At 36.1% G+C, this 72,089-nt stretch overlaps 7 protein-coding genes across 7 annotated transcripts; 3 read left to right on the plus strand and 4 right to left on the minus strand.

Annotated features, from left to right (window-relative positions):
* Positions 1-12,592: 12,592 nt before the first annotated feature.
* On the minus strand, positions 12,593-14,142 carry LOC141648831 (protein FAR1-RELATED SEQUENCE 4-like). The gene is made up of 2 exons (XM_074457542.1): positions 14,026-14,142; positions 12,593-13,687 (listed from the first exon to the last, which is right to left on the minus strand). The coding sequence occupies exons 1-2, from the start codon at positions 14,140-14,142 to the stop codon at positions 12,593-12,595; spliced, it is 1,212 nt and encodes a 403-aa protein (XP_074313643.1).
* Positions 14,143-14,908: 766 nt separating this feature from the next.
* On the plus strand, positions 14,909-17,578 carry LOC141645994 (uncharacterized). The gene is made up of 4 exons (XM_074454122.1): positions 14,909-15,090; positions 16,101-16,626; positions 16,743-16,897; positions 17,067-17,578. Exons 1-4 carry the CDS (start codon positions 14,986-14,988, stop codon positions 17,100-17,102), a joined length of 822 nt encoding a protein of 273 aa, XP_074310223.1. The 5' UTR covers positions 14,909-14,985; the 3' UTR covers positions 17,103-17,578.
* Positions 17,579-49,165: 31,587 nt separating this feature from the next.
* LOC141647389 (diacylglycerol kinase 2-like) lies at positions 49,166-56,131 on the plus strand. Its single transcript, XM_074455540.1, has 8 exons — positions 49,166-49,366; positions 50,532-51,723; positions 52,576-52,948; positions 53,029-53,105; positions 53,961-54,080; positions 54,216-54,380; positions 54,908-55,045; positions 55,602-56,131. The coding sequence occupies exons 2-8, from the start codon at positions 50,611-50,613 to the stop codon at positions 55,749-55,751; spliced, it is 2,136 nt and encodes a 711-aa protein (XP_074311641.1). The 5' UTR covers positions 49,166-49,366; positions 50,532-50,610; the 3' UTR covers positions 55,752-56,131.
* An 897-nt stretch (positions 56,132-57,028) lies between these two features.
* On the plus strand, positions 57,029-58,519 carry LOC141648832 (abscisate beta-glucosyltransferase-like). The gene has a single exon (XM_074457543.1). It carries the CDS (start codon positions 57,029-57,031, stop codon positions 58,517-58,519), a length of 1,491 nt encoding a protein of 496 aa, XP_074313644.1.
* Positions 58,520-60,643: 2,124 nt separating this feature from the next.
* LOC141648833 (auxin-induced protein X10A-like) lies at positions 60,644-60,979 on the minus strand. The gene has a single exon (XM_074457544.1). It carries the CDS (start codon positions 60,977-60,979, stop codon positions 60,644-60,646), a length of 336 nt encoding a protein of 111 aa, XP_074313645.1.
* Positions 60,980-64,800: 3,821 nt separating this feature from the next.
* On the minus strand, positions 64,801-65,127 carry LOC141648834 (auxin-induced protein X10A-like). The gene has a single exon (XM_074457545.1). The coding sequence runs from the start codon at positions 65,125-65,127 to the stop codon at positions 64,801-64,803; it is 327 nt and encodes a 108-aa protein (XP_074313646.1).
* A 5,593-nt stretch (positions 65,128-70,720) lies between these two features.
* On the minus strand, positions 70,721-71,413 carry LOC141648835 (uncharacterized). The gene is made up of 2 exons (XM_074457546.1): positions 71,177-71,413; positions 70,721-70,960 (listed from the first exon to the last, which is right to left on the minus strand). Exons 1-2 carry the CDS (start codon positions 71,411-71,413, stop codon positions 70,721-70,723), a joined length of 477 nt encoding a protein of 158 aa, XP_074313647.1.
* Positions 71,414-72,089: the final 676 nt, after the last annotated feature.

Below are 72,089 nucleotides of genomic sequence, written 5' to 3' on the forward strand. Positions count from 1 at the left end.
CTATTTAATTGATCCGTTGTTTACCTTCTCCATATGATTCGATGCCTAATCCCTTATCCATGCTATTTATTTATCTCACATGACTAGTTGAGTCGAGTTAATATGAAATTGGTTGACTTAGTTATTCTACTCCCTCGAGTGCATGTTTAATATAATGTACTACGCCTATCTCATTATGATTGTTGGGTCCTCCGCAACGGGCTTATAGAATTAGGTGCATGAGACCGGCCCACAAGCAAGTGAGGTTCCATCCTAAAACCAATTGGTGATAGGAGGAGTAGCCCACTTACTTATAAGCTAGTCCCCTCACTATTATTCTACCGATGTGGGACAATGCCCCTCACACACATATGGGAAGAGACCTCAACAATGATTATCATTTATATTTCCTTGTTCATTATTATTTGAGTATGATGTATGATCAATATGTTTAATTAAGTTCTTGCTTACTTGTATTTTGACATATTGTGGTTGGGAGAACCCTGAGTTACTCCCCACTGACTATGACGTTCATGTACATGAATGACAGGTTTGTGATGTAGATTATGGGGAAGACGTGTGAGCTAGCGAGAACGTTGACCCTTGGACTTTAGTTATCGTTTCTTAGGCTCACCTATCTTTAGACTCGTGCTTATTCGTGGGATATCTTTTCCCCAACACACTTTGATTTTAATTGTAAAACTTAATTATCTTTCTTTCATTTTCGTTTGATCACTTATGGTGGATTTCGCACTTTAAACTTATAAAGATTTTAAAAATCTCGTATTTTCCGCTTTAAATTATTAGTTATATTTTCCGCGTTATCGAGGGGTGTCACAGTGAAAGTAGTAAATTTTGGTGTAGCAAATCACAAAATTCTAACCGAATTTTTCGCCTTTGGGGTAACGGCTGCGACACCAAAGGCCTTAGTGGCCTCGCCCCTGCGTAAAACTCACATTTAATAAGACAAATTATTTGTGATTCCCTATGCACTTTAATTGTTGTTTTTTCTACCCATATGGCTACTACTTGACCCGTTACAAACTTGTAACGGATATATCCATCACAAGGAATAGGGATGTCAATTTCACCCGCATCCATCAAAATCCGATCCACCCGATCCTAAAAGATGGATGAAAACCCGATTTAAATGGATGATGGATGGATGACGGATGAAACGATGATGGATGACAGACGGGTTGGATGAAGAAATTCCACCCGCCATCCACCCGACATTCATCCATCACCCGATTTTATTACTTTTTATTTAAATTTTTTTACATGTAACACATTATTTAGATATAAATATTTAAATTTTCATATTTGTCTACTCTCAATATAGATATTTTGTGAACCTACCCACTAGAAAGTTAAACTAACTGATCATCTAACACTTTATTTTTGTAGAGAAAAAAAATCATCATTTTTTTAAACTTGAAATATATTAATACACAACACCCGTTTATCACCCGGTCCACCCGTTTCATCCATGGATGATGGATGGATGGATGACGGATGATATGTTTCACGGATGACGGACGGGTTGGATGAGATTTTAAAAGGACGGATGGATGACGGATGAGGCTTCACCCGACCCGAACCCGATCCATTGACATCCCTACAAGGAAGACCTATTGATAAATATATGACTCTACTCCACCTATACGACCATTTCCCAACCATTATCATCCATCACAAATTCTCATTATAGACGGACACTATCCGACTATAACTATAAACAGATATTGTCTCTTTCACAAATGAAAGTGGGTAGTGCAAGTTGTAGGAAATAAATACCCCACTTACTCTCCCACTTTTAATTTTCACAAAATCTCATTTGTGACGGCACGTATCCGTCACTTTGGAGTGACGGATACCATTTTCCCTCACAAATGACCCAAATAGAGGAGAAAGGGAAGCACATGAGGGTGCCCCCACCTTGTCCCCCTTATCCGTTTTGTGAGTGCCATTATCCGTCACTTGCTCCGACCCGTATTCAGTAGAGCTGGCACACAATGACACGACACGAAAACACGACACGAACCCGACACGAACCCGACACGAAATTAATGGGTTTGGGTTGAGGCCTAATGACCCATTTATGTAAGTGGGTCGACACGAACACGACACGATATTTAATTGGGTTGGGTTTGGGTTGAGCTCTCTAAACACGAACCCGACACTAATGACCTGTTTACTAAATTAATCCTAATTTTTTTTATCCTCCATCACATAAATATACTTGAACTTTCCAAATATGGACATGACACGAAAACACGACACGAACCCGACACGAAATTAACGGGTTAGGGTTGAGGCTTGACGACCCATTTATGTAAGTGGGTCGACACGAACACGACACGAGATTTAATTGGGTCGGGTTTGGGTTGGAGGGTTTGTGACCCGTTTACATGTGACACGAACACGAACCCGACACGACCCGATCTGTTTGCCAGGTCTAGTATTCAGCAAGACTAATTGTTTAATTTTATAAGAGGGTCACTATCCGTCTATAGCTAGAGACGGATATTGACCATCTATAATAATTCCTCTGTGTTAACCCCAAGGGACATTTACCTCAAGTCTATAAATATAATAAAAAGGCAACAACAAAGCATAAACTTTCACCATTCCCCTTTGTATGTTCATTTTAAAAAGCCACATCATAGCACCAAAAAAAAAGTCACATCATCATGCATTATTTAAAAAGTAAAAAGTTGTAAAAATTATATCATTAATTATAGCACAATAAATATTAAACTTTGCTTCTTTTTTTTCCTTAAAGAAAATTAAATAATAATTAAGCATCAAAGCAAATACTAAATCTTAAATTATGAGATTTTATTTTTAAAATAAGTTATATGAGAAATAAAAATTACCTTGCATCACGTAAATTTTACGACATTTATAAATATTTATCTTTCTTTTGCTATATACCCCGTCAATTTCAATTAATTGGAAACATAAAGAGGACTTAAAAAAATAATGTCTTTACCATATTTTTTCATATAATGTGTTCAAATATTATAATATCGTAACAAAATTAGAATATCATTCTACAAGGACAACATAGAGTACCCCATGTAAACTCTTCTAAAACCATGTTATTCAACATTGTATATATAATTTTTTTTTAAAAACAAAAAAAGTAAAAAGAATTTGGAACATTAAACATAAATGTGTGAGCATAACAAACATTAAACTTTTCTTTTCATTTTAAGAGTAACTTAATTAACAACAATAAAATATAAAAGTAAATGATGAAAGTTTAATTTTAAGGTTTTAATTTTTAATTAGAATTTTAAAATATTTTATTGGTTTTAAGTTTAGGGTATGTAAAATTTTGAGGTTTTATTTTTTATTAAATAATTGAGTTTTAAAAATTTTATTGGCTTTACCATATTTTTTCATATAATGTGTTCAAATATTATAATATCATAACAAATTTAGAATATTATTCTAGAAGGACAACATAGAGTACCCCATGTAAACTTTTTTAAAACCATGTTGTTTAACATTGTATATATAATTTTTTTTAAAAACAAAAAAAAAAGGTAAAAAGAATTTGGAACATTAAACATAAATGTGTGAGCATAACAAACATTAAACTTTGTCTTTTCATTTTAAGAGTAACTTAATTAACAACAATAAAATATAAAAGTAAATGATGAAATTTTAATTTTAAGGTTTTAATTTTTTATTAGAGTTTTAAAATATTTTATTGGTTTTTAAGTTTAGGGTATGTAAAATTTTGAGGTTTTATTTTTTATTAAATAATTGAGTTATAAATATTTTATTGGCTTTACCATATTTTCTCATATAATGTGTTCAAATATTATAATATCATAACAAAATTAGAATATAGAAGGACAACACAGAGTATCCCATGTAAACTCTTCTAAAATCATGTTATTTAACATTGTATATATAAAATATATAATGATGTGAAAAAAAAAAATTAAAGCCAACATAATTATGTGAAACAAACAAAAGTAACAAAAAGACAACATAAAAAAAAGTGTATTGAAGAGGGAGTAAAACAAAATGAAAAAAAATAGAGACGGTCAAATAACAGCTTTCACCATTCCCCTTTTTATGTTCATTTCAAAAAGTCACTTTTGTTAGAAATCTAGATCTCATTACTAAACATATTCATATATGTTTTTATTTTTAATTTAGTCATAAAATTAAAAGGTGATCTTATGCATGCAAACAATAATATAATTAAAGAAGAAATCATCATCTCACATTGATATTTCGGTTTATGGGCACAAGTGAGTTCTCCTACTCACTTGTTCTTGAGCTCTCCAAATGGAAGAACAAGGATTCAAGTGTAGAATCCCTCCCAAAAGCATATACCCAAGGAAAACTCATAATAACCAATATTTTTTTTTTTGGTAAAAGATAAGTATATTGATATCAAAAAATAATTACATCAAGAGTTCCAAGTTCAAGCTGATATACAAAAGTAACAAACTAGCTACGCTGATTTAACCAACTAATGTCTCTGGCAGTAAGAGTTGAAGTATTCTTAGCCCAAAATCTCAAAAGAACATCCTTGATAACAGCCTTGGCAATGTACTCAGGATGCAGGACATAACTATCAAGTCTGGCTTTGTTTCTCGCATTCCAAATAGCATAAGTAACACCTACATGGCACGCAGCAATTATATTCCTCTGCAGTTTACTGCGCATTCTGCCATTAGCAGCCCACTGGGACAGATTACTAGCTGAGAACTGGACTCCCAACCGCCTTTGTAACGAGCTGATGCACTTCATACTGAACTGACATCTGAAGAAGAGATGTTCATGGCATTCATCAGCTGCAAGACAGAGGTAACAGGTAGGGTCATGACAGAAGCCCATCTGAATCATACGATCCTTGGTAAGCAATCTCTTGAGTTGAACAACCCAAAAGATAAAAGACCACTTAGGAACATTCATATGATTCCAACATACATGTCTCCAAACAACTCGAGGACTGATTTGTCTCATCCAATTATATTTTTCAACCACGGTGTAATTCTGATCAGATGCTAACCAACAGTCATTAGTGTAGGCTTGCTTAAAGAGGGACATAGTATGAGCTATCTTTCTCCACGTCCAACTACAATCAAGAGGAGGATCATAGTTGGACCAGTGTCTACCTTTCATATAAATGTGATTTATCCACCGAACCCAAAGGTGATCCTTCTTTTTAGCAAGCCACCAAACATACTTACCAAGTAGAGCTCTATTCCAGATTTTCAAGTCTTTAATACCCAATCCCCCTTCTTCTTTAGGACTGCAACATCTATCCCAACTCACATTAGGAGCTCTTTGATATGAATCTTTACCACTCCATAAAAAATTCCTACAAATTGCCCCAATCTTGTTCATTATGCCATTAGGAATAACAAACATACTAGCCCAATAGGAGTGTAAGGAAGTGAGTACAGAATTGATGAGAGCCAATCTACCAGCATATGAGAGTTGTCTAGTGCCCCAAGATCTGATTCTAGCAGTTATTCTATCAGTGAGCTTCATACCATCATTCTTACTAAGTTTATGGGAAGATATAGGGACACCCAAGTACCTGAATGGCAGCTCCCCTTGTCTAAAACCAGAAACTTGAAGTATATCAGCCATCACATGTGAAGGAACCCCATTGAAGTATATATCTGACTTCTCCCTATTGAAGCAAAGACCACTTGCCTTGGAGAAAGTGGAAAATGCTCTCAGCATCCACATAATTGAAGGAGCAGTACCCTTAGAAAATAGGAGCAAATCATCCGCAAATAACAAGTGATTTAACTTAAGAGGTCTGCACAAAGGGTGAAATCTGAAATCATCCTGGTTACTGATGACTTGGAGGATCCTTGATAAGTAATCTATACAAATGGTAAATAAAAGAGGTGACAAGGGATCTCCCTGTATGAGTCCTCTTTTGCCCTTGAAAAAACCAAAACTATTGCCATTTAAAGACAGAGAATAAGCAGTAGAGGTTACACAAGTCATGATTTTGTCAATGAACTCAGTAGGGAAATTAAGAGCAACCAGCATATTGTGCAAAAAGGACCATTCAATAGTGTCATATGCTTTTCGTACCAAAAAAAAAAAAATAGTGTCATATGCTTTCCTTAGATCTATTTTAATGAGGCATCTGGGAGAAGCACACTTTCTCTTATAAAGCCTCAAAAGATCCTGACATATGAGAACATTCTCAACAATGTTCCTCCCCTTAATGAACCCACCCTGATTAGGACTGATAATGTCAAGGAGCACATCACTTAATCTTGCACACAACAACTTAGCTATACATTTGTAAATGACATTACAACATGCTATAGGACGAAATTCAAGGACACTAGAGGGGTTAGCAACCTTAGGAATCAGTGTAACTAAAGTAGCATTCAGTTGCTTCAGAAGCTGACCAGTGTTAAAAAAATCAGTAATGGCTGCACACACATCATTACCTATAATATCCCAGGAGTCCTTGAAGAACTGGCTGGAATAGCCATCAGGACCTGGAGCCTTGGATGAAGGAATAGAGAAGATGCATTGCTTAATCTCATCATAGGTGACAGGCCGCAAAAGGACAGTTTTGTGCTGAGCAGTTATGAGCTTACCAGTCCTAACAGTAGGAAAATGCACTGAACAAGTCTGACTGCTGGTGCCCAGGAGATCAGTGTAAAACTCCAGGAAGGCATTCTCAATGAGTACAGGTTCCTTATGAAGGGTACCATGGATATCCTTAATGCTTAGTACCTTATTCTGAATGTGTCTTGCCTTAATCTGCTTATGGAAAAATCCAGTGTTTTCATCCCCACCCTTAAGCCAATCAACCTTAGCTTTTTGTCTCAGGAAGCTCATCTGAGCTTTATGAAGAGTGTTATACTTCTGAGCAGCTTGTTGTTCAGCCTCCCTGAGATTCGTGTCATGAGGATTAAGATGCAATTTTGACTGTAAACTATCCAAAAGAAACCTGGCAAGTTCAGCTGCATTATCAATATCAGAAAATTTTTGCTTGTTAAGTTCTTTCAAAGGCTTCTTAAGGTTTTTCAACTTGGACACCACTTGATACATTCTGATCCCAGGAATTAATTTGCCCCATTCAGAGTGAACTATGTTGACAAAATCCTTGGACTGCCCCCACATGTTGAAGTATCTGAAGGAAGATTTTCTAAGAACAGGAGTAGTTGATCTATAACAAATGCAGGGGTTATGATCAAATAAACCTTCATTCAGGAAATAAACATAAGAATCAGGATATAACTGAAGCCAATTATGATTTATGAGACATCTATCTATCCTGGAAAAAACCCTTGTAGAAGGATCTTGTTTGTTATTCCAGGTATAGAAAGACCCCTGGGCTTTAAGATCCACCAGCTCACAATAATCCACACATAATCTAAACTCCTCAAGCTCACTCCAGAGCACAGTACTTCCAACTCTTTCATTATAATGCAAGATAGCATTAAAGTCCCCTACAACACACCAAGCAATATTGCATTGATCCTTCAAATCCTGAAGCTCCTGCCAGAGATGCATTCTCTCCATATCAGAATTAGACCCATAGACCACAGTAAACCAAAAATGATCCCCAGACTGCCTATCAGTGACATCCACAGTAATCTGCTGATCAGAAGAGTGCACTAACTGAACAGTAAAAATTTGAGGCAACCAAATAATCCATACTCTTCCCCCAGGGTGATGCATATTATTATTGATACCAGACCACCTTTGACCAAGATTATTCAAAACAGTATTAAAATTATTAGACTTAACCTTAGTTTCAACTAATCCATAAAGGCCTACTTTATTCGGATGGAGAAACCATTTAACATCAGCCTGTTTATTTAAACTATTAATACCTCTAATGTTCCAGCACCCAATATTATCCATGCTCATTGATAACTTGATGTTTTGGAGATCCCCCTTGACTGCTTGACTCAGTAACTACCATGGTTGAACTAACAGGACCACCTTGACTAGCTGTCACAGGTTGTGCCTGAGTTAACCCTTTTGAAGGAGATCTTGGTGGTGAAGTAAGAGCATCAGCATAGGACAAATCTGCTGATACTCTTGTAGCCTCTCCCCCAGGATCAAGTGCTAAAGAGTCATTAGTCACCAGAACAGCAACTGTTCCTTGAGCAGCAGTAGTCACCATTAATGTAGGATCCACCACAACCTTAGAAGGCACCACAACTTTAGGCATCCATACTTGAGTCACTTTAGGTTTAGGTTTAGAGGGTTTTCTACATAGACTCTGATGATGTCCTATTCCTTTGCACTCAGAACAGATGATAGGCTTCCATTCATACTCCACCAGAACACAATTCTGACGACCATGTTCATCATTAAAGTACAATTTATCAGGGAACTCCTGACCCACTTGCACTTCCACCATTAAACGAGCATAGCCAAGTTTGGTCTTATCTAATGTAGCATTATCAGCCCTAACATACTGCCCTGACCCACTTGCACTTCCACCATGTAGCATTATCAGCCCTAACCAATATTATTTAGATCTAGTAATAATATTAGTTTTACTATAAAATTGACACAAAATAAATTGTATTTTACTCTTGAATATTTCGGTCAAGAGGGAGTATTTTTGTGGTTTATTTCTCTAAAAATCTCATAAGATGTAGAGGGTATATATTTTCTTACTCTAGAAAATTATCATCTTTAATGAATGAATGAGTGGGAAAAAAGAAACTCTTCTCTTTTCTTTTCTTTTGGCCGAAAAATTGGCTTGGTTAGGGTGCCCAATATTTTTCATTTTTGCTCTTCACAAGAGACTAGGCATGCAAGCCTACAACTTAGGGTTATGATTGTGTCTCCATTTAAAAATAAACAACACAATATAAACTACATACACACACCCTTATTTTCGGTTTTATGCATAAAATGGAGAATCCATTTTATTTTGTCATTTGTCAAATTTGTCACATGTAACATGTTACATGACATGTTACAATGCAATGTATTTTTATCATATTAAAAATCAACATACTCATAAAATATGTCATTTACAAAACGACTAGTAATTCGTAATTACTTGTACCAAAAGTATTCCCGAATTATAAACTACAACATTCTGTATTTATAATAATTTATTCATTCCGTTTCAATTATTTCTGTAAACAATAATTTCATCTAAGTAATAAAACAATTCGATTACTTAGACCGTGTCTTATTTAATCATATTACAATAAGATACTTAAATTATACTCACAAAATTATCCGTCAATTTTAAGCAATTTAATTAACTCGTATCGGTATACAATTAATTAAATAATCAATTAAGAGTATTTCCCTATAGGTATGACCTAAGGGGATCAACTGATCACCACCGTCGCACGACAGTAATGTCAAACTCTAGTCAGCCAATCATTACCGATATGTGTGGACCAGTTGACTGTAAAATATTACATCCCATATGTATTCTTAAAATGAGATTTAAACATGTGATCATCATGATCAACAGTTGTGATCGCATTATTGTCGGAGGACACATATTCCAACAACTTTATCATGCATTATTTAAAAAAGAAAAAGTTCAAAATATATCATTAATTAAAACACAACAAATATTAAATTTTGCTTCTTTTTCCCCCCTTAAAAAAATTAAATTACAATTAAACATCAAAGTATATACAAGTTGTACTCTTCAATACATTTTTTTAGGTCGTATATATAAGTATGTACTTATGATTCTATATAAGAGAACACAAGTCAATCATGAAAATGAATTTCACATGTATCGATTATTCAATTGACAAGATTAATTTTGTATCACAGTTCTTAATGTTCAGTTATGTAGTTTCAAGTTAAATTGACACACCACTACATTACTTACCCGTTTAATATCTTAATTCATGTTAAATTGAAATTTTATATGCTGTTCTGTTTTTCACCAAAATAAATGAACTACTTCACGTGCAACAGTTTTACGTGTTATCGTATTTAACAAGTTGTCAACATGTTCGAAATGAAAAAATTTACAAAAATACATGAACTTACACAGTTAAACTTAAACGCACCCGTGAATTTCACGGGCACAAAAATTAGTTATCAATTCAAAAGTCTGCAGAGTTTTACTCTTACTTAATGTTGTGTCCCTCCGGTCTTTTCAAAGTCTTCGAAATTTGGAATTTTTTGGATAATTGAAGTTATTTAGCAAATTAATTAGGAATTTAGAGTACATTTTAAACTATTTTGGCCAAATGGATCCACGTCATCACTTATTATTTTTTTCCAGTTTTTATATAAAACCGCTAGGGTCCCTAACGGCTTATATGTACACTTTCCAATTGCTAATATAAGTATTAGAAAAATAAAACAAATGAATGAAGTCGCCCAAGTTCTTGGCGGCTTTCCATGTTTTACATATTCACTTCAATAACCGGATTCGTAAATATCGACGACGTTTTAGTAAACGTCGACGACGTTTTTTAAAAAAAGACGACAATGCCCCTACTATCTCACTAACCCTTCACCAATTCTCTCTATTCTCTCTAACTCAAAACAACTAAAAATCAACCTTCCACCAACACTCAAGCGATTCGGCCACCACCACTACCACACCCCCGCCGCTGCTACCACCACGCCGCTGCTACCACCACGGCCCTGCCGCCGACACCACGCCCCTGCCGCCGCTGCTACATACAAAGGTAAGTGCCGTTTTTTTTTTTGTTAAATTAGTTTAGAAATTGAAACTAATTGAATTAAACTATGAAATTAAATAGTTTTCTTTCCTTTATTGTTATTGTTAATCGATTAAATTGATTGGATTTTGTTTTAGAATTGAAATTAGGTTATGTGTTAGGTTTTTATTAAAATTAATTGAATTAGTTTAGAAATTGTTAGTTTTTCTATTAAAATTCATGTTAATTAGTTGTTATTATGTAAATTTTGGTATTGTTATATGTTGTTTGCGAAATATAGTTGAATGAGATTGATTTTTGAGTCAAATTTTGTTGTTGTTAATCGGATTGGGAGTGAATTTAAAGGGTTTTAAGGCCGAAACCACGGCCAAACGTGGGGAATGGACGTTGGCCGTGGCTGAAACGTGGTAACTCCACGTTTTACCGTGGGTAAACGTTGGAAATGGGGGTTTGGCTGCGGTCAAACGTGTGATTCTCACGTTTGGCTATGGTCAAACGTTGGGAATTATTGTTTGGCCGTGGTCAAACATCCAGTTTTATTGTTTGGCCGCGGTAAAAAAAAAAACAAAAGTTTGGCCGCGGTAAAAAAAAAAATGTTTGACCGTGGTAAAAAAAAAAATGTTTAGCCACGGTCAAACAAGGTATTTTTTTGTTCAACCGCGGTCAAAGAAGAGGCTTTTTTGTTCGCCCGCGGTAAATTAAATTTTTTTTTAAAAAACCGTGTTTTATGCTATTATTTGCCGATTTTTGTTACTTTATATGATATTTAGTCGATTAACGTGTTTTCTAACAACTTATAATTTCCTAATGCAGATGGCAGATCGAAATGAGAGAGGAAAGGCAATCATGAATGCTCCGCCTCCGCCTAACATACACGACCGTCGGCCGGGCGTAATGTTACGGGCTCGAAGCGTCGTTTGCGAGTTAAGCAGGCCCACAAGCAGCCACCCCCACTTCGAGAGACGTCTGGAATGGTTATGATGCCTACTCCCGGTCACGTCGTTAGCGAGACGGAGGAGGCGAGGTCACGGGAGGTTCTTTGGTAGTTACCAAAGATGATAGAGAGGATGAGCCGTCGGATGACGGTTCCTGGGGGAGGAGGAGGAGGATCTTTGGAGAGTATGTGGTCCAACCGAACCCGGCACCGCCGAGAGTGTTGAGTCTGAAGTTGGGCCGGGATAGTAGAGGACGTTATTCGAGTGTTAGAGAGTCCTCTAGCACCGATAGGTCGAGGAGGCCGAGGAAGGATAGTTCTTGGATCCTGAGAGAGCCCGTTCCTGGTGGTCCTAGGAACATTACCACCCTACGGAGTTTTGGTGGGTCACGTTGCGTTCAACAGTTGGTCGGACCCTAACCCGGAGAATATGAGGTCGTGGATCAAGCTCTACGAGAGGCCGAAAGCTGCGAGGGAGATTAGGAACATGGTTCTCACTGAGGGTGTTGCAGCTAGGGTACAGGCGAGCGGGTTTGGGGTTTTGAAGGAGTGTTTTACCACCGGCCTAGATGATAACCTCCTTAGTGCTTTTATCGAGAGGTGGCATCCGGATACTAACACTTTCCATATGCCTTTTGGAGAGATTAGTATCATGCTCCATGATGTCCAGCATATTCTTGGGATACCTGTTAGTGGTGATCGGGTGCTTGTGGCCGGTTCGGGCGAGGATGATGATAGTGGTCTGAGGGGCAAGATTGCGAGGTTTTATGGAGTTCCTGAGTCCGATGTTGTACCACCGCTCTACAAGAATGGCGGTTTACTAACATCGGAGTTGAGGAATGTTGTTTACCTAGGGAACGAGCATGACTTGTTACGGGCTTACCTCTTGATGTTACTGGGTCATACTCTTTTCATGGATAAGAGTGGTGATAGGGTGTCCGCTCAGTTGTTGCCCTTGTTTGATAGTCTTGAGCGGGTTGGTTCATATGCTTGGGGTGCGGCTTGTTTGGCTTACTTGTACCGACAGCTAGGGATAGCATCGCGCCGAGATGACAAATTTCCTCATACTTTCAGTTTTGTATGTTGTCAAGGCTTTTGCATTGATGGCTTTGTTCACATGCCATCTACACAACAAATGCTCAGCCCGGGGAAATACTTGCTCAAGAGCGCTGATCAAACCCAATTCTCGGTCGGTGACAAATACAAATAGGACGTTACTCTCGGTGGCATCTAAAATCGCAGCTAACTTTCTCAACAGCCACTTGTAATTCACGTCAGACTCGGTAGGAATCATCGCACATGCAATTAAGAAGGACGATCCCGTGGGTGTCACACCAACCATCTCAATGAGTGGATTCTTGTAAATGTTGGTTTTATAAGTCGAATCCATGAGGGCGACATAAGGATAAGCCCGGAACAACTTAATCGCTTCAGGATGAGCCATGAAAATGTGAGTCAACTCTTTTGACTCCTCGGAATCAATCTCGTAGAAGTAGACGTATTTCGTTGCCACCGCTAGAGCCAACATTTGCTGAGCGGTGTTTCTTTCACCCATTTCTTCTTTCTTAATTTTCCTTGTTTCATTATACAGTTGGGTGCTTGACGGTTGAGGTTTTTCGGGGGATCTCAAATGAAGACCATTTTTAATATCCCTCGGTTGAACCCCGGCTAATGTTTGTTGCCTAACATATGCCTTCTCTTCCGCGTCCAATCCCGCAAAGTGCCGATCCCCGTCCTTATAAACGGCTACGTTGTGGTTGTGTAGTCCAGCACCCTCGGAGGTTACAATGTTCCACACCACCGTCTCTTTATCATTTTTAGACACGAAATTTTGAACGGCACGAATACGAAACTTGCATGAACACTTCTGCGACCTCCTTGGCTTTTCAAGATCGTCCGATTCTTTTGGTTTACCATGTCTTTTACATCGAAAATAACTTGCCAACAACCTGTTCTTTTTCCTATTTTTAGCTCCGTTATTTGCTTTAACCAAAGCAAACCCATTCTCGAATGCGATTTTCTGAGCCCAATTGAAAGCATCGTCACGCGTTTCGAAATCTATAGTAGTCTCGAACAACGGGTTGTAATCAATTGGATTATCGCCAAAATCCTCCCACGATTCCTGTTATAAGCAATAAGGACTATAGTAAGACAATAAAAAGGATTCATATACTACATAAGTTGCGTAAAACGAAAGAAAAACATGTAAAAATGAGTAGAAAACGAGTTATTCATGCCTAAAACACGAGACCCAACAAACGACCGCGACCAAACATTACTTTCCATCGATCAACCGCGGACGAACAACGAAAACCAATTTTAATCCACGGCCAAACAATGAAAATCAACATTTGACCACGGCCAAACAATGAAATCCAACGTTTGACCACGACCAAACATTGAATTCCAACGTTTGACCACGGCCAAACATTGAAATCCAACGTTGGACCATGGCCAAACGTGGAAATCAAACGTTGGACCATGGCCAAACGTGGAAATCCTTTGTTTGGTCCGTGGCAAACGTTGGTTTCCAACGTTTGGACCGTGGTCTGAACGTTGGTTTCCAACTTTGGCCATGGTTCATCTTTCGAGGGACATTTTTCAGATTACGCAACAAATTCAAACATTCGCTACTACTAAGTTAATACGTCAAGTAATTCAACTATCGAATAAAATGAACGATGCGCAAAAAAAATTGAAAAATTAAGCAAATGATTAAGTTGTTTACGTACCGTTGAATCGAGATTCGACATATTGTTAATTATTGTTGTTGTTGTTGTTGTTGTTGTTGTTTGTTTTGAATTTAGTTGAGTTTGAGAGAATTTTTTTTAGAGAGAGAAAGTCAAAAGGGCAGTCATCGTCTTTTTTTATGAAAAACGTCGTCGATATTTACTAAAACGTCGTCGATATAAATCAGCCCCCCCTTCAATAATTTACATGCAGGCCTGGCAGCTTTTGGAAATAAGAAAGAGGATAAGCCGCCTAGTTTTTTAGCGGCTTTACTATATCAGTACAATAAACACACATTACACCAACTTAAAAGTGATGCAATATAAGCCGCTAAGGAGCTTAGCGGCTCCATCTAAAAACTGGAAAAAAAAAATATACTGATGACGTGGACCCATTCACCCCAAATAGTTTAAAATCAACCCTAAAACTCTAATTAATTTGCTAAATAACACTATTTAACCAAAAAGTTCCGAAATTTGTACAAATTCTCATTGAAGACTACACTATCGGTCTAAAATTTAAGACAGATCAAGTATATTGTACTAGTTCTGTACTCGAGTCATCAATATCGTTTTAAGAGTCATCAATATCGTTTTAAGAGAGACTTACTGTAAAATTTGTCATATATAAAAGCGATCCTTACTAGAATTTTAATTATGTTTATTTTTATGTTTTTAGAAAGAGACAAAGATGGAAAAAGGGAATGATAAGAGAACAAGAGAAGTGGCTTTGTACTGGAAAAGCTTAAATCCTGTTTTTAAAGTTGATCTTCATGGAGATTTTCGTTCTAGGCTTGTAAGTTCTTTGTTTGTAAGTCCATCTCGTTCTTTATTTTTCGGTCTTATTCTCTTATTGATAGTGTCGGAGTCGATTGTTTACCTTTCCTTAGCTTTGTTCTGCCTTTAAGGTAGGTAAGTTTATAGTACAAAGTTAAACAAGTCAACAAGTGTATTGGAGCGAGGGAGTAGGGATCTCAATAGATCGGGTTCGGGTCGAGTAAAGCCTCATCCGTCATCCATCCGTCCTTTTAAAATCTCATCCAACCCGTTCGTCATCCGTAAAACATATCATCCATCATCCATCCATCATCCATGGATGAAACGGATGGATGGGGTGATTAAATGGCGTTGCGTATTTTTATGTTTGAATTTAAAAAAATGATAGCTTTTTTATTCTCTGCAAAAATAAAGTTAGATTATTATTTTAGTTTAACTTTTCGGTGGGTGGGTTTACAAAATATCTATATTGAAAGTATAAAAATATGAAAATATGAAGATTTTATTTCTTGATAATGTGTTATATGTACAAAAACATTAAATAAAGAGTAATAAAATCGGGTGATGGATGGATGGCGGGTGAAATTTTTTCATCCAACCCATCCGTCATCCGTCATCCGTTTCATCCATCATCCGTTTCATCCGTCATCCCTCCATCATCCATTTAAGTCGTGTTTTCATCCATCTTTTAGAACCGAGTGGATTGGATTTCGATCTGATGCGGGTGAAATTGACATCCCTACGAGGGAGTATGCAATTCCATACTTCATGAAGTTGCATGCAAAATTGCAAATGATGCAATTTTCATTAAATGTATAAACAAATGCTTGGGTAGATTTGATTGTGGTTTACGATTATTGCGTTCATCCCCGTTGACTGTGATAGACCCAATTTTCGTTAACCTCGTCAGTCGTCATAGGCGGAAGTTTTTGAAACAACTTTGTAATGAGCACAATTGTACATGCATGACCATATTTTTTGCTACACATTGAAATCTGACTTGTGGTCTCAAAATTGATGCAAAATCAGGATTTTCCGCAGTATTTCTCTGATAATCTGAAAGGCAGATTACCTCGTATGGTGACTATCAAGGGTCCCGGTCCAGACATCGATACCTGGGAAGTGCAGGTTGGAACATCAACAAACACCACTTGGGTTTTCGGTCAGGGGTGGAAAAACTTTGTTACAGCATTCTCTTTAGAAGAGAGTGATACTTTGATCTTCAAATACAAGAAAAGTTTGTATTTTAAGGTGATAGTGATAAGTGGCAAAACTTCCTGTGAGAAAGAATCATCCCATTTCGTTACAATCTCAACACCTGGAGCTCAGCTCACTGATGGCCTAGACTTTAACGAAAAGCAGGAACACGAAAAGGAAAAGGAAAAGGAGAGTGATGATCATGATCCTAAATTATTTCCTTTCAAATTTGAGGACATTATCAACTGTAACATGAGACCGCCGTCTCAGATAACTGAGTCAAGTGGAAGTCGTAGTGAGAGCAGGAAAAGAAATGCAGAAGTAGTCGCATCACCGGAAACTGTAAGAGTGAAAACAGGTACTTTCTCAGAGTTGGAGACATATTTAATTTCTTTTCTTGGTGTATCGTTTATGATATCAATTTCTGCAGTTCAAACTTTGAATTTCGTCTTGTTCTTCTATTCCTGAAAGCAGAAAACATATCTTTTTCAAGTCAGACAAACAGGCAACAGTTTACTGAGAAGATAGAGTTTGCCAGGCAACGGGCGAAGTCGATACAAACGTTCAGGGATAATAGCTTCTTTGTATCCTTGTCACGTTCACATGTTTTGGGGACGCGGAAGAAACTTGTAAGGAAAAACTTTAGTAGAAAATTATTTAACTTTTCTATCTGTTGTCCCATTCTAGGTATGCGTTTAGAGTCAAATGAGGCTTATTAACTGAACTAGAACGAGTAGTAGTAGTCTAAGAATGATTCGAGAAACAAATTGATTCGTTGTTACGTAAATGTTCATGCAGGGTATTCCACGACAGTGGTGGGATATGGTGATCTAGTCTAACAAGAATCAATATATTCAACTTCGTGGCCAAGGCGATGATGAATGCAGGTCATATTCATGTTTTTGTGTCTATGACAAGTCGAACAATACAGGGACAATCACACAAGGGTGGGCCAAGTTTGTGCAGGATAATGCATTGTATGAGCATGACTGCTGTGTATTCAAGCTCTCTAAGCCATGGAAAGAAGATGAGATTATCTTCTTGGAGGTCGAAATAATCCGTGTTGAGTAGGATTTAGGAATCGTGCTGCTCAACTGAAATGGAAGACATAGGTTTGAACTTTGGCATTTTGGGCCGTTTCTAAATACTCCGTTATTACGCAGGCTATGTTGTTTTTTGGATGTGGTGGTGGTTTTTTGGGTCGTTCTAATCAACAATTCTCGTAAACTTTGTTGTTGTTGGTGGTGGTTGTTTTTCTGGTCTCGTTTCTTTGTATAGACTTATCTATATTTTGATGCATGTATAAAAATAATACTTCGTACTCTATTTAGCTTCAAGAAATTTCTTTGGAACCCATTATCATAGTAGTACTGTTATAGACACTAAATGCGTCGTAACTCATAAGGGCAGTACAATATTAAGAGAGGAGGATCAAAACTGGAACCCATTATCATAGTACCTCTGTTATAGACACTAAATTAAAACGTTCTCGTGTTCAAAGTATGAAAGGTCTTCCACAAATATTTCCGATAAATAAAATAGAAAAATGTTTTCTTGTTATTCTTAATTTTTGGCGGCTGAAAAACAGCCAACAATTGCAGATGAAATTAAATTAAAGAAGAACCAGCAGACGTAGCAAGTAACCGAACCACCCAAATCTTTGTGAATTTCGCCCAAATTCTAAGAACCCTAAACAATTACTCGTACAATTAAACCTAATTGCCATCAATCTACAAAAATCACAACAATGTCTTTATGCATTGCAATCTTGCCATTTCCTTTCTGTAAGCCATCTTTTTTCCTTCTTTTCTAAAGTATAATTATTTGCCAAGAACACATTTTTAAATCCTTCCCTGTATATTAATGGTGATAATTAGTTATGTTTAATTATGGGTTTCATGATTTGATTTGGTTTATTTTGTTAGCTTTCTATTTGCTATTAAATGATTTGATTTGGTTTATTTTGTTGATTATTATGTGGGTCAAGATGAGTAGATAAGTAAACAATTAACTAAAGTGACTTGAGTGTAGTGGAGTGCGGGAATGCCTCAAAACGTTGCAATGACAACGAATTGAGAGGTCCCGGGTTCGACTCCCTATACGGGAGTGCTGCGGTTACCTGTTATCCTAAAGGATGTCTTACTTGGCACACGTGATTTGCAGGGTATTGCATGTGCCGGGGGGATTTCAACCTCTCGTCACCAAAAAAAAAAAAAAAAAAAAAGAAAACAATTACGGAGTATTAATTGGTATTGTAAAAGAAAAAACAAGCACTAATGTATTTTAAGGGTATCATACTATCAATTTATTCATCTTTTTATTTTATATTGAAAATTCTTTTGATATCAGATTTAATTGGTCATTCATTTGCTAGTTGCTACTCCATAATTCCACATAATTCCATATATTTGCAAAAGGAAAATAGGATGATGAATAGATTTGCCAATTCTAACAAAAAACAGAGAATTACGGAGAAATTGCCATGATAGAAAGGTGGTATAGACTCTCTGATAAAATATGTGAGGTCCATCAACTGAAGTCCATAAGGCATGGAAGAGAATGTTAGGGACAGTGGTCTATAAAGTAGATTTTGTGCTAAAATGCCAAGAGTATCAAACATTCAAACAAGAACACTATCAGACGAGTTATTATTAATAATAAATAATCATGCTAACTTACTAGCTACATAATGCTAGTTAACCAAATTAAAGTACCAAACCGTAAACTGAATTAATATATCAGAAATCAATATGCTAATAATAATGCTATTGCTACAATATACTCTAATCCTCTTTTTTCACAAGCATGTCATGGAACGAGTAAACTGGTCGCGACCCCTGGTGGAACTCATCTCGTCCCGCACCTTGATCAATCCAGTGAGTGCTAGACTCGTCGAAACCTTGATAATGAGCGACATTATTCCCGTCTCTTGTACCAACAACAAGACTCATCAACGATTGATCGTCAGTCAAACCACTGGTAGACCCATCAATTTTTTTACAATGAACAACAGTATTACGTTCCCTTGTATCAACATCAAAGTTATGAGGTACAACACACATCGACGATTGGTCAATCCACGGACCAGTACACCCATCAACACTTTTACAATGAGCAACAGTATTACCGTCCCTTGTACCAACATTAACGTTATGAGGTACAAGACTCATCAACGATTGATCATTCAAACGACCAGACTCGTTAAAATTATCACAATGAGCAACAGTATGTCCGTCCCTAGAACCAAATTCAAAGTTTTGAGGTACAAGACTCATCGACAATCGATTAATCTGATCAACCCTTGTCAGAACCTCATCCCTTAAACCTTCTAAAGCAATCTTAAAATGTTGTAGGTCAACTAATCCTAGATCATCAATGTTCTTATCCCACCAAAACCTGTAATCTCTCCCGTTGTTACTATTATTACTTGATGACGTACTAGCCCTTTTCTCTGCCTCAATTTGACTTCTAACATCCATATACTCCTGAACACTCTTAAAAGAAATATTATCATTATTACCGTAATTGTTATAATTGTTGGCGTTATTAATGTAACGTTGAATGACAGCCTCGGCACTAGGGTGACCGAAACTAAATAACTTGCCGGCGGGAGAGAAAGTGACAATAGCAATTTTAGGACCACATAATGTACATAATTCACTTCCCTTCTTAAATAACCCGGTACGTCGCTTCGAGAACGTTACTTGCAACTGTGTCTTGTTTTTTATAGCCTCTATTTTTATCTTGTGCTTGCCTTTGCTTTTCTTTTTCACTACTTCTTCCATTAATATTGATTGATGGTTATTACTTTCAAGTTTTTCAATAATAATGCAAGCTTAGAATTGAATTGAATGAATAATAATTTGAGATTAGGGATTATGTGAGTTGCTTAAATATGTTAGTATGTTACCATATTGGAAGATCTTTTCCTGTAATATTAAATATTGGATGAAAATGGTTTTGGAAAGTATAATATTTGATTTTATTACACAATAAAATGGTGATATTTAAGGGAACTAATATTGGACAAGGACCCACAAGACCAATTACTAATGGTAACTAGTTGATTTTATTCTATGGAAATAATCTGAAGATTGGCTATATCCATCTTAAATCATATACAGAATATTCCAAAAGTATAATTAACTTGTATGAAGTTCATACCACAATATTTGGATAAATACATCCAATTTACGGTTTTTAAACGAATATTCAGATGATAACTAGCTTAGTTGATAAAGTCATTAATGGTGATATTCATGACCGGAGTATATATCCGTATGTCGCATGGAAAAGAGAAATCTTTTCTTGGCCCAACCAACAGCAAGTATATATGCAAGACAATACATCCAACAATTGTACCTAAGGCTATTTCCCAAATTAAAATTGTTTAGGCTCTCCATCTGAAAAGAGTAATATGAATGTTCATGGTTGCTGTTTCTTAGCATCACTCCCATTTCTAGCAGCTGGTTTGTGTTTGTCATGTAACATTATGTTTATGTACTGTTCCTTTGTGTCGCCTTCGTATTCGCTCATCAAAACTTAAGTGCTTTTGCAAATAGTGTGATATACTGGAGTTTTGCTTTTGTGTTAACAATGCAAAGCTAGAAACAATTTCTTAATGAACAGTACTACTAAACATTAGGTCCATAATTCGACCTAATGGCTGCTACGACTTTAAAATTAAAATTTAAAATTTAAGACTAGGGACTAGTGAGTTGCACACTTACACTATGTTATTCCATGTCAAAGTATAACCCGAAGCCAAAACGCAACTGAACTGCAACTGAACTGCTAAAGCTACCCGTTACATGTAAGACTGTCTCATATAGATTATTGTGAACTGTGAGAGCTATAGATACCTCGGATTCTAGGCACCTGCAAGCCGATCCAAATTCAAGACAAGCCTCTAGGGCCTTGGACTCAAAAGGAAGCGACTTATGACCCAACCTCAATAGTTCAATGAGTGCAGCTCCATTAGTTTTCACGCGGTATTGAGTCCGACTAACTTCTCTATATGGGTCATTACTCTCCTTAGCCTTCCCTGAAAGGATTTCAAAATTAATCGCCAATTGTGATATGGGTAATAGATAACAGGACAAGCAATACAATATGACCGTCTCATACAAACCTGGTGGCTGATACGAAGACGAAGATCATCGACGAACAAAGGGTTAGAGGAATTGATCATAAGTACCTCAGTGGCAGTAACAACAGCCTTGGTAATTGATATGCTCTAAATTGATAACACTGCCACGCTCTCGTCCAAGAATGGTAGACGGGTACGACAACACCCAATCGAGCTCTTATATTAAACTTCTTTTTACATCGGAGATCGCGTGCTAGGAGACCGGTGCGTCGCATAATGTGAGACTTGGACAATTCGTCGAGACGGGGACCCGTTGTTTCCGACACCACCACCCATACCCTGCAGTGCTCCCTATCCCCTGCCTTTTCCGACCGTGTTGCGCTTGTTGCATTGCCGTCATCTCTGTTAAGCTACATGACTTGCTTACAAAAAAATAAAAGCTAAATTATTTCATTGGTTGAAAATAAGGATGTGGACCCATACAAGCTAAATTATCTCCGTCGTTAGAGCGTTACGTAGCCGGAAAGCAGCGTAGCTTGAAAAAACCGATGTGGCAAATCAAACTACATCGAATTTTAGATGCTCATTGGAGTTGCTTCAAGGGCTTGCTTGGATAATGGAGGCCTTGAGGGTCAAAGGGACGAATGAATAGGCGAGTGATATGTAAGGTATATTTTATATGTTTGGTATGAGAGTATTTATTATCCTCGTAAAAGTATAATATATTACGCACCCTCCCCGATAATGATCAAGGGAGTAAAACATTCTCTTAGTAATCATTACCCTTTTATGTCAAACCTATCATTAAGAAATTCATTACCCACATAATTAACTTCCTCAGTAATAACCCCGGATTATTCCATTGTTTACAGGCAAGCCCTACAAAGTTAAACCAAACCTTAAAAATCAATCAAAAATATACGAATTTACATCTGATTGAAATCCTTATATATATGAGTAGCTTGAATAATATCCGGACTCCAATTCTATCTGGATCGAATTGAAATCACCCTGAATTCGAGAAAGCCGAAGGGTACGCATTTAAACCGGTACTAATGAACCGATTGGCTTTAGGAGGTTTTTCATTAATTAATTCTTTATTTATGAATGATTTTTGAATTTTATTAAATTCAAATTGAAAAACAGAGCCAATTTCACATCCAGTTTTATAAAATTGTGACCTGAAATTCACCTGAACTCATATCAAGCCGACCCTATCCGTACCTTAAAGTTGTTAATGGAAATGAACACAACCGAAATCAAATTGAAATCTAAACTAAGGTGAACCGCATAAAATCGAATCGATGTAACTTTGATCCGAAATCGAACCGAATGACATGTTCGCCAAATATAGTTGATGGTTGATTTTATTAGAAGACTTGACAATCATATTTTAATTAGCAAAATCATTTTAGGCCCATGTTTGATAATTAGCGGATTAATTTAAGTATAAATAGATTATGAATGACAGATTTGTTAAAAGGTTGATCAACAAATTTTAATTACCAAAATTAGTTTAAGTGTTTGGTAATTAGAAGATTAAGATGAACAATTTGTTAGTTTTATTTTTAAAATAGAGTAAATTTTCCTATTTTATAACATGTTAACCAAAATATTGGCGTAAGCAACATGTTGTAAAACAGCATATCGACCCAAATATGCTAAGGAGTCTATTGATCGAATACGAAAGAGGGGGGGAGGGGGGTGAATTGAGTATTAAAACGATGACCACTTTTTCAAAATATATGATGTAAAATTAATTGTTTGATTTTATTGATTAAAATCAACTAATTAATCTACTAATAATAAGCGCAAAATCGAAATAACAAAAATAAAGAGAGAGAGAGAGAGAGAGAGAGAGAGAGAGAGAGAGAGAGAGAGAGAGAGAGAGAGAGAGAGAGAGAGAGAGAGAGAGAGAGAGAGAGAGAGAGGAGAGACACACAGGATTTTTGAAGTGGTTCAGTTTCACAAGTCGAAACCTACGTCCACCATTCTCGATTAATAATTTTTAGTACATTTCTACGGATTACAAAAATTATCAATTCACTCATATAATCAACTATATGATTATAACTCAGATTGAGTATCGCTAAATACTCTAGGTTGCTCTTACGTTAATAAGAAAAGTACAACGATAAATACTAATCTCACGTTATGCGAGTGAGTATAATATCTTGTGCACTTATTATCCTATAACGATTTTTCTTCGAGTGATTGACAAAATTGATGCGCAACTTTTGTATAAGCAAATTGTCAAATAAGAATTAAAGCTCAAAGAATTTTGCTTAAAATATTTTTCTTTCTAAAAGTGTAGATGTGTCACTTTTTAAATGATGAATGAATGAGAGTATTTATAGTAGTAGAGAATTAGGGTTTAGGAATGTTCTGGAATTGGGGTTTAGGAATGTTCTGGAATAATAAAACCTAAACGACTTGATGAACAAGTAAGAGGCAAGGAGATGGAGTTCGGCCTCCTAGGGTTCGGCCACCTAGGGTTCGGCCTCCTAGGGTTTTAGCCTGCCCATTTGGTCCCTCTTGCTTCCATAGTCCACAACAAATCGAGATAGAATTAAGTTAAAAACCCTAGGTTGCATGACGACATAAATATCGTGTTACAAACCAATAGTTTATTCAACTTAAATTCTTATTAATTAGTTTCAATTAAAATAAATACTCTCTTATTTTTATAAATCACTAAAAATATATTTTCCAAAAATTAACGCATCATTTTTGTCTAGCAATGAAGTTATGGCTATGAGGTCATAACTTCACTAACTTTTAAATCAAACAAAGTAAAACCATTACCAGATGACGACCTATACTATCTAATCTTCAGTAGATCTTCAGTAAACGAATCGTCTCTTCACAAGTCTCTCATCTTGAGTCTCGTGGTTGTTATTTGGTCTTGATCTTGAACATTACGATCAAATGTCTTTGAAGTAAAACCTCCTTGGTCCAATACTTCAAGCTTGCGTCATTGTAATTGTTCCTTTCTAAATTAAGACTTAAGCACACAATTACACGCATATGTTTATAATATTAAGTTCACATACAAATCATTACTGTCATTATCAAAACAATTAATTAGGACTAAAGGTCCAACATATGCTATTTTAATATGTTATTATTTACCAAACACTAAAATTGGCATATTAATTGGTCAAACATGCTAATTTGATTGTAAAAGAAGTGTTGAATTCGTTAATTACTAATTCATGATAAAATTAATGTTTTTTTTTTACAAATTCGAAGTACTCAATTGTTTTATTTAAGGTTTGAGGTTTTTTTTAAGGTTTGTGTTGTTGTCGAGGTGGTTAGAGGAGTGCGTGAGTGGAGGGGCGGTGAGGGGAGGGATGACATGGAGAGTGGCGTAGAGGCAGGGCCAGATGTGCGGTAAGGTAACGACATAGCAAGAGTGTTGGTTAGGGGGTTTTAGGGTGGGTGGATTGCGTAGTCGTGGTTGGTTGGGGAGGGGGGGGTTAGCGGTGAGGCTGGTTGGTGGAAGGTGGTTGGATGGGTGATGGTTAATTGATGAATGATGAGAGGGGTTAGGTATGTGGGGTAATGGGATGTAATGTTTGTGGTTTTTTATCTTTCTTTTTTCTCTATGTAGTAATATAGATGAGATAAGAGGGGTAATGTAATCAAAAACGTATTATAATAATTAAAATATGCACTGTAAAAATTAATATTTAAAGTAAATTTGTAAACAATCACTAGGATAAAGGGTGAGGCAATTTTGGAGACAAGGTACAATGGGTCTTAGAGCATCCGCAAAGGTGAGGCTCCCCATATTTTATCTTTCCTTTTCTTATTCGTCCAACTCATTTTCCACTAACTTTTTCATTTATTCTCCTCATTTCATAACTATATCTATGCAACAATGAGGTTCCCCGATTCACACACAAAAATTTGGGAACCTTCCCAAAAGTAACAGAAATTGCTTTACTTTTTTTTTTGGACCTCCTCTAAAGACACTGGAGCCCCATTTTATGGGGAGGTTGGTGCAACAATGGGGTTGCTCATTTGAGGAAAGATAAGGCAAATGGGGAGGTGATTTCTCTCCAGGTGAGGTTCCTCATATTTTCTCTTTCCTTTTCTTATTCGTCCACCTCATTTTCCACTAAATTTTTCATTTATCCTCCCCATTTCATAACTATATTCATGCAACAATGAGGTTCCCCAATTCACACACAAAAATTTGGGAACCTTCCCAAAACTAACACAAATTGCTTTACCTTTTTTTTGGAGACCTTCCCTAAAATCAGTGGAGCCCCATTTTATGGGGAGGTTGGTGCAACAATGGGGTTGCTCATTTGAGGAAAGAGAAGGCAAATGGGAAGGTGATTTCTCTCATTTGCAGATGCTCTAACTACGTTACTGTGTCTCATACTCTCATGTGTGTAGATCTAGTTTGCCCATACAATAGTCAGGTTGCCATATGCAAATCTTGAATCCTGAGCCCATAAGTAAAACAAAGGTTGAAAAAAGAATGTACACACTAGATCTGGAAAATTGACCCGGCCGAATAACCCAACCCGAACCAAACCCAATATCCGACTTTAAGACCTGAGCTAGACCCGAACCTGAATTAACCCGACCCACTATAAACCGACCCGAATATTTATTGTTGCAAACTAATTATTATCCATGAATAACTCGATAATAGCTGACCCGAAAATGACCTGGCCCAACCTGAACTCTACAGACACGAGATGGCTCGACCCGAAATTGACCGACCCGGTTGACCCGTTTGCCAGGTATACCACACACCACCAAAGCAATGGTAAATTGTAATTAGGGGTGTTTATTTTCAGTTCAAACCGGAAAATGGACCGAATCGGACTGGAATTGGCTGTACTGAAACTGGAATTAAAAACTCTGGTCCGATTAACAGTCTAAGCATTTTAGGGTTTAGGACCGGAATCGACTGGACAGGAATCAAAATTTACGCTTTAACTTCGTTTCATATGTTAGTTTATATATTGTTCAAATATGCTTAGTTTGATGTTATTATACGACAAGAATACATATTTATTCAATTTTATAAGTATAACATTAATAAGTTCCTTATAAAGTTAACTTAAGTAGACAAGTACGGACAAATTTTGGTTCAACCGGTCCGGTCACGAACCTGTATTTTCCGGTCCGATTACCTTATTTTAGTGTATCCAAAAATCGGACCGGTATATAACTAGGCTGGACCTGTAACACCCCGTATTAAATCACTACTGATTAATTTGACTTAAATATATATAAATCTGCTATTATAATTTTCCACTCATATTTTAAATTATTTTCGTCACATTTCCATTTTAATTTAAATTATTCATACATCCTATAAGTAATTTCGTTAATTTTACTTTTGATCTAAAAGATTTACATAATGTAACACCCCGTGTTAAACTCCTACAAATTATTTTGATTTAATTACAATTAAAACTACTTTTATAATTTCCCAATTATATTAGCTTACGTTTATCTCAATTCGTTCTCAATTTAAATTTTATAAATGATTTCGTTTATTATAATTATAATAATAAAAAAAACTTGTCTCAAATAAAAATACGATGACAATCGTTGCCCTATTCGATAATGTTTCTTCACATCACCCCAAACATTGATCACACTCATTTTATAGTGTATCAAACATTTGGCTATCTCAACCTTGTTTCTCTTTTTTTCCCTGCATGTAGTTTTGTCATTTCCACTATACACATTCACATGTCTTCTATAGTTCACATGTCTCCTGTAAATTCACATGTATCTCTTCTTATATCTTGTCTTTACCTTTACACTTTTACAATCATCCTGACCAACAACCTTGTAATAATCAGCCTCACCATTTATTACCTTCATAAGACTACCTAATTCGAGTCGACATGAAAAATTGACAAACCTGTCAAACACCAAACACCATCCCCTTTCGACCAAACAACCACCAAACGGCATTTTAACTCCGTTTGACCATCACGAACTCCACCACCGGACCACTACTTGTCCTCCACTCGTTCTATCCTTTGCTGTGCAACTGTCATCACCCCATTTCCATTAAAGCCACCCAAAACCGAATCGACCCGACACCAACTCGCCTTCACTACCGCTGTGAGGCCCTCTCCTCCGTTCTCACACCCCTGCTCCCGTCCCTGTTTCAAAACAAAAGCCACGGCCAACACATTACCTTCAACCCACCTGACCACCCTCGGCTTCCAAACCACAGCCTTACCTCCGTTTTGCTCCTCTGTTTTCCTCTGTTTCGGAAACGGAAGCCATATCATATCACCTCTGTCATCTCGCGCGCCTTTATCTGCTACCATCAGGACAACTCCTGTTGTCGTCAGAGCAGCACCACCGCTGTGAGCCTCCTTCTTCTCGCCCTCCTTCTCTTTTTCGCTCCTTCCTTGTTCTCGTCTTCCCTTCTCCTCTCTTACTATTGCCCTTGTTTTCGACCACCCCACAGTTGCCGTCGTTGCTGACCTTTTTCACCGCCATACCAGCCACCACTATCGTCAGAGCACCACCTCTGTAAGTCGTCCTTCCTCGACCTGTTCCTCCTTTTCATTCTTTTGTCTCGACCCTTCTGATCTGTTTCTCCTTATTCTGTCTTCTAACCATCGCCGCCAGTGTACGCGTTGCTGCCGTCCCTTGCCACCGTCGATGCCGCCGCAGTTTTCGCCAAGAACCAGTGAAGAAGTGGGTGGTAGTGACTTAATCCCTAAATCAATTTGGGGAATTTTGGACGGAGTTCTTTAACTCGTACTGTTCCCTTCTTCCTTTTAATTGATACGGGTTGACCCGATTTAATAACTTAAACATTGTTATGCGAGGTTTGACTGACGGGTTTCGGCTTTAGAATTCTTTGGCCATAATGACGGATTCAAGACGGACTTGTGACCTTATTAATAACGATTAATTTCTTATTAAATCGAATTAATAAGCACATTCACTTATTTCACTAACTTCGGTAACCCGACCTTCTTCTATCTCTCCTTAATTTTACAAGACTCGTTATGCTAATGTTAGTGAATATGTTTAAATATGAATTACGTAACTTGTTTGACTATTAAAATCTGATTAGAAATACTAGACCGCTAAATTATTGACATAGCATGGAATATAGGTATGCGCTAATAAATTACTTAATTAGTTGGATTTGTTTTGTTAAAAATTTCATGATATCAAGTAATTTATCGTTGTGTTATTTTTCCTCACCTAGAAATATGATTAGGAAATATAATTGAGTAATATCTTAATTGGCTACATTTATTTACGGTCGTGTGATGTATGTTCCGATATGTTACCTTATGATTTTTGCACTCACTTTATTAAGTAGTACGTAGTCTATTGAGATGTTAACTTTTATATGAGTAAAAACATATTAGCTCTTAACTTCTAGCCTAAAAGAATTATATCTTTCCTCTTTAAATATAGCTAAGGCTAGAATAGATAAGTTTAAATTTTATTTATATTTTAAAGCTTAAATAACAATCCTTTTAAAGGTTGGAAAATTAAAAGTATTCGATAATATTTTCAAAAGCAAAATGGTTTACAGGATTTAAACGTTTCTCCAAATTACAAGGAAAGTTACTTAATAAATAAGTGACTTAGTTCATATCTTTTATAAAAGTATTAAACTCCTAGTTTCTAAAAATATTTGAAATGATTTAGTAGTGCTTCTAAATGATTTACATAAAATGTTTATTAAATAACCAAATTTTATTAAAAAGAAGTTTGAATAAGCTCTTTAAAAACGAAGCTTAAACTTAAGTTTACTATAGTAAAAATCTAAATACCTCCCTCAAATAAAGAATTTAGAAATAATAAATTCCAAATAAGATTTGCCAAATCCTAAAGATTTCAGAAAAGATAAAGCAAGATGAATTTATGTATGTTTACGTTTCTTATTCAAAAGTTTTTAGCACTTTGGGACATGTCCCTTAAATGGGACCGTTGAGACCAGAATATCAGTAAACGGTAACCTGGCTATGCCTCTTAAATGGGATCTCTGAGCCATGGAATCTTTCCCCGGTTTACTTGGGTATGCCCCTTGAATGGGACCTCTGAGCCAAGTGTCGTTGTATTGTCGATATGTTGAGATGGTCCGCATATCGATGTATCATCGTCTTTATGAGACATGTTTGAGTCTTCCGTGCTACATGTTGGGCGCTACCTTGGTAAGGTTTAGGGATCGACGTGATGGAAGAATGCTTAGAGAGCTTATGCTATACAAGTACGGACAGCACATCCCGAAACTGCGTGTGGAGGGATTGTCGTTAGGATAGTAGTCGACCAGCTGCCACTGAGGAGCTGCGTGTTCCAAGAAGTTGTGGAGTGGGTATATGCGCATATATTGACAGGAGCTTGATCAGCTTTACTATCTTTCAGATATCTTGGCAATTATTATTTCACGGTTGCGATCGTGTGCAGACCTTAACGGTTGCGATTGTCTTGGTGCCTCGAAGTGTATGGGACATGTCACTTAAATGGGACCTTGAGACCATCCATTAGCAGTCTGTTCTTCCCCACGATTCTGGTTGTTAAACCAAGTCAATTTAGTTGTCCGGTCCTACTGAGCACTAGGGGTGAGATGTAAACCTCCTAGAATCGGTATGATTGGCGGGATTGATGTTCACATTCGTACTTAAGGTGAGATGCAAGCCGTGAGTATGTGTGTGACATTAGTAGTCACGTCCCGTGCTTATTTGTAAAGAAAACAAATGTTTTTAAAAGAAATGACTACAGTTTTTCTCACATGATGCATGTTGGATTTATCAATGAAATTATTATATGGTGAATAATGTTGCTAAATGATAAAGGAAGACCAAGGTAATAATGTCACCTGTTTGATGATTGAAACTTGTTGTGCTCACATGTGCTAACTTGGTATTCACCTTCTATAAGTGATGTTGTATTACTAAAATGGTTTCTTAATATCTTTGAGTAATACTGTTGCACATTTGAATATCAATAATGTTGTGATAAGAGAACTTATGTGATGTATGCTTTATGTGATTCTTATTTATGCATTTCATTTCCCTTCGCATGCCTGCTTTTGAATGATTAAGGCGATGATAGGAGAATGGTTAGGTTACTGTCGCTCAGCGACTTTTGTTTAAATGTTTTTCAGGTACCAAGAACGAGTTAGATGGAGACACCCTTAAAGGGCATTATGGGTTATGAGAGGAGCTTAAAATGTTGGTTTAATTTGTAATTAAATCTCTCGACTAAATTATTTAGTCATGTGTAAGTGATCCATGACGATCTGGATTCATTTTTAAAGCAATGACTTAGTTTTTTCCGCTTTTATCCCTTAATTAAGTCTTTAATAATCCGGGTTGTTACAGTTGGTATCAGAGCAACCTTGTGACCGTAAATGAGGACTAAAGTTCATTTACCTAACGAGGAGCGCGTCTGGGTGAGACTTATTAAAATGAGTAGAATTATTTAGATCACTAAAAAGAGAGATTCACTTAGAAACACTTAGGATTCGTCTAAATAAAATATTGGGGTAGAATAATTAGCATGGGTAAATATGTCTAGTGACCAGCCCCAGACCTAGCGCGTCATATTTGATTTTATTGCAAGGTAATTGTGATATGCTATTTGCGTTATCCTTGATTTGGTATTGGCATGTTGTTGTTATGTGCGATTATTGTTGCTAATCATAATAATAGGTTTTGCTAACCATGCAACTTAGCTGTTTTCACATTGTTTTAAAACATGCTTTCAAAAGAAAACAAGCTTTTAACAACTAAATTAATGATGGTAATACTAGTAAGTTCGTACAGAACATCAAGAAGACTAACTCTCCTAAAAGAGCTAGCCATAGTACTACTCTGTTATTAATCCTCAATAGAAGACGACGATGCCGTGCTCGCATAGGCCTCTTCTAAAAAGTGGTCCATATACACATCCAAGAGTATGGTTTCTTCATACGGACACACGAAGATTCTTCTGTTGCCTTGACACAAATCGACCAAAGCAGTCCATCTAAGAACCCTCTCCGGCCAGACGCTTGAAGAACTCCACTACTTCACCCTCCAGTTTCTTCAGCTCTTCACGCTTCATACGAGCGGTTGCTGAGACAAGTTCAAAAAAAAAGGGGATGAGCATCAGGTCACACCATAGTGTAATATGCTACTAAGTATATTACATAATAGCTTACCTCTTGTGATTTCGTTAGCTAAGACCACCGGAGTCAAGCGAAGATCAATACCACCCCTTACGATACTTTCGATGAGGGTTAATGCAGGACCCAAGCTCAATAGCCTGCCGATTATGACATCAACGAGAACCACTTTTAAGCGAGAAAAGAACTCCGGAAGTTCACTCACAATATCATCAATCTTCTTTTCATAAGACCTAACCTTTTCAATGGCAGTTCTACGGGGCATATTTTCTTAGGGTTGGATGTTTATAGTAGGGAGAGAAAATAGAGTAGTGCCAAATCGTGGAGTGATCCGAGACCTTTATATGAGCAAATCAATGCTTCTTTTAGCCTTAGCGGTAATCGATGTTCTTAGGGTGTCAGAATGACACAGTATGAAGATATATTACTACTGGCTCGTGTATGGTAGTTTGTTCAGAAGTTAGTGAGGTGAACCATACAGCTGAGTGACCAGTGGAACGAATAGCGTCACGATTGTCATGACGGTGGATTGTTCGTCGGTTAAGTCAGTAATAAATCAACCTTGGTAGTATGAAATTCAGAATTCAACTGACAAGATCCCTTACGGTAAAGTATAACAGTTTAAGAGTAACCGTTTAAAGTTGTGTTATATTTAAGGAGTAACTACTTTGAGGATATACCTACCACGATGGTTTAATTGAGGTTGTAGGATGTAGTGACTCACTATTATTGTGGACGTATATGACCTATTGGAGATATATGTATGACGATATAGGACTCAACTGAGTGTGTAAAGGATTTATAGGACACAAATTTCAATGCTAGTGGATATGCGAGAATTAGAAGTTTTGATTTGGGATATCATGGTAATTTTGCTGTAATGGACTTGATGATTCATAACATTGGGAGGAATACAGGCGTTATATTTTAGCATGTTGCTTTATTTATTAAGATCTTAACCCTAATAGAATGTAGCCCCAATGTTACAACTGTCTTCTGAAGATGACGAGGCCGCTTGTATCGCTTCTTCCTCAGCCTCCTCCATCATTCGGTCAGTGTATATATCGAGGAGCTTAGTATCCTCATATGGACCGACAAAGATCCTTCCCCATCCAGTGCACAAATCAACCACTATTTTCCACACCATAATCTTTTGAAGTCGCTTGCATATCTCCACAACCTCATCTTCTAGCTGTTTTAACTCTTCGCTTTTCTTCCGAATAATTTCTGTAACAGGACAAGAAGGTTGAGTTCATTATAATTAATTTGCGGGGATAGGTGATTTTAGGCACGGAGTATGATAGAGTCAGACTTACCCCTAGTAACCTCCTCGGCCGGAGTTATTGGAGAGAGATGTGGATCGGGACCCTCCCATAGAATGTTTCCCAAGAGACTTAATGCTGGAGCATGATTTAGTAGGTTTCAAATAGTTTCTTCTGTAAGAACTACCTTCAGTCGGATGAAAAAGGGAGGAATTTGTTGAACTATGTCCCCAATCTTACTCTCATAGTGCCTAACTATATTGACATCAGTGGTAAAAGACATTTCGTGTAAAGATGATGAATTTGAAGGAGAATTATAAAAAGAGAGAGTGGTGTGATATATGACACGATTACCACCTATTTATAATGGTACTAATGACTTAGAAAACATACATCTGAATAAGAGTTTGTTTGAACTTGTGGAAAATTCTGAGGTCGAAATTCAAGTTTCAACTTGGGGACAACTGAACAGGAATATGCAAAAAAAAGGTCAGGACAACTTTTATTGTGGGACTAACATGTTAGAGAAGTTTTCTTAAGAGAAGTATGATTTTACACAATTATTTGATTTTAGTGTACGAAATTTTTGGGATATAATGGCTTCCGTAGTAACCACTTCGGGTATTGGTATAAATCCCATAATAGAGGACAAGATTAAAGTGATGATTAATTGGGTTAAGAATATGACTCCCTTCCACTAAATTTCTTTACTAAAGGGTTATGTTATAATCAGTTTATTTAATGGGAATTCGAGGTGTTACTTTACGAATTTAAGGTATAACTGCTCATATGAATGTATGGATTCGAGTGTAAGGAATATTGTAATTTGGAGATAGAAAAGATTTCACTGTTTAACCAAAACATCGTTTTATTGGATTAGGGTTGTTACCCAATTTCTTAACATAGGTTTACCACAAGCATTACAAAGAAAACAACCATTACAACAAAGAGGACCATTAACCAACTAAGCAGAGTCTTCAATTTATCGAGAGACTTCTTAACTGACTCATGGAGCTCATATAGAGTAGCCATGATTAATGATTATGAATTTTTGGGACTTGAAAGATGTTTATGGAAAGAAGGAATTACGTGAGTAAGATGTTTAAATTTGAGTGTTTTGTAGAGGAAAGGGTTACTGTAGCAGTGCCGTTGGAAAAAGAAGGAATAGAGTGGTGTAGGGATCCGTTGGAAATAGTAAAGAGAGAAGAATGAACGATGATAGAACCGTAACTTGTCCTATTTATAAAATCATCGATACTTCCTTTAACTTCTCTTTACCCTCTCCTCTCTTCTTATCTCTGACATGTGTGTGTGTGTGTGTGTGTGTGTGTGTGTGTGTGTGTGTGTGTGTGTGTGTGTGTGTGTGTGTGTGTGTGTGTGTGTGTGTGTGTGTGTGTGTGTGTGTGTGTGTGTGTGTGTGTGTGTGTGTGTGTGTGTGTGTGTGTGTGTGTATGTGTGTGTGTGTGTGTATATATATATATATATATATATATATATATATATATATATATGCATATATATATATATATTGTTTTCCTTTATGCCGCTTAAGTGCTCGAAAATTTCAGCCGCTTTTCATAACCGCTTTTGTTTACACCAATCCTTCGGGCATATCCTCTTCATTTGATCGAACCTTTTTCCGTGCAGTGTATGTTGCCTACCTTTTTCTCCTGATAGGTCTCTTTGTCATCGAATTTTCGAAAACCTCGAAGGTCGTCAACCTTCATTTTCTTCTCATTGGAATTTAATACTTTTGTTCAGGTGTTATTTGACCATCTTTTCAGACCCTTTACAGTTTTTTTTTCAAACAATTTCAAGTACCTTCTTACTATTTAATATATCAAATTTCAAAAATGTAGTTTTTCATGATCAAATTAAACCATTTCAAAATATATTTCATTACTCCGCTCTCACCGTGTAGAAAAATAAAATTGTTAAAAGGGGGTACTATACTTGAACCTCATTTAAAATGTTGATTATTTTAAAAGTTCGACTTTCCTTTACAAGTTTCGAGGACGAAACTTCTTTAAGGGAGTACTACTGTAACACCCCGTATTAAATCACAACTGATTAATTTGACTTAAATATATATAAATCTGCTATTATAATTTTCCACTCATATTTTAAATTATTTTCGTCACATTTCCATTTTAATTTAAATTATTCATACATCCTATAAGTAATTTCGTTAATTTTACTTTTGATCTAAAAGATTTACATAATGTAACACCCCGTGTTAAACTCCTACAAATTATTTTGATTTAATTACAATTAAAACTACTTTTATAATTTCCCAATTATATTAACTAACGTTTATCTCAATTCGTTCTCAATTTAAATTTTACAAATGATTTCGTATATTATAATTATAATAAAAAAAAACTTGTCTCAAATAAAAATACGATGACAATCGTTGCCCTATTCGATAATGTTTCTTCACATTACCCCAAACATTGATCACACTCATTTTATAGTGTATCAAACATTTGGCTATCTCAACCTTGTTTCTCTTTTTTCCCCTACATGTAGTTTTGTCATTTCCACTATACACATTCACATGCCTTCTATAGTTCACATGTCTCCTGTAACTTCACATGTATCTCTTCCTATATCTTGTCTTTACCTTTACACTTTTACAATCATCCTGACCAACAACCTTGTAATAATCAGCCTCACCATTTCTTACCTTCATAAGACTACCTAATTCGAGTCGACATGAAAAATTGACAAACATGTCAAACACCAAACACCATCCCCTTTCGACCAAACAACCACCAAACGGCATTTTAACTCCGTTTGACCATCACGAACTCCACCACCGGACCACCACTCGTCCTCCACTCGTTTCATCCTTTGCTGTGCAACTGTCATCACCCCATTTCCATTAAATCCACCCAAATCCGAATCGACCTGACACCAACTCGCCTTCACTACCGCTGTGAGGCCCTCTCCTCCGTTCTCATACCCCTGCTCCCGTCCCTGTTTCAAAACAAAAGCCACGGCCAACACATCACCTTCAACCCACCTGACCACCCTCGGCTACCAAACCACAGCCTTACCTCCGTTTTGCTCCTCTGTTTTCCTCTGTTTCGGAAACGGAAGCCATATCCTATCACCTCTGTCATCTCGCGCGCCTTTATCAGCTGCCATCAGGACAACTCCTGTTGCCGTCAGAGCAGCACCACCGTCGTGAGCCTCCTTCTTCTCGCCCTCCTTCTCTTTTTCGCTCCTTCCTTGTTCTCGTCTTCCCTTCTCCTCTCTTACTCTTGCCCTTGTTTTCGACCACCCCACAGTTACCGTCGTTGTTGACCTTCTTCACCGCCGTACCAGCCACCACTATCGTCATAGCACCACCTCTGTAAGTCGTCCTTCCTCGACTTGTTCCTCCTTTTCATTCTTTTGTCTCGACCCTTCTGATCTGTTTCTCCTTATCCTGTCTTCTAACCATCGCCGCCAGTGTACGCGTTGCTGTCGTCCCTTGCCACCGTCGATGCCGCTGCAGTTTTCGCCAAGAACCAGTGAAGAAGTGGATGGTAGTGACTTAATCCCTAAATCAATTTGGGGAATTTTGGACGGAGTTCTTTAACTCGTACCGTTCTCTTCTTCCTTTTAATTGATACGGGTTGACCCGATTTACTAACTTAAACATTCGTTATGCGAGGTTTGACTGACGGGTTTCGGCTTTAGACTTCTTTGGCCATAATGACGGATTCAAGACGGACTTGTGACCTTATTAATAGCGATTAGTTTCTTATTAAATCGAATTAATAAGCACATTCACTTATTTCACTAACTTCGGTAACCCGACCTTCTTCTATCTCTCCTTAATTTTACAAGACTCGTTATGCTAATGTTAGTGAATATGTTTAAATATGAATTACGTAACTTGTTTGACTATTAAAATCTGATTAGAAATACTAGACCGCTAAATTATTGACATAGCATGGAATATACGTATGCGCTAATTAATTACTTAATTAGTTGGATTTGTTTTGTTAAAAATTTCATGATATCAAGTAATTTATCGTTGTGTTATTTTTCCTCACCTAGAAATATGATTAGGAAATATAATTGAGTAATATCTTAATTGGCTACATTTATTTACGGTCGTGTGATGTATGTTCCGATATGTTACCTTATGATTTTTGCACTCACTTTATTAAGTAGTACGTAGTCTATTGAGATGTTAACTTTTATATGAGTAAAAACATATTAGCTCTTAACTTCTAGCCTAAAAGAATTATACCTTTCCTCTTTAAATATAGCTAAGGCTAGAATAGATAAGTTTAAATTTTATTTATATTTTAAAGCTTAAATAACAATCCTTTTAAAGGTTGAAAAATTAAAAGTATTCGATAATATTTTCAAAAGCAAAATGGTTTACAGGATTTAAACGTTTCTCCAAATTACAAGGAAAGTTACTTAATAAATAAGTGACTTAGTTCATATCTTTTATAAAAGCATTAAACTCCTAGTTTCTAAAAATATTTGAAATGATTTAGTTGTGCTTCCAAATAATTTACATAAAATGTTTATTAAATAACCAAATTTTATTAAAAAGAAGTTTGAATAAGCTCTTTAAAAACGAAGCTTAAACTTAAGCTTACTATAGTAAAAATCTAAATACCTCCCTCAAATAAAGAATTTAGAAATAATAAATTCCAAATAAGATTTGCCAAATCCTAAAGATTTCAGAAAAGATAAAGCAAGATGAATTTATGTATGTTTACGTTTCTTATTCAAAAGTTTTTAGCACTCTGGGACATGTCCCTTAAATGGGACCGTTGAGACCAGAATATCAGTAAACGATAACCTGGCTATGCCTCTTAAATGGGACCTCTGAGCCATGGAATCTTTCCCCGGTTTACTTGGGTATGCCCCTTGAATGGGACCTCTGAGCCAAGTGTCGTTGTATTGTCGATATGTTGAGATGGTCCGCATATCGATGTATCATCGTCTTTATGAGACATGTTTGAGTCTTTCGTGCTACATGTTGGGCGCTACCTTGGTAAGCTAAGGTTTAGGGATCGACGTCATGGAAGAATGCTTAGAGAGCTTATGCTATACAAGTACGGACAGCACATCCCGAAACTGCGTGTGGAGGGATTGTCGTTAGGATAGTAGTCAACCAGCTGTCACTGAGGAGCTGCGTGTTCCCAGACGTTGTGGAGTGGGTATATGCGCATATATTGACAGGAGCTTGATCAGCTTTACTACCTTTCAGATATCTTGGCAATTATTATTTCACGGTTGCGATCGTGTGCAGACCTTGACGGTTGCGATTGTCTTGGTGCCTCGAAGTGTATGGGACATGTCACTTAAATGGGACCTTGAGACCATCCATTAGCAGTCTGTTCTTCCCCACTATTCTGGTTGTTAAACCAAGTCAATTTAGTTGTCCGGTCCTACTGAGCACTAGGGGTGAGATGTAAACCTCCTAGAATCGGTATGATTGGCGGGATTGATGTTCACATTCGTACTTAAGGTGAGATGCATGCCGTGAGTATGCGTGTGACATTAGTAGTCACGTCCCGTGCTTATTTGTAAAGAAAACAAATGTTCTTAAAAGAAATGACTATAGTTTTTCTCACATGATGCATGTTGGATTTATCGATGAAATTATTATTTGGTGAATAATGTTGCTACATGATAAAGGAAGACCAAGGTGTAGACACCTCGTTTCTGCACCTCCCGCCAAACACCTAGTGATGATTGGGCCGCATGTTTAGCATATGTCGCGATTTTATGACGTTTCATAAATCAGTTAATAAAAGGTAACTTAAACACTTGTATCTACCTCATGGTCGTCATCTAGGTGTCATTACGGTCGTTTTGGCAGTAATTAGAGTTCATTTGGAGTCCAGGTCAAAAACCGTCTTCATTTCCTAAAACCGTCAAATCCCGAGTCAAAGCAATGTGCTTGTTTACCTAAGGTTAGGATGCCATAAAATGTCGAGATTATATTTCATTTTGAGTCTCATGTCACTTCATTAGGCTAAACTTAAAGTTTACACTACAAAATGTGCATTTCATTTAGATAAAATGATAACCCGACATTTAGGCCCGTTTTACGAAGTGATAACGATTTTTTTGGGTAGGCCTATTTCACAGAAAGTTCTAGATATTTCTTTTAGCTTTCCAACGCCACCAAAATCATCTTATTCCGAGTCTTGTAGAGAAAGTTATGCCTAAAATACGACAGCCTGTCAAACGCGCTTTCTTACGCAGGAGGAACCCGCTGAGGAAAGGACGCAGCAAGTGTTGCGCCTCTTCCAAGGGATGCAGCACCTGCTGCGCCTTTTTCTCAAGATTTTCTTTTTGTCCAAGTTTTCGTGTTTAACCTAAGTCGGTTGTTTCCGGATCTTTCTCTCCTTTCCTAAACCCTAATTCCGTGATTAGTATAAATAGGGACCTTCGTTCCTCATATTTCTCACGCGAGTGTCCGCCCTTCTCTTCTCCCTTTTCATTCTAAGACCACGCTCTTGCTTATTGGCGCCTACGTGCTTGAACTTTCGACCACGTAAGCTCGGATCCTTCCGAGTACCAGCCTCGTTTTGCATGACCGACCAATTTGACCAACTCCACTACACCATAATCAATTAATCAATTCAATTTGCTTTTAAATCCTTTTTCAAGGGCACTTTCATATTTGCATTATAGATCGAGTCGAGTTACCACTAAAAACCGATATAGTTAAATCTCGCGACGCTAACATGTAAATCTGAAGGTGTAAAATCTCAATTTTATTTAATGTATTTTATTTAATGTATTTATTTTCTATATTATAATTAATGTAAGAATTTATGTTATAAGCATGCTCGAAACCGTCTTTTAAAACCCTTTTTAAAGGAAGTAACACAGATTTGACGTGGGGAAGAATCACATCAACTGATGCGCCTTCTGGAAAGGGCGCAGCATCTGCTGCGCCTCTTACAGGGGCTGCTTTCAGTTGATGCACTTCTTCTTCTTCCTCGGGTTTTTGTTCCTTTCGTCTTTTATTTTTCTTTCTTCGTTCTTTCCCTTATTTCACCTAATAATTTTCAAATTAGTTTCTTTGAATCCATTTCAATAATTTTCGACTTAAATCCCTTATAATTAATATTTGCGGGTTTTCGTCACAAATTCAAACTCGGATTTTAGAGACTCGATTCGTTCATATCGAGTCCCTTGATTTCGTCTTTGATACATGTTTTAAATATGTTTTCTTCATCAATTCGTAATCTTTTGTTTCCACCATTAACTTCAAGTTTGTAAATAAATCAATTCCAACATCGTAAATAATATCTAACTTATAATAATTCGTTTTAAATTGTTTTCTTTCACTTCATGACGATCCCAGATGCATGTAAATCAATTAATCACTTCTACTCGAGTTACCAATCAATAAATCAATGTAAATTAACCAACGAACATTAACAAACCGCGAGTCGACTTTCACAAATGTCGGAACCCAACTCAAGAACAAACGCAGAAGTCTTTGCGCCTCTTCCGCAGGACGCGCAGAGATGTTGTGCCTGTTCTGAGGTGGTTTCTGCCTCTGAACTCTTCTCGTTTTGACGTAGGGTTTCTAATTAGGATTTTAATTAACCATTTTCCATATTCACCATAAGTTTCCTTATTTTCCAAATTTCCATAGTTTCCAAATTTTCCTTTTTTCCTTTTTTCCATATTTTCCAAATTTCCATATTTTCCTTTTTTCCAAATTTTCATATTTTCCATATTTTCCTTATTTTCCAAATTTCCATATTTTCCAAATTTTCCTTTTCTTCATATTTTCCTTATTTTCATTTTCTTCAAATTTCCTTATTTTCCAATTTTTCTAATTTAAATCAATTTCTAATTTCCTTATTTTTTCCAATTTTCTAATTTTCATTTATTCTTTTATTTTATTTCTAAAATTCTTTTGGGCATGTTTATGACGTAAATTCAAGTTTATCAATTGTAATTTATTTCTTTATTTCGTATTCGTATTTATTATGTATGATTTATTTACTTGGCATTCACATGTAATTAATCTAACATTCACTTCGACCCCAATTTATGTGCTAATTACTTGTTCACCGACTTAGTTAATTCTCACATGCTAGGATCAATTTATTGGATGTTGCATTGCATGCATATAATCGACAACATATCGAGTATGAATAACTTCCCTAATCATTAGTAGAGGCCACTATCGAGGCGGGCGGGATTAGGTGTTCGATCAAAAGAGCTTCCTAATACGTACCCTCACCCCTTACTCCAGATCTCTGTGAACATCCGTGTTCATTGGCATCCACGAGAGTCATTCTAGACATAGAATGCTAAGGGTAACGAGTTCTTAGTGTTCATGTCATGACTTTGTGTCTTGACATGACACGAGGCATTCAAACGGTTTCCAATTTTCCACAATAAATTGGTGGCGACTCCACAAATGCAAACGCTTGTTTCCCAAGCGCCCCCGTGACCCATGTCCACACAAGGTAATAATGTCACCTGTTTGATGATTGAAACTTGTTGTGCTCACATGTGCTAACTTGGTATTCACCTTCTATAAGTGATGTTGTATTACTAAAATGGTTTCTTAATATCTTTGAGTAATACTGTTGCACATTTGAATATCAATAATGTTGTGATAAGAGAACTTATGTGATGTATGCTTTATGTGATTCTTACTTATGCATTTCATTTCCATTCGCATCCCTGCTTTTGAATGATTAAGGCGATGATAGGAGAATGGTTAGGTTACTGTCGCTCAGCGACTTTTGGTTAAATGTTTTTCAGGTACCAAGAACGAGTTAGATGGAGACACCCTTAAAGGGCATTCTGGGTTATGAGAGGAGCTTAAAATGTTGGTTTAATTTGTAATTAAATCTCTCGACTAAATTATTTAGTCATGTGTAAGTGATCCATGACGATCTGGATTCATTTTTATAGCAATGACTTAGTTTTTTTCCGCTTTTATCCCTTAATTAAGTCTTTAATAATCCGGGTTGTTACAGGACCCGATCGAACCGACCATCAGGGTCGGTCAGATTTGCAGGTCTGAATCACCTTATGAACACCTCTATAAATAAGTCGGATCAACTTGTAACAGGTTCGGACAACGAACCTAACAAGTACCCTCTTGCCGACGTTACCGTGTCTCACACGTCAAGATCTTGCTTACCCATATGGCAAATAATCTACATAGCATAAAAGATGAGTTTTTTTTTTGGCTTCCTATTGGCTATTGGTTTTAGGGTTTGAAAAAAAAATGTTTTATTTAGGTAGCCTCCCAATGTTCTAATATATATTTAATTACCCTCTCTCCCAATTTCATTAATTAATTACCTCTTTTTCTACTTTCTTTAATTAAATACCTTACATTTTATCATATTCCTCCACTACTATCAACCCAAATTAAAATACATACAATCAAAACCATGCATGAAAATGATAATTTCTTGAAATATTACAAATACATTAGGAGCATGTAAAGTTAGATTGAAAAATTACAAATAATCACCGAGTTGGAAATAAAATAAGTTTCAAGTCTTAAATTATAGAAAACTAATATAAAATTTATGAAAAATGCATATAAAAACCGGAAAATTAATGAAGGACAAAAATAGAATAATACAAAAAAAAACCAGACGTGTTTGATTGAAAATAAACGAAAGACAAAAATGGAAGAGTATGTGTTTAATGTTGATGAATGGTTTATTTTTTTTTTAATTATTATATGTGAGTACGCGCCAATTACTTTCACCACCACGGGTTCATAAAAAGTATGTATCATAAATAAATTATTTAGCATAGTGAGTACATGTTTTAAATACTAAATTATTTAGCTCTTGTATCAAATGATAGCGCCTGCTATTGTGACGATATGACCCGTGTATTTTTTGTACGGGTTTAAAACTAGTGAACTAATGAAGCCAAAGTCAATTGTACGGGTTTAAAACTAGTGAACTAAGGGCATCCATAATAGATGAACCTCAAAGAGGTTTGTCACATGACACGTCACCAAATTAACAAACCTCTCCAATAATAAACCCATACATAACAATAGACAAATTTTTTCAAGGTTCATGTTATATGACCCACCTCAAATTTTTTTTCTCTCATATGTTGGGTATATTTTAGAGGCCACCACTTGCCATGTCATTCCACAAACCTATATACAAATATGTAACCATTCTCATTTATGAACCTCAACCCTCATTCCCAACAATAGAGAGGTTTGTCAACAAACCTTTAAAAAGTACACAAACCTTTGTTGACAAACCTATATTATGGATGCCCTAATGAAACCAAAGTCAATAATCCCCTATTTATTAAATGAATAGGCGATTCTACGTTTTTTCCCGCCTAAAATATTAACTTTTAATTGGGCATTTAATTTTTGCATTCTACTATGAGACAAGTCTAACGTAAAAAATGATTGCCAAAAAAAATATATAACGTTCTTCTATTCAAGATATGTGATATATTACAAAGCCAAATCTGTGATAATAAAGGAAGATTTAGGAGGGAAGAATATTTATTAAATGTTTACTAAATGAATAGATCCGTCTTAGCATGAGTATATAGACATAATGAACCTCCAAAAATTATTGTCTTATACCGCACCGAGGAGGGTTTTCGCACACGATGATGAATGAAAAATTCTATATATGATTTAGTTAATAGCAAGATAAGACTTGGATTCTTAAATTATATTTATCTCTAAGTATGCCAATTTAATTATTTATTATTTATTGATTATTTTATTTAAATGTTTTAAAATAGTTGGAGTCTCTAGAATTGTCTGAAAAAAAACTTATTTTATATATATACTAGATTTAATGCCCGTGCATCCCTATTTGTAATATTCTTTCATGTTTAATGTAATAATGATTATCAAAGTTTGTAATCTATAATGTAATTCTTGTAAAAAAATATTTTGTAGCTTTTTTAAGTTAAATAAACATATTTAAATTGATACATATTCGATGATGCACTTCTAATATACGTAGCATTATAACAGAACTCTGTTAAGTAAAGAATATAATATTATCTTAAACACAATAAAACTATTTTGTCTTAGTTTTTCCTTTCACTATCCAATTAGTCTTTTATAGCTCTTAGGATGCCAACTACATGTACTATATCCCAATTCCCACCCATGTTAATAAGTAGATACCAAAAGAATCTATTTGGAAATTTAGTCCTTACAAAACAAAATGTGTGTTAACATTATCGTATGCACAGTACCATTTTCTTATAAATAATAAATACCACTTTATTTTAAGTAATAAATACCACTTTATTTTATGATAACAACTTTCACTTAGCATGCACAAAAGTAAAACGTAGAGAAAACTTACTTTGCTCTTTATTTTACATCCATTCTCAACCAATTCTATCTATTACAACAGTGAAACTCTCCTTTTGCTCTCTTACATGCACTTCGTTTAAAATACTGGACCCAACATTATTATATTTACATTAAAAAAAAAAAAGTAAAACAAATTAATTTTCACACATACATTAACCTATAAGAGCCCACTCAAGATGGTGACCTAGATCTCTTTTGCGTTTCCCTCATATTCACTATTTTCTTTTTCTTCCCTATTTCCTTATTCGGATATATTATTCTAGCTTTCTTCCCTATTTCTCTTTTTGGGTTGATTTATGTGGTCCAAATTCAATTGCATGTGAAATAATGTATTTTGTGTGATCCAAATTCACTTTCTTATTTCTTGTGCAAAAAGAAAAGGGAAAAAAATAGTGAATAAGAGGGATTATATTTTTTTTTCGTGAAAAACACATAAAAATTACTTGAAAATTGATATCGTAGGATGAGTCCAATAATATAGTGGTGAAATATGGTTTAAGGTCATTAACAAATAAGAAAAACGCCCATCCATTCATTAGTTCATTACCATCTATGATTATTAATAACAACTTAGTTAATGAAACTACTAATAATGTTTGATGGATATTATAGCTTTCTAAGATCATGCCATTTATGCCATAAGCATCTTCTCCCTAATCAAATGTCTATATGTACAGGTATGTACCATCGACACATATAGTAAAATTCCGCAATGTTTATACACAACCTTTCGGAAGACTTAATACGTGCTAGTTGAGGACGTGAGAAGAAATACCTTAGGAAAAAAAGTCTCACTGGAAAAATGGGGAAAATCGTAACATTTGTCATAAGTAATTACATAGACCAACAAATTTGCTCCATATTAATCGATGTTTATGTATGGGTAACCTTCAAGGCGTCAACAGAGGCGAGGTCAGGATTTCGATTTCGGTGTAGCAAAATATATACTCAAGGTAAAGTGTATAGATAATTAGTGTGAAAGCAGTAAATATTGGTGTAGCAAATGAAGAAATTCTAACCGAATTTTTCGCCTTTAGTATAGCGGCTACACCAAAGCCTATAGTGGCCTCGATCCTGAGCGTCACCTTTAGTGATCTCTAACTATGGAGACCATTTGAAAAACACATTCAAAACATTTAAAAGGCCCTTATTATACATGTTCTAAGCTAGATGCTAAAAGTGGACTCTCCAATATTGCTTAATATGATAGTTTCTCCATTCGTTCAAATAATTTGTCTTTTTTTATGTTGATCAAAATACCTCTTATAAAGAATAAAAAAAGTCAAACAAATGATTGAGATAAAAGAAGTATCATTTTTTTTAACAACTTATCATAATATATTAGGATCGATGATCACATTAATAATATTGTGCACTTTAAAAATTATGTTTATTTTTGGGAAAATTTGTAAATATAGTTCTCATTCTTTCGATCGCGTTCGTCTGTTATCCTCTCTAATAATCTCCACGTCTTAACAAAAATATAAAAACATATCATGAAATCTTAATTATACAATAAACAATGTAAATAGCACATTTAATGGTCGTATATAGAAATTATCAAAAGAGAAAGCCAAGGGAAGCATAATTTAGAGAGCTACGAAGGTACCACAATTTCAAAAACGATAGCATGGCTAACAATATGCACACGTACGGACTACGGAGTATACTCGTGTATAAGCATACTTTAATCAGAGAGTGATGAGAAAGATAATAGTTTAGACCGATTGATTGTGCTCCTGAAATATTCAAATTCCCCAACCTTTTTGGTTATACAAATAAGTCAGATTAAAAAAAATTACTACTACATGTAATAAACTAATAACAAAGAGTAGCATAATAGATGAAATTAAAAAGAAAAACACACAAACTATTATACATACAAAAAGATAAAAAGCAAAAAATAAGAAAAATATTACCAATAAATCCACTAAAAAGGAAAATCTTACCAATTATGACGGACAAATGACTTTTCATAATCTTTATGATTGCTTGATGCCTAGACCTTCCGTAACTACAATAACTGAATAACAAATAAAGCATGCATTAGTATAACTAAATTATAGCAAACATATATCCTATAAATCTATAATAGTTAGGGTGGGCATACAACCATAAAATTTGTCCTATTATACTCAATCGACATTGCAAGAAAATAAAATGAAAAAGAATACAATTAAACATAAGCTAGAAAAGTGAAAGGAATAATAGGGGAAAAACACTAATATTTGCTTGTTGTGAATTATAGTTCCTTTATATACCACTAGAAAGCTAGTTGGAGTCTAGTAAAACTCTTAACTTTATTATTGTTTACTATTATGATAATTGATACATGATTTACGTTAGGTTGTGATTGTATAACATAAGAATGGTACCTTTAATGGGATTCTCAAATGTCTTTCACTAAAGTTGGACTCTCTATAATCGCTCGAAAAAAGCTTCCTTTATTAATATAGATAGATATATTGATTAATCAAACTCTTAGCAAATTTACTGATAAGATTACTTAAAATCCCCTATCTACTAAAAGAATAGCTGGAACTCTAAATTTTCCCGCCTAAAATTTTAGAATCTAAAATTGGGTTATTATTATTATAGTCTATTTTATAGGTGTATCTTGAACTATAAATGGATATAATCTTTTAATTAGATATATTCATAAATTGAAATGCTCACAATCTGCAAGATTTGCCTCCACGGGTTTTATAATAAAAAATTCATTGATTTTCTAAGAAAATTTAAGAAATTGCGGATCGAAATTACAAAAATTACAAAATAAATAAAATGTTTTAAAATAAAATGATTATGAAAAATGATCTCATTAAAATAGACATTTCTAACCCTACTCAATTCTGTTGATTACTTTTTCAATATTGAGTTTTTTTTCAAATCAAAATATATAGATGACGAACGTATAAAAAATTAATGAATTGTCAAGTTATAAACTAAAAAGTAAAACTTCATATATACCGTGCATAAATTGCACGAGGCCTATACTAATAATATACTAAAATATGAAACCTCTATATATACCGTGCATTGCGCGGGATCTAAACTAATAATAAAACAAAAGTTTAAAAAAAATGTCAAAAGTGACGACACACATACACTGATACACCTCCAGAGTAGTTGTAAGTTGTAACAACAATGTATATCCATGTGACCATGTGACCATGTGTACTACCCGTCCGTCATAAAACAAGCAAGTCACCTTCACATCGTCGGTAAATCTCCCAACCCCCAAAAAACCACGCCGCGTTGGATGCGTATATTGGCATTACTATGAGGCGTCCCTCTCTCTCAACACTAATTTTCATCTAATAAAAATATATGTATTAAACTTATGACGGGTTAATAATTAGAATAAAACATAATCAAAATGCATAGAAAATTAATGTAATCGTCTTATTTGCACAAATGAGATGATATAAAATGCAAACGGATGTGTCCGTTTTAAAAGAGACTTGGTTATTTGATTTTATCAATGTAATTGTCACTTTTAATTTTATTTTAACAACACGATATTTAAGCATAAAAAACTAATATATTTAAATATACAAGTTATTATTATAAAATTTTAGGTTATTAGAATAAAATATTTTTTTTTACATGTCTATAACTAATTTTTTTTGCAATGAGGATCGTTTGTCCCATTTGGTATCCCATTCTATGTCCCACTTAGACCTGGTAAACAGATAAGGTCGTGTCGTATTCGTGTTCGTGTCAATATTAAACGGGTCACCACTACCCCAATCCTAACCCTAACCCGACCAAATTAAATAAACGGGTCATTTGTCTCAACCCTAACCCGACCCATTTAATTTTTCTATAACCCAACCCGACTTGTTTAACCCATTTATCTTTAAGCAGATCATTTTTCACTCACTTAACCCGCTTAACCCAATAAACTAATACAACAAACTACGATTTATTATAAGCCTAATATCCCAAACATGATGACTGAAAATGTTAATTCTTAAGTTGTTTTGTTGAATTATTGACTCAAGCCAAATATATTATGACAATTTTAAATAAATGGGTTATTCGTGTCAGGTTCGTGTCAAAAGACATCAACCCTAACCCGACCCATTTAAGTTTCGTGTCATGTCGTGTCGACCCAATTACTTAAATGGGTCACAACGTCTTGACCCTAACCCGCTAACTTCGTGTAGGGTTCGTGTCTTGTTTTCGGGTCGTGTCAATGATTGCCGCCTCTAGTCCCACTCCATACACATTTTGACACAACAACACGCATTAATATATTTGGTTTATATTTTTTATTTGCAGTAAATGATGTGTCAAAAGATAAGTCGAGTGACACACAGAATGGGACACAAAAGTGGGACAAAGGATCATCGCTCAATTTTTTAGGGCTTTTGGTTATTTGATTAAAAAATTGAGTTATAAGTTATTATTTGAACTTTTGGGTTAAGGGCTGATCTTATGTTATAAGACAGTTCTATAGAATAATTTGTAAACTGAAAATGATCAAACCTAAATCGACCTGATCCATACACAATTGGATTAACCCATTTACCAACTCTAAAAAATCGTACATACCAGACGATTTTGGAAACAAGGTAGCATGGGGGCTTACCGACGTTACCATGACTGAGATGTGTAGATCTAATTTGCCCATACAATTGTCAGGTTGCCATATGGCAAGTCCTGAATCTTAAATCCTAAACCCATAATAAAACAAAGGTTTGAAAACAATGTAAAAGTGACAAGTGAGCACCAAAGTAGTTGTAACAAGAGTGTACATCCATCTGTACTACCCGTCCGTAGTCATAAAACAAGCAAGTCACCCTCACGCCGCGTTGGAAGCGTATATTTGGCATGAAACGTCCCTCTCCCACAACATTAATTTTCGAGTAAGACTGCCCTGTCTAAAGTTAAGACGGATCAAGTAATTAAATAAAACAAAACAAAATGCATAAAAAAAAAAATAATATAATTATCTTATATACACAAATGATATAATATTTAACCCATTTTAATATCGACGAATATATCCATCTTAAAAGAGACTTAATCAGCTTACTATTTAAATCCCACTCCTCACTTTCCTCCCCTCCCCACATTCCTTCGTTCTCCAAATATAAAAATACCTCAAATCACCACATTTCGCTTTCTTTTGACTCCTCTCTTCCTCATTTTATAATACGACTTCCTTTTACCGCCACTACTCTATTTCCTCCATTAAAATATCTTCGATTCTTCTTCACCTTCGTTTCTTCTCTCCTCACGTTCGCTCTTCTTCTCTCTCCTTTTACGGTATCTCCTTCTTCAACCTGACTCTTCCTTTTTTTATTCTTTTTTTTTTTTAAATTGATGTTTTTGTTTTTGATATGCTCTTATGATCTATAGATCTCTTCTAATTATGTTGAATTTTAATTGAGATTTGTTCGAGATCAATCGCAGTATGTAATTTCGCTTTAATTTTCGCATGTCGTGTTGTTTACCTGTTCAAATTATTTTGAATTTTGATTACGTATGTTTCTGTATTCAAATTATGTTTAATTCTGAATCATATTTGTTTAAAATCAATCACTATGTGTAATTTTCGCATGTCGCATTGTTTATGTGGTGGAAGTATGATTGCGATTTGTATGATATCAATCACGCTATGTAAATTTAGCACCTCATACTGTTTATGAGGTCGAATTATGTCGAGTTTTGATTGCGATTTTTTATAGAGCAATAACAGTATCATTTACGCTTTAATTTTCGCGTCATGTATCATGTATGTGCTCGAAATATGTTGAATATTGATTGAGATTTGTTTTAAGATCAATCACAGTATTATTTCCGCTTTAATTTTTGCCTGTCGTATTGTTTATGTGTTCGAATTATGTTGTAATTTTATTGCGATTTGTTTGAGAGCAATAACGGTGTAATTTCCAGTTTTGGTTTTCTGATGTGTTATTGTTTTATGTGACTGTGTTTTTCAAAGAGACAGAGAAATTATACTGTTGCTTTTGCGGATTAAATTGCTAATTATTTTTCTGAAATTGTGTTATGTTTCTCAACATTATTTAGCTGGTAATGGCTTTCTGCTATGTGTTTATTTTGTTAATTACCTAGATTTTGACTATGACGATGTCCAATATTATCATCACAAATTCTCATTATAGACGGGAAATATCTGTCTATAGTTATAGACGGACCAAATATCCACCCACTTTAAGCATAAGACAAGCAACCAGTTGCATGGTGGGGCCCAAAAATGTACCACTTTAAGCATATTTGACCCGTCTTTCACTTTCGACGGATATATCCGTCTATAGTGAGACTAATTGTATTATCATTGCAGTTGTCAGAATTAGAAATTTTTATATTAAATAACATTTATGTAGGAATTGGGAAGTTGAGTATGATAAAACTGGCTTTATAGTTGAAGTAAATGTGACTTCTTATGTACGGTTATTGCTGTGTTCAGATCTTGCCGATCTTCAAGTGCAGAGAGTATTTGTACATGATGTTTATAAGGAGACACTGATGTTATAGTTAGAGGCACAATGTTCGATTTTGATTTTTCGATCGCGAGGTTATTGGCTGTGTCCGATGCTTTTGGTCCTGTTTTATTTGGATGGCTAGTGACGGGATCGTTTGGGATTCTGGCTCTTGTGTTTGCGTTCCTTAAGTGGCAAAGGAAAACATCTTTAAATTGGGTTAAAGCTGCTGCCAGAGCGAAGAAAAAAGCATGGAAAAAGCTAAGGGTGCCACTGTCACATCACACATGGGTAGAAGACTATGGCGGTGGTGAACATCCATCCACGTGTTGCGTTTGTCTGACTTCTCTGTCAATTTCACAATGCGTAGGCACAAAAGCGGTTCTAAACACCCCTGTTCATCGTTGTGCTGTTTGTGGGGTAGCATCTCATTTCTATTGCTCACAGTATGCAGCAAAGGATTGCAAGTGTTTCGCCCAAGCTGGTCACGGCCATGTGCAACATCATTGGTCAGAAAGATGGGTCAAGATGGATGATAATCCTGATTCTTCTGCATTCTGTTTTTACTGTGATGAGCCTTGTGGCGTCCCTTTGCTTAACTCTTCTCCGACATGGAACTGCATGTGGTGTCAGCGTCTCATACATGTCTCATGTCACGCTAAGATGTCCAAAGACATGGGGGATGTTTGCGATTTGGGTCCTCATAGAGATATTATTCTTTCTCCTTTATGTGTGAAAGAAGTTGATGGAGGATCCTTGAGAGGCTTTAGTTCGATCAGAGAAGAACTTATAGCATCTTCTATCCGTGGAGAAATGCGAAAAAGACGCCAACGCGGCAAAAATGGACCAGCTCGCTCTCTTAGCAATAAGTTCCAGGATGCTTCTGACTCCCCTCTGGGTTATGTGCTTAATGGCATAGCCTCTCTGAAAAAATGTTATAGTGAGAAAAACATGGACTTCCTCTCTAGAAATGCAAAAGCACATGCTTTAAAGGGACCTAATCCTGGATTTATAAAAAAGAAGTGTGGAACAGTGACATATGGCAAAGCCAAGAAGTACAAGCTTGTTGACCTGCCAAAGGATGCTCAACCTATCTTGGTTTTTATCAATACTCGAAGCGGTGCCCAGAATGGACCTTCTCTCAGGAGGAGATTGAATATGATGCTGAATCCTGCACAGGTAACTAATTGGTCTTTCCGTTGCCAAATGATGCTCAACCTATCTTGTTTGTATACTTTTGCTACTTTACCTGTCCAAGTAATGGACATCAAAGACAGTCTCAGAATTGCAATTTTCATGAAAAGCACCCTATTAGTCCTTCACCATGCTTTCTTTCAAAGAAGTTTGAACCTTTTACCACCTATCCTTAAATTTGTGGGTCATTTAGATACCGTAACTACCATGACTTACTGAGGTCACTTTCCTATCCAGAAGTTATTACTCAAGGGAAACTTCCTGCAGTTTTATAGAAACTGCAATGCATTTATGGGCATGGTTGACTGTCATATGCTATCATCTTCCTTTTGGGAAGGTTTTTGGAGAATTATTATTCATAAGATTTTCTTTCTTGATGCTTGTAAGCAGTAGAGGACCAGAATTTAGACTTTGGAGTAGCAATACTTGTATGAGCAGTTTTTTTTTGTCTAATAAGAGGTGATCAGGTGGGTACAAATGTACAATGAAGGAGGAAAGGCATTTCAAACTCGAGGGCGAGGTTTAGCGTATCCAATAGCTAATACCTTATTCGTAACCATCAGTACCTAATACTCTAGGTTGAGCACACCGTTATTTCCCCCCGACGCCTGAACAGTTCTCACTTTTCTTAGTTACCCAAAGTAGAGGCCGGCCTAAGGGGTGTCCATATTGTTTTATATGAAAATATTTTCTCCGCCTTTACTTGGAACTTGGAAGTGTACATCATTTTTGGAATTATTCTTTGATTTACTAAATTCCTCATCTTATGGCAATTCGATAGGTTTCTCTTTGCACTATACTGTGATTTAGTATCATCTTATTACCTTTCCGTGTCAGGTCTTGGAACTGAATTCCTCCCAGGGTCCGGAGGCTGGTTTGAAGTTATTTAGCAGTGTACCAAACTTCAGAGTATTAGTATGCGGTGGAGATGGTACTGTTGCATGGGTTCTTGATGCAATTCAGAAGTTGAACTTTGAGTCACCTCCCCCTGTCTCTATCCTGCCGCTGGGTACAGGAAATGATCTTGCAAGGGTTCTACAATGGGGAGGAGGTTTCTCCAAATTTGAGGGACCTGGTTTAAGCAACATTTTGCATGATGTTAATCATGCAGCAGTCACAGTTGTGGATCGCTGGAAAGTTGACATCAAAGAAGAAACCCCAAATGAGGAGCCAAATAAAGTACACTCAAAATATATGATGAACTATCTAGGTACTTATCAAGGTCATCGCTTTTATTTCTCTTCTCACAATTGGCTTCAATCTCTTATTCATTTTTATTACAAATTACAGGCATTGGATGTGATGCAAAGGTCGCTTATGAATTTCATGTCAATCGGGAGGAAAATCCTGAGAAGTATTACAGTCAGGTAATGGCATATCTTCTCTACCCACCCATCCGCTGCTATGCTCCTCCTTAACTTCGCACACACACATACCAGAAATGTAAAATAGTCTATAGTCTGAGCCTTTGTGTGTCTTGTCCTGTCTCCTGTATTATGCACTCATGATCAATTGTGACATGTTATATAAAATTCCCTTTCATCATGCAGTTTTTATTATGTTCACAAGTGCATGTCATGATGCCAAGCGTTTGCTTAAAACTAAATTGCAGATTGTACTTTGAGCTGGTTGGTGCCTAACTACCTCTGTTATTTTTTCAACTGCCTGCTAGCTTTTCCTTGTGGATACTTTCCTGGCTGTTTCCATGCATGGTTTTATATTACTCCCTCCACCCTATTTCCTATAGTCCTCCTTTGAATAAAGGTCAAAGTGATGAAATAGCATCATTACCCTTTGACCAAAATAAAATGCAGGTAGTATAATTGGAATGGAATATAGTACTTGCAAAATACTTAACTAGGGGAAACATGTGTTCATCATTATTCTATTTCACTAGATTTAGAGAAGCAACAATTGTTTTTGGACAACCTTAACAGGAACTAGGGATATTATTATTTGGCTGGAGCCTAGAGGGAATAGTTTTCACTTTTCAGTTATCTCGAGTGCTATCAACTTTTTCTACCTCATTTTCAGTTCTATCTCTGCGTGCTTTGCAAATCATTTTTACCATTAGGCATTAAAATCACTTTATAATAGCATTTTCCGTATTTTCTTAAGATAGCCAAGCAAAGTTCAACTTACGGAGCATAGTGGGGGATGAACTAGAAATATAGATCATCATCCTTTTATGTTAATGTGTACTGATTAATAGTTCTTGGCAGTTTGTGAACAAGTTGCGGTATGCTAGGGAAGGTGCCAGAGATATGATGGATAGAGCATGTGCCGATTTACCATGGCAAGTATGGCTTGAAGTTGATGGGAAAGACATTTCAATACCTAAGGTTTGTGGTAACTACCCACTTTAATTTTATGGATCTAAAACTTACATTGGCAGTATGAAGCTATCAACTTCCTTCCTTTTATAACACCAGTAATATGGTAATTAAATTGATGATTTTAATTTCTTACCCTTGTAGGATGCTGAAGGATTAATTGTTCTCAACATCGGTAGCTACATGGGTGGTGTAGACCTTTGGCAAAATGACTGTGAGCATGATGATGACTTCACTCGTCAGTCCATGCATGATAAAATGCTCGAGGTTGTCTGCGTCTCTGGAGCATGGCACCTTGGGAAACTGCAGGTACTAAATCATACTTCCTATGTTAATATTACTAGTTGTATCTATACAATGAAACCATGTAATGCTGTATTCCTCGTTCCTCATTTAATAAATAGGGTTATTGACGTGGTGTATTTAGTCTATTGTACTTGCCAATTACATAACTGTTGTAATTCTTAGAAGTGTGGTAGAAACATATATCAAGCTGTTACCATGTTCACCCGAGACCCGTCATCCTCTGGCCATCAAAGGGAGCTTCTAGTACATTGTATAAATGATCTTGCAGCTATAATTTGGAAACCATAGAAGTAGATGCAAGTATTTTTTGAAGTTCCAATGGCGTATTCTCTTCACGTGTGTCCCCTTAGTGAGCTGTTCCTCCAATTTGCTACGTGCTCTATTCAAGCCATTTCACTACATTTTTCAAAATCCGGGGTACATAGTTTGAGTAATGTAGTGAATGGGAGTGAACAGGGGAAGTATTAGCTTAGCCATGTGACTGGATTATTGAATATTGATCAGGTGCTGATACTTTCTTGTGTGTACAGGTTGGCCTTTCTCAAGCCAGAAGGTTGGCCCAGGGGAGTTTTATAAGAATACATATTTCCAGCCCTTTTCCAGTTCAAATAGATGGAGAACCATTTATTTTGAAGCCTGGCTGCCTAGAAATCTCGCACAATAAACAGGTACCATGTGAAACAAATTACTCTTCTTGGTTCTCTTGTCTTTTTGGGATATGCTGTTAAGTGCCAATCGGAAATTTAGTTGGTCTGATCATCCAGAATTAAAGTATGTTCGTTTCATTTGGATTGAGTTCAACTTAAATCAAATCAATCTTTCTTTAATAAATACAGTTCTTCATTTCATTGTGTCAAGTTGTTATATCTATGATTATTTAATTCAGCTTTTGTCGATACATATCAAAATTATTCCAACCTGTTCAATTCAGCTTCAATGTTCAATCAATACAATTCTCAGACGGAAAGAACAGGCTTAGGTGATTGATTGTCATTTTCTCACTAGTGTAAATTGCCATGTCCTGATATCTCCGTAAACCATCTTACGCGCTTGCTTTATGGATCAAATACCTGACTCCACTAACATGGGATTTCTTGGCTTTTAATGTTGAAGATATTACCACATCCCCCAAAAAATTTCCTCCACGGGATAAATACAAGTTGCCTCCATTATATTAAAGTAGTGACAGTGCATCTTATTGTTTTGGTAATTTGTGATTTGTAGGTGTTTATGTTAAGGAAGACATCTGAGGAACCAAAAGCCCTTGCAGCCGCCATTATGTCAGAAGTTTTGTTGGATGCTGAGTGTAAAGGCATCATCAACTCCTCTCAGAAGCGAGTGTTGCTTGAGCAGATAGCTCTACGTCTTTCATAGTGTAAATTTACGCAACCACCCTTTTATCTTTTTGCTCGGTTTCTCTAGCACTAATGTTCCCATCTAGTCCTAACAAGCAGTACAGGATAGGAGAGAGACTGTCTCGGTTCCTCTTACCTCTTCTTTTGACGTAGCAACCATGAAAGGTACGCAGTCGTATAAAAAAGGTATAGTTTCACTTTTGGCCCATAAAATGGAGCGAATTTTGGTGTGGTTTTTTGACGGCATATATATACAGAGTATATAGGTTGGTTTTTTGAGATTAGGTGATGTAATTGTGTAGTGATTATACACAAGAGTACGAATATCTTACACGGCTTGCAGAGTCCCTATATAATGTGTCTTCCAAGTTATTCATGTTAATTGCTGGGTGCTGTAAATTTCTATGTTTTTGCCTTCCTTTTTCTTTGTAAGCGTCCATTCATTTACTCGTATTGGATCTCTGCCGAGGATGACCTCTTTGCATTGTGCGAGAGTATAAGTTGGGAGTTTGGGATCATTTGCCCAGTCCTTGTGTAGCATAACCTGTGTCTCATACCAAAAATGGGATATTGACGTTGACGATAATCTTCTCTTGTGCTCTTCCTTTGTGCCTTGTGTCGACTGTGATTTCATTTATGCCTTTTGTTTTGCACTCCATAGAGTTTTTTTCTTCTTTGGAACCATACCATTTCAGAGTAACATATATCTACAGGACACAATTGTTGGAGAGTATGTATGACTATCACTTTAAAAACTGACCACAACTTTAAGAATTATCGTTTGTATAGACTATAAGAAAGTAGACTCGACTCGAATTTTCTCAAGCTTGTGCCCAAGTTATTATTGTTTACTTTTGTTTCCAGCTTTTCTCGCCCAGAAACAAATAAAATACAAAATAACATATACGGAGTATGTGAGAACAAAAGATAAGATTAAAAAGAAAAAAATCATTAGCGGATTTAGCACTATTGTTTTTGGCAGCGGTAAAAAGATGAATCGATATTTAGGCTCTTAGAGCCCTTATTACATTCATAATCAAACATATGAATAAACCATATTGTTTTTTACTCTTAAGCTGAATAAATTTGCAAATATTATGATAGTGCCAGTTCCAGTCCTTGCAATAGTCAAAGGAAAAAGATGTTACCTTTCACCCTTGCCCAATGCCCACGCACCCCACGTGAACCACGAGCTCAAACCCATTTGTCATCACACTTATTATAGCTGCTTCGAAATGCTTACTTCATAATAAAACAAAAACAAAAAAAACTTGAGAAAAATCAATCCTAGAGAAAATGAACACAAGTAACAGCAATAGCAAAGTGAAGATGTATTTCTTCCCATACATAGCAGGAGGCCATCTTCTTCCCATGATCGACATTGCTCGATTCTTCGCTTCATCTCATCCTAATGTTCAAGCCACCATCATCACCACTCCTAAAACCGCTTTACTTTTCCAATCCTCCATTGACCATGACCGTGAAGCAGGCTACAACATTTCCTTCCATACCCTCGACTTAGGCCTACCTGACGAGGACGAAAACTTCCTTGACACTTTGTCTCATGACCAAAGAACCAAGGTCTTGACTGCCTTCAAGAACCTTAAGAAGCCACTTGAAATGTTGCTTACGGATTCTCGTCCTGATTGTTTCGTTTGTGATTTGATGCATTCGTGGACGCTGGATATCGCTGATGATGCCAGCGTCCCGTGGGTTGTGTTCCACAGCACGAGTTTGTTCTTACTTTGGGCTGAGGATTGCTTGACCCGGCTCAAGCCCCAGCATAATGTAGGCTCGGATGAGGAACCGTTCCTTCTTGGTGGGTCGGAAATGAATGATCAAGTTTGGTTCACTAGGTTGCGGTTACCTGTCTGGCATAGGGCGAATAATGGCGAGACTAAGGACGAGTTTTTACCGATTAATTTGATTAAAAAGACGTGTAAGAGGAGTTACGCAGTGGTTGTAAATAGTTGTTCTGATTTGGAAGGTGAATATCGCTCCGCAGCACAAAATGCAGTCGGAGCTAGTCGGGTTTGTATGGTGGGTCCGGCGAGTTTATACTCGACGAGGAATAATAGTGACTCGAAGGTTCAATCTACGGTGAAAGAAAGTATTCTCGAGTGGCTCGGGTCAAAAGAGGTTAATTCCGTTGTGTATGTTAGCTTCGGCAGTGAAGCTAACTTGAGTAAGGAGCAATTTCATGAAATTGCCTACGGGCTTGAGGGTTCGGGTCAACCCTTTATTTGGGTCCACCTAAGGCCCAATTTGTTTAAGGACCAAAGTGAAGACGGTTGGTTTCCTGAAGGGTTCGAGGCTCGAATAAAGGAATCGAACCAAGGGCTAGTAATTAAAGGGTGGGCACCCCAATTGGTGATATTGAATCATGTTAGTTTGGGTGCGTTTGTGACGCATTGTGGATGGAACTCGTCACTTGAAGGGATTAGTAATGGGGTGCCCGTGATCACATGCCCGCTCACGTTGGATCAATTCTATATTGAGAGTTTTATGGTGGATGTGATGAAGGTTGGGATTAGGGTTGGGAATGAGGAGTGGGTGGTATCAAATGCGCCACCAAAGGTCACGGTCACACGAGATAAACTCGAGGCGGCCGTGAGGAAGATGATGAGTGGTGGGGAGGAGGTGGATGAAATGAGGAGAAAGGTGAAAGAGTATGCTAAGAAGTGTGAAATGGCTATTCAACAAGGAGGGTCTTCCTATCAAGATGCATATTCACTTGTTGAAGAGCTCAAGGCTCTCAAAGAGGGAAATGGAAAGGAAAATATATGAGAGTATAATATGTCGGATTGTAATCAGCATTAAAATCGCCCTTATGACTCCCTTTACACCCGAAAAATTAGCGTAATCCAATAATATTTTATCGCTTTTTTTTAACGGAAAACACTAGCTTGCAAAAATAAGGAGGTATAGATTTATTTTGCTATGGTTTTATTTTGATCTGTACCCAAAGAAGAGTCATTTAGTACTTAGTAGATATGTTTCTAAATTGTCCCCCCTATTGAAAAATTGATCCAAATGTATGTTTATGGGAAGCAAATTAAGGGTCCGTTTGGATTGAAGGAATTGGAGAGAAGGGGAGGGGAGGGAAAGGGAGGGATTTAATTTCCTTTGTTTGGATAAAAAATATGGGAGAAAGGAAATGGAAGGGGAGAGAAATGAGAGGACTTATTTTCCCTCCTATAGAACAAATTATAATCTTTCCAAGGGTGGCAAGATTTGGAAAGAAAACATTATTTGGACTCTAATTATACCACTACCATCCTTCAATCCTCCATCCATTCTTCATCTCCCTCCTTCCTCCCCTTCCATTTCCCTTCATAATTTTTGTTATCCAAACACCCACATTCCATTTGCCCTCCCCTTTTCTCCCCTCCCTTCACCTCCCCTCACTCCCCCTCCCCTCCCTTTCCCTCCTAAAATTGTATCCAAACGGACCCTAAGAGTAACATTTACAAATTGGCAAAAAGAAGAGTTTTATGAGCCTTGCTCTATGGGGCCTGCATTCTTAAGGATTGCTTGGGCTCTTTATAGAAGGAATCACTCTATGTCTATTGGTTCTCTATAAAATTACGTTACAGTAGGGATGAGCAAAATCGTATGCCCAGTACAATTTTAAAAACCGTATCATGTATTGTGTTATGCATAAGGGTAAAGCCATTACATGGGATATCGGCTTTGCGTACATGAGATGTATTGTTCGCTTATAATTTTGTGTTTTTTATATGCACATAGCAAAACAATTACGAAGGATAGCGACTTTACTCCGAAATTCTATGAGGACATGTTAGTATGTTACCAATTTACTAATTTACCTATAAATAATATAGTAGATCTCACTTTAGATAGCTAATTCCGTCTTAAAAAGACATGTTAAAATGTAAGATACTTTAATTAAACCGGAGTTTCATAAGTCATAACTGATTCGAGAGTCTTTCGAATATCATACAACCACCAAATTTAAATATTGTCATTTTCAATATACTTACTCCCATCTTTGAAAATAGACCAAAATCATAAAGAAGTCTTCATCTTAATGAATTGGAAATGGCAACAATTAAATCGAGAGGATATATATAGTATAGGGCTTCTAGATACAAAGCATGCGTGGAATAATAACACTAGAATTTTCACATTATAAAGTCAACATTCGAGACCCAACACCACACTCATTATTGTTTTTTTCTTCTTGGCTGGGACATCTACACCTTTCACTACTTATCTTTAATATTCTTTAGCATCCACCCACAGTAACGACTTTATAACATAAATCATAAATTAAATTAATTAAAATTAATAAAATACATTGGCAAATGATCCAAGTACACATAGAAGTACTACATAGTACATGGCACATACATTACATACATGATTTAAAAAATACGATTATTCACCTATAATTTTTTTTTGTGTAAGGCCGTGTTGCACAAGATTTAGTACTACAAGCCTATACATAAGTGCGAATCCTTTGATAATCACAAGATTCAAGGAACGAAACTACTAAAAAACACACAAGTTCTTTATTGTTAATGAAAGAGTCCGAATTTAAACTCAGACAGGGCATTACCATGAACAACAGGTAATGTTACAAGAAAAACTCGAAAAAAGATTGGAAAATTATGATAAAAACTTTGAAATTTCAATCCACGAGCGGGCACGAGTACTAGTGTCCCTAAAACTCTGCTAGTCTCCCTAATTCCACCACTGTAATCATGTACTTGGTGTACTCATATTTGAATTGATATAATATAAAAGCCAAGAAAATAAAGAAAGGGCAAGAAAATATACAAGAAAGTAAAGTAGATGATGAGCTTTATTGAATATAGCGTTGGAGAAGCATGAATCAGACTACAAAATAAACCTCTCTCTAACACATTCAAATATTCAATATACTTACTAACAAGAGCGAAAAGACAAAGCATGATTAACGTAATGACGATGATGATGATGATGATGATTACTACTATTATGTTGTTGATGAGCAGGATGAATAGTTGAGTTATTTTCCCTCTCAATTCGCCATCGAAGATCAAGAAAATCATCAATGGAACAAGGCCGCTTCAGCGGTCCGTCGACATGGTACCCGTAAACTTCACGAGCTCTATCCAACAGATTCATAAACAAAGGATGATATATCAAATTTATTGGTATCTCTAATCTTTGATGACCATTTTCACCTTCTTCTTCTTCTAACCCTACTTGCACCACCATCCATCCTTTCTTTACCTTCATCTTTTTTTTTTGGAATTTTTTGTTGAAGATTTATAATAAAGATATAATAATTAAGAAGATTATATTATTTTTTGTGATTTTTTTGTAAAAGTTTTTGGAAGAGAGATGTGTTGAATTATGAGGGAAGAGTAAGAAGTGGTTGTATATATAGTAGGAGTGAATGGGAGAAATAAGTCGGCTTCGTACGTGTGTTTACGGAATTCACAAAAGGCTTAAAAAGAGACCGTCTCTCAGGAAATTTAGGGGACGGAATTATTTAATTATGGTCCTTTTCTAAGTCTTGGGTAGTGGCCTGTGGGTACGTGTATGATAGAGCAATGTTACATATTTTATACTATTCTTTTTATTTTTCTATACAACAAAGTATTCGTTTTAGAAAAAGAAAAAATTACTCCAAACAATTTGAAACATATTTTGTAGAATCTTTATTTTTAATTTTCATAGGAGGCGGTTAGGTAATATTTTATTCGTCATACAAGTTTTTAATTCTTATATTCTCTATTCATTTTCAGTAATCTTTGGGGTTGTTTAGTTGCCTTCCAAATTTATAAGAATTAGAAAATCATGGGAAGTAGCTAAATGAAGGTTTATTTGTTGCCCAATTTATGAGAAATAGAACTTCCTATGAAACTCCAATTCCTACATAATGTAGGAAGTCACTTACATAGTAGTGGGAGTTCCCACATGAAGTCAAGTTCTCACATCCAACCAAACAAGATTTTTACAATTCACATCATTTTCGACTTCACATGAATTTAATCTTTCCGGGAATTCTATCTTCCCATGGTGAACCAAACGACTCCTTTGTATAATGCTAATAACGACTACTGTATTTTATAGTACGAAGACTAATTTTTTAGTTGATCACGACCCTTTTTATTTGTGTATTATTTTTGACTATTTTATATTCCAAATTTTCTTTAGGTTTTTTCACTTTCAATTGCAGAATTGTTTTATAAGGTAACTTGTGTTTATTGTAAGACCGCCTTACAACTTTACATGAAACTTACTCAAATTACTCCGTACAATGGTAGAAAATACGATGAAATTGAAAAAACATACTCCGTATTAAAACGTGAGAATAAATAAACACGGAGTACATAGTTAAATAAAGAAAAAAATGTAGGCTTAAGTTAAACCTACAATTCGCATAGTTACTGTTACATGGTCAATGACTCAAAGGACTATACCAACTAAAAACGATTTAAAATTTGGTCGTGTTTACGCTGATTAAGATGTAAAAGAGTGGGATTACGTTGTAATTTGACTTGGCCATTTGAAGTATTGAGGAGCCTTCTTTATTCAAATTTGGTACCTAGATTTTGGCTTAATTTTAAAGGCACAAATTCTTATAAAGAAACTACTTTGTGGTAAGATTATTGTGGTAGCTCTTACACAATAAATACAAGTAATTTTTAACGATTTTTACCAGGTGCATTCTTTTTAAAATATACGTGGTATCTCTAACTTTTATCATTAACCATCGTTATAACCATAAACTTTTATTAAGTCAATTTGTTCTATTAATTGACAACATGCCTCCTTATTTATCTTTTATTTTTATTTTTATTTAATCATATAATTAACCTTTAATGATATTACTCCCTTCGTTTCGGTCAATTTTTGTCCTTTGATTTTGGCACAAAGACTAAGAAAATGGGGGAGGGCTAATATAAGATAATAAATGGACCAAGTTGGGTATAAAAGACCAAATTGCTCATCAAATACAATACTAGAATAGAAAAAAAAAACAACAATTAACTGAGACAACCCAAAATAAAATAGAACAACAAATAACCATAACCACCCACAAAAAGTTCATTTCCATCCCACGGACCAACCACAAAATCTCATTATAGACGGCACATATCCATTTATAACTAAAGACGAGCCAAATACAATACCACATTCCTAATAACACAAACAACAAGTTGGGGCAAAAAATATCACCACTTTCAAGCTATTTGACCCGTCTTTAGTTATAGACAGATATATTTTCAAGACTATATCCGTCTATAGCAAAACTAGCTGCCAACCAACATCCACCTTCTTCCGTCCTTACTACCCAATGCCCCCACTTTACACACTTTAATTACACAATTATCTAAATCTGAGTGAATCATAGCTAAAGTGGCCGGAGATATAGATGGTTTGCGTAAGTGAGGACCCAAATTAAAGTTAGTGATGATGGAGTGGTTGATCGGGTTGGGTTAAGAAGACGGTAGGGTGTGGGGATGTGTGTATATTGCCAAGAATGAAACGTTATTGGTAAGAGCAGTATATGTTGCTGGCGAGAATCGAAATTAAAACAATGGTTGATGAGGGTGCTAATATGACAAGGCCGGGCAAGGTATGCAAAAATTAACTTGGTGGTGGTGTGACTGAGATTAGGCAAAAATTCTTGTTTACAACCGTTGTATCTAACTTGTAAACGAGAATAATTTTTAATGAGAGTGTAAAATCATTCACATTAATACTTTTTGGGGGGTTAGTGGTGTATAACACCCCGTCATTATTTGTAACTTACAACCGTTGTAAGAAAATTACTAATACAGATATTGTGATCCTTAAAATGAAAAGTTAGTTACTACATTGTTTTATATATTTTTGGTGTAAACCTGCATTGCACAAGAATTAGTACTAAAAGCCTAAAAATATGGATTGATCCTTTAAGAAACAAAATTACTAAACAAATATACATAACGAGCTCATTATTTTGTGGTGGAGTCACCATTTAAAATTAGGCGAGGTGGATCGGTATCGTTAAAGAGAAACTTTAAAAAAGTTCGAAAATTTGATTATGATTGAAATTTTCACCGGTCAGCACCTAGCCCACCGCAACTGTTGCGTTTGTGCCTTGATTCTGTTAGTCGTCGTTCGAACGACTATGCGGTATCCGTATCTGTTATTGTGCTAGGTCTGTCTTGGTCTTTTATTAGGTCATTCTGTATTAGGTCTTAGAAAATATTATATAAACTCTCTAAGCCTCTACCTAGCAGTCATACCGTCTGAATCTGTAATCTGAAAACTCCTCACAAATCAATAAAACTCTCCCTTCTACCCTGTGGACGAAGCTAACACACCGTTAGTGAACCACGTAAATCTATGCGTTTGCGTCTTTATTGTTCTTTTATTTGTTCTTTCTTGTTTTTGTTATAACATCAACCATACTAGCCCTTCCTTAATTCCACCACTGTTTATTGTTGGGTGATTTCACATACATAACTCAAATCACCATAAGACAGGTTATTTTTCTCACATCAACGCACTATGTCGCGGGTGAGAATCGACGCCCTACCTCACATTTGAAGTAAAACAGCTCTTACCAGTTGAGTTAAGTCATGTTCTAACAATCACAACAAGATAGTATGCCACCAACAAAATTGTGATAATTAATCACACTTCAATAATCATGTACTCTATACTTTGTGGCGGATTTAGTTGGGATTTAGCAGGGACGCTCGCTCTCGCTGATCAAGGAAAAATTCGAAAGTTTTAGTTAAAATTTTCGAAATTTTTTCAAATTTACGTTATCCCATTACTTATCGCCCCCGCTGAAATTTTCGCTTCATAACCGTAAATCTTGGCTCCGTCACTATTTATGCTCGTATTTGAATTGATATATACAGTAATATAAAGGCTACCAATAAAGTATTAACACGATTGATATGCCATGTGCCAAAGAAAATAAAGAAAGGGCAAGAAAATATACAAGAAAGTAAAGAAGCTATGACCTTTATTGAATATAGCGTTGGAGAAGCATGAATCATAAAAACTAAACCTCTCACTAACACATTCATTCAATATACTTACTATAATAACTAGCAAGAACGAAAAGACAAAGCATGATTAACGTAATGACGATGATGCTGATGATGATTACTACTATTATGTTGTTGATGAGCAGGATGAATAGTTGAGTTACTTTCCCTCTCAATTCGCCATCGAAGATCAAGAAAATCATCAATGGAACAAGGCAGCTTCAGCGGTCCGTCGACATGGTACCCGTAAACTTCACGAGCTCTATCCAACAGATTCATAAACAAAGGATGATATATCAAATTTATTGGTATCTCTAATCTTTGACCGTTTTCACCTTCGTCTTCTAACCCTACTTGTACCACCATCCATCCTTTCTTTACCTTCATCTTTCTTTGTTTTTTGGAATTTGTTGTTGAATTTTTTTTTTTGTGACTTTTTTGCAAATTTTTTTGGAAGAGAGATGTGATGAATTATGAGGGAAGAGTAAGAAGTGGTTGTATATATATAGTAGGAGTTGATGGGAGAAATTATAGGTGTGCTGAGATTCTTGGAAAAGTCGGCTTCGTACGTGTGTGTGTAATGTGTGTACGGATTTATTTCGAATCGTGGATCTTTTTTCAAAGTCTTGGGTACGTGTATGTAGAACTGTTTTCGGGTTGGGTTTGGGTAGGGCCGGGCCGGGTTCACTTGGCTAGGCCCTGAACCTGCCAGGGGAGAGGCGGGTCTTGCCGGGCTGGGAGTATGTTTGACCTGGGACCAATAGCGAATTTAGAAGAATTTCTTTCTGGGCTCCTGATTAATATTTAAAATCTATACACACATAAAAAAGTTGTAAAATTAATTTTTTAGCCTGTAAATTTCGGGTTAGGTTAAACCGACGATTTATTCAAGTAATTTCCAAGGATCATACCCAATTACCAATTATCAAACGATTAAATTTGGTCGTGTCTACGTTGATTAAGATGTGAATGTGAAAGATAGAGTGAGATTACGTTATACGTAATTAACTCTAGTATTGGTGTCAGGCTTCGCCCGGACTACCTTTACTTACCACTAATTTTTTTTCATTAAATAAAAATACTTAAAGTTGCATAACCCATAAATTTATCATTAATATATTTTTTATAATATATCCTAAAATTACGATGAAATAAATTTAGAGACAAATTCACTACTCCCACTATTAATATTTGACTCTTATTAATGAAACAATAGTAATAACATTTCACTATTTGCCCGTAATCATTGTTACTTTCATTACTCCCGCTGTAATTATTGTTATTGTTACTACTACCGCATTAATATTGATAATTTCACTACTCCCGCCGTAATTATTATTACTTTCACTATTGCCGCATTAGTATTGATAATTCACTACTCCCGTTGTTGTTTCTACCACTCTCACTAATCACTCATTGATAATATTGTTACTTTTACTATTCAAATGAGTGATTACTATCATATAACTATATCTAATGTTACTACAATTCTTTTATTTACTGACGAAATTATTTTTACTACTTAGGCATGCAATTTTAAGAGGATTATATGTTAGGTTTATATACCTATTATTAGACTCCTCTAATAGTGAACTAATTAACTTGTTAATTATTAGTTCTTTAGATCTAGTGCATGCATAACAAAATGAAAGATTTATAAGAAAAACAATGTTCCTTACATTGTTATATGTTTCGAAATTATGGGCACAAGTAAGGTCACCTTCCTTCACTTGTTCTTGAGCTAAATAAGATGGATGATCCTCCTAAGACTCCAAGTATAGAAGCCACTCCAATAAATTGCACCCAAGATTAATCCCAAAAATTCCTACTAATATTAACTAGATATGTAGTAGAAATATTACCTTAATAATACTAATGATCTTGCATTACTACCTCTAGTAATATATGATGAGTGTATTAGTATTTTTAGAGAGTTTTATGCAATTGCATGTGAGGAAAAACTTGAGAGAAAAAAACAAGTAAAGAAGCAACAACAAAATGAGCAACTAATGCTCTCATTTTTAAGCCAAAACCGGTGGCTTTTTAGCTTCTAGGGAATATTTTTTCTTTTGTTTTTATTCTCTTGTTTAGTTTAGGTAGAGTGTGTAAGAGTAGGAATGATTAAAGCTAGTATGCAAGGTCACTATCAAGCTTTAATCATAAATCAAAAAAGACAAAAGAGCATCTTTTGCTCTTCTTATTTGGCCGAAATATTGGTCCTTATTTGGTCCATTTTTGCCTTTTGTCATTTGTCCCACAAATGCTTATAAGTCATATGTTTAACTATCTTACATATTTAATTATTAATGTAATCATTTAACACTTAAATATTATACTTAATAATATAATATACACTCCACTTTTTTTGAGTAGTATACTACCATTATATCAACATATAATGGGTCCCATAATTACTAGTTGGTTAAAATTACAACTTCTTGTAACTTTAAATAACTAATTACCTCTACCTCAAAACTTATATAATACCTCAACAATTTTAGTAATATAACACTTAATTAGTAAATTTAATCTTATTTAATCACATTAAAATAAGACGCAAAATTGCACTCTCATAATTAAGGAATTAATTAATTCGTATCGCATACAATTAATTAAATATCTATTTGGGCCTCATTCTATAGGTGTGACCTAAAGGGATCAACTGACCACCACCGTCACACGACAGCAATGTCAAACTCTAGTTAGCCAATCATTACCGATTAATGACGGTCAGTCGACTGTATAAAGAATCATCCCTCACGTATTCTTAATATGAGATTTAATAATGATATTTAAATCATGTGATCGCACTATTGTTGAGGACACATTTCCCAACATTATATATTTATATAAATGTATTACATATATGCATTAAATCATATAGAAAAAATTATGCAATATTATATACGGAGTATTATGGAATCTAACTTAAACTATTTATAACCTACTTATTATATTTTCGTATGTTAAATAATTAACATCTCTATACATCTAATAAACTATAAAGTTTAATAAAATTGCATATATTTTAAATTTAATACGTATATAATTTTATGATGATAATAATTAATACCATAAATGTGCATGTTTATACTAATTAATTAGTTTATTTTAAAGCTAAATTACCAGGCATCTTCTTTCTTTTAGTCTCCTTGAAATTGACCATCTTAATTAATTATTTTATTTTAAGGAAATTGACCATCTTAATTAATTATTTTATTTTAAGGAAATTGACTATGTTTGGGAAAATTACCAGGCTTCTATATAATTTAATTTTAACTCAAACTATATAATATTTACATTGAGATCCCTTAATTGGGTCAATCACACGGTGCTATTGATTTCAAAATATATAGTATATTAATTTGTATAATTTTATTTAATTACATTTAAGTCCCTTGGTTTCTAGATTTAATATATAGTATTGATTTGACTTGGCTCATTGGAGTATTGAGGAACCTTCTTCATTCAAATTTTTACCTTGAATTTTGGTTAATTTTGAGGCAGAAAATCTTACAAAAAAAAGGTTTTATGAAATATATATATTATGGTAAAGAGCTCTTACATAGTGGAAAATTGGATATAGAGTAATTACTTTTCTCATTCCCTATTTCATGTACTCCCTCCGTCCCGGTCAATTTTTGTCCTTTCGTTTTGGCACAAAGACCAAGGAATGAGGAAAAGGCCAATAACTAAATGACAAGTGGAACAAATTGAATGAAAATGATCAAATTACTCATCAAGTTGATTCTTAAAATAGAAAGGACAACAAATGACTGAGACACTCAAAAATGGAAAAGGACAACAAATGACCGGGACAGAGGAAGTAGTTTTTAGTGTATTACTCATTTACTCGACACTCGTACATATTACGGAGTATTTCTTACTTTATCTTGGCATGAAAAGTGTTGAATTATACATTGATTTTGTTAGTCCCCACTACGACCAACCTTAGATGTAAATGTAATAGTTGAACTTCAATGATCACATTAAAATTTTGGTTTTGGTTGAGATGACTGGGTAAGATTTTGTATCATTAACTTCGTGTTTAAATGAATTTACGTCAAAGAAGAAACGGACATATGAAACCATCTTTAACATCCTTAAGTCGAAAATGGTTTTTTTTTTTTTTTTTTTTTTTGACAGCTGTAAATAAAGATTTCACAGTTTAATGGCCTGCTTAGCTAAGCTATGCGCGAGGCCATTTAAATGTCTTGGAAGAAAACTAAAGCATAAACAATGAAAAAAGCTAAAAGCGCTCCGAATGTCCTCTAAGATCCTTTCAATCATATGGCTACCTCTGTCAACCTCTGCTATTTGATTGATAAGTTGCAAGCAATCCGATGAGATGTCCAGATGATAAATCCGCTCCTCTCGTGCCCATTCCACTATATCACGGACGCCCAACGCTTCAGCTTGCAGTGGTGATTCTGCCCTGGTACACACTTGCCTTCGACCCAGTTCCTGCCCCGTATCATCATACGCAACCCACCCGAAGGCCGCATCAAAGGTCCTGACCCAACTAGCATCCACTTTTACCCGTATCACAGCACACCCCGCCGGCTTACCTAGAATGTGCACAGGATTGCCATTGCGAATAGCCATAAGATCCCTTTGGGACGATCCGTCCTCCTCCATTCGCCTGTCACTCCGAGTCTGTTTTGAAGCCAGATCATTGCACAAGATTTGCGCTCTCTCCCCAACGACGTTATAGAACATATTCGTGATCAGATGCGAGTGCACAACCTGATCCTGGAATTTTATTCTATTTCTCAGAGTCCACAAACCCCACAAGACAGCCACAAAATGTATCACCTGGCACATCCCCTCCTCTCGTTTGCTCAGATAATGTATCCAGTCATAGATCCAATCAGATATAGGAGTGCCTCTAGCACCCTCTACCCTTATACCTAGGAACGAGCCTTCCCAGATTCTACTCGAAAAACCACAGTCCCTAAAGAGATGCTCAGAGGTTTCCATGACCCGTTGGTCTCCCTTGCACATACCACAGAAGGAGTCCACTTCAATATTTCGCTTGGAAAACTCTTGCCCAGTCGGCATCACATTGGTAATAATTTTCCATATAAGAATTTTCCACATCTGTGGCACTGGTAATTTCCATAACATTTTTCGACAAAAAAGTCGACCTCGATCATTTAGCCTACCATTATCCTTTACAGTCCCAGCATTTATCATATGGTCTTCGAAGATAAGTCCATACCCACTCTTTACCGTGTAAATTCCCGACGTTGTGCGCGGCCAGTAAACTCTATCCCCCATTCGCATTTCACACCTCGGAATAGCAAGAATCTGGGCAGCCCATTCCTCCGTGAACATGCCCTCTATGAAGTCTTTATTCCAGCTACCATCAGGCCGAAGAAGATTCATAATCTGTAAGTTAGCAAGATGGCCATTACCATGGTTTAGCCATTCAATCCTAGGCTCCGGTCGCTCTCCCCCCACCCATCTCGCTGTCCAGACATTCAACCTCGAATCAAGACCAGGCTTCCAACCAATATTTTCCATAATAATTGAGAGCCCATGCAAAATACTACGTATGCCCCACGAACATCCAGTACCCCTGATAGGTGTCATACCTTGTAGTACTACTTGAGTCCCAAAAAGCTTTTGTCTGAAAATCCTGCAAAAAAGAGATGACTCTCCAAAAACAATTCTCCAACCAAGTTTGGCTAGGAGAGCTTGGTTAAGACATTTGACATTACGTATGCCTAACCCACCCGCACTCTTCGGCAAGCTTAGGAAGTTTTTGCTGCACCAGTGGATATTATTCCCCATCTTACATCCCGTCCACCAAAATTGTGGCAAAATAGAATTAATCTTTTTTGCCACACTTACCGGAACTTTAAAGACCGATAGAAAGTAATTTGAGAGATTGGATAGAACCGATGAAATCAGAGTAAGATGTCCTGCTGGTGAGAGAAAGATCCCATTCCACGAAGAGATGCGTCTGGTGACATGATCAATAAGTGCATTGAAGATGCCCTGTTTTTGATTCTTTAAATTCCGCCGGGATACCCAGATATTTCCCAATACCATTGTTCTTCCTGATATTGAAGGCTTTCATAATTCTTTGTGCTTTAACCAGGGTGGTACTCGGGCTAAAGAGTATCCCTGATTTATCCACATTTAACCTTTGACCAGACGCCTCACAATAATCCTTTATGAGTTGCACCAAGCGGGTCACCGTATCCCCTTTATCCTTGAAGAAGAAAACCGAATCATCCGCAAAGAAGAGATGTGTAATTGGCCGAACCCCCCTAACTAGTTGAATTCCATGAATCAACCGAAGGTTATGGGCGTGATCAATGTTGCGGGATAGCACCTCCATACACAATATGAAAAGGTAAGGGGATAGGGGGTCACCTTGCCGTAGACCACATTTAGGTTAGAATTGTGGTAAGGGGATGCCATTTACCAGAATTTCATAGCTTAACGTCGTCACGCAGCTCATCATGAGCGTGATCAAATGCTGAGGGAATCCGTACCTTACCAAAACTGCTTCCAAGAAATCCCATCTGACTCTGTCATACGCCTTGCTCATATCCGCCTTAAAAGCACCCAGAGCCTGCCTCCCATATCCATGAGACGAGATTTTATTGATGGCCTCATGAGCCACGAGGATATTGTCACTGATGCTCTGTAACACCCCCATATTCAGAGGAGCCTTAACTAGGCCTTCCTTAGGATATAAGGGTGTTACCATCTCGGTTACCCGAGGACAGTAATAATCAAACGTCAATAAAAGAACTATAATAATGTATTACAAGTGATTTAAACCAATAAGCTATATGAAAGATACAACTCTGAGACTACTTGCTATGACTATCGAATCTCGTGAAGACTCATCCCCGCCTGAACTCCAGCTATCAACAACATCAACACCTGCTAAGACCGGCTGCTCACCATAAGGGATCACGGCAGACACATAACAAACAAACAACCATACAAGGTCAGTACTGAGACAAGATAAGACAATGGCAACTACAAATATCAATGTAAACAATACCATCAATCCCAAACGCAAACACCACAATCCAATCAACTCTGTCACTGACTGTCCACTGGACCAGCCCTGCCAGTGGGGGACCGCAGCCGTACCCACCAAATCCCCGCTCATCGTATCGAGCGATCACCCTGTCCATTAATGTGCACATCCCTTCTGTGGCGGGTTCCACAAAAGGCGAAACTAGGGCGTGAAGCCACTCCCGCAAGTGACCCCACTCAGCCGAGGCCACGCCTCGCGAACCATCAACAACGATCACAACCACAAAGACAATACAATTACTATATCAAACTACCAAACATAATACAGCCACAACATCCGACAC

The sequence above is a fragment of the Silene latifolia genome, chromosome 3, assembly GCF_048544455.1.
Source record: "Silene latifolia isolate original U9 population chromosome 3, ASM4854445v1, whole genome shotgun sequence".
NCBI lineage: Eukaryota > Viridiplantae > Streptophyta > Magnoliopsida > Caryophyllales > Caryophyllaceae > Silene > Silene latifolia.

Coding starts and splice junctions, on each gene's coding strand:
- LOC141648831 (XM_074457542.1), bottom strand. CDS start 14,142: ATGGCCAAAGTTGGAAACCAACGTTCAGACCACGGTCCAAACGTTGGA. Junction 13,688..14,025: donor GTCCAACGTTTGATTTCCAC/GTTTGGCCATGG, acceptor TGCTTATAACAG/GAATCGTGGGAGGATTTTGG.
- LOC141645994 (XM_074454122.1), top strand. CDS start 14,986: ATGGAAAAAGGGAATGATAAGAGAACAAGAGAAGTGGCTTTGTACTGG. Junction 15,091..16,100: donor GAGATTTTCGTTCTAGGCTT/GTAAGTTCTTTG, acceptor ATGCAAAATCAG/GATTTTCCGCAGTATTTCTC. Junction 16,898..17,066: donor TGGGGACGCGGAAGAAACTT/GTAAGGAAAAAC, acceptor ATGTTCATGCAG/GGTATTCCACGACAGTGGTG.
- LOC141647389 (XM_074455540.1), top strand. CDS start 50,611: ATGTTCGATTTTGATTTTTCGATCGCGAGGTTATTGGCTGTGTCCGAT. Junction 54,081..54,215: donor AAGACATTTCAATACCTAAG/GTTTGTGGTAAC, acceptor TTACCCTTGTAG/GATGCTGAAGGATTAATTGT. Junction 55,046..55,601: donor AAATCTCGCACAATAAACAG/GTACCATGTGAA, acceptor TGTGATTTGTAG/GTGTTTATGTTAAGGAAGAC.
- LOC141648832 (XM_074457543.1), top strand. CDS start 57,029: ATGAACACAAGTAACAGCAATAGCAAAGTGAAGATGTATTTCTTCCCA.
- LOC141648833 (XM_074457544.1), bottom strand. CDS start 60,979: ATGAAGGTAAAGAAAGGATGGATGGTGGTGCAAGTAGGGTTAGAAGAA.
- LOC141648834 (XM_074457545.1), bottom strand. CDS start 65,127: ATGAAGGTAAAGAAAGGATGGATGGTGGTACAAGTAGGGTTAGAAGAC.
- LOC141648835 (XM_074457546.1), bottom strand. CDS start 71,413: ATGGGGGTGTTACAGAGCATCAGTGACAATATCCTCGTGGCTCATGAG. Junction 70,961..71,176: donor CGTTAAGCTATGAAATTCTG/GTAAATGGCATC, acceptor TTCTTCTTCAAG/GATAAAGGGGATACGGTGAC.